This window comes from Nyctereutes procyonoides, unplaced genomic scaffold, assembly GCF_905146905.1.
Source record: "Nyctereutes procyonoides isolate TBG_1078 unplaced genomic scaffold, NYPRO_anot_genome, whole genome shotgun sequence".
In the NCBI taxonomy this organism is placed as follows: Eukaryota; Metazoa; Chordata; class Mammalia; order Carnivora; family Canidae; genus Nyctereutes; species Nyctereutes procyonoides.
This window is the reverse complement of record NW_026575142.1, coordinates 66415310-66487398: the sequence shown is the minus strand read 5'-3', so window position 1 is coordinate 66487398 and position 72089 is coordinate 66415310. Positions and strand designations below refer to the sequence as shown.

At 37.0% G+C, this 72089-nt stretch overlaps 2 protein-coding genes and 1 non-coding gene across 4 annotated transcripts; 2 read left to right on the top strand and 1 right to left on the bottom strand.

Annotated features, from left to right (window-relative positions):
• Window positions 1–45081: 45081 nt before the first annotated feature.
• On the top strand, window positions 45082–54565 carry EIF5A2 (eukaryotic translation initiation factor 5A2). Of its 2 annotated transcripts, none has more exons than XM_055308425.1 (5): window positions 45082–45136; window positions 45776–46018; window positions 46581–46685; window positions 52918–53005; window positions 53617–54565. In XM_055308425.1, the coding sequence occupies exons 2-5, from the start codon at window positions 45854–45856 to the stop codon at window positions 53640–53642; spliced, it is 384 nt and encodes a 127-aa protein (XP_055164400.1). In that variant the 5' UTR covers window positions 45082–45136; window positions 45776–45853; the 3' UTR covers window positions 53643–54565. The 2 variants fall into 2 exon arrangements, with proteins under 2 accessions (XP_055164400.1, XP_055164399.1); XM_055308424.1 differs by having other exon boundaries at window positions 45091–45136; window positions 52918–53049.
• On the bottom strand, window positions 52442–52584 carry LOC129499023 (small nucleolar RNA SNORA67). Its single transcript, XR_008662285.1, has one exon. It is a non-coding gene; the product is annotated as a small nucleolar RNA SNORA67 (small nucleolar RNA).
• A 10934-nt stretch (window positions 54566–65499) lies between the features above and the next one.
• RPL22L1 (ribosomal protein L22 like 1) lies at window positions 65500–69223 on the top strand. The gene is made up of 4 exons (XM_055308131.1): window positions 65500–65546; window positions 67284–67373; window positions 67541–67662; window positions 68955–69223. Exons 1-4 carry the CDS (start codon window positions 65538–65540, stop codon window positions 69097–69099), a joined length of 366 nt encoding a protein of 121 aa, XP_055164106.1. The 5' UTR covers window positions 65500–65537; the 3' UTR covers window positions 69100–69223.
• The last annotated feature ends 2866 nt before the right edge of the window (window positions 69224–72089 follow it).

The following is a 72089-nucleotide window of genomic DNA, read 5'->3' as shown; positions in this document are numbered from 1 at the left end:
AGCCTGCTTCTCCCTCTGCCTATGTCTCTGGGTCTCTAAGTCTCTCATGAATAAATAAATAAAATCTTAAAACTAGTAGAAGTTTAAATAAAGAACCCAAAACACCACTTTTAAGTTCTAATCACTTACTTCCACTGATGCATAAACACCAGAAATTCATGCCTGGAGTTTTTTCTGCCTCAGAGAAATTGAACTAATTTACATTGTTTCCCTTTCATATTTTTTTCCTTGCAGAAATACAAATGAGTTGAAAAGAAACCTTAAGGTGAAGTAAGAAGCTGTTAAAGCTTTATAGGAGGGCAAAGGAACAAGCTTAGAAACTAGCTTAACGTAATAGTAACTCCGAGATCTTCAATTGCATACATCATAATAAATAATAAAATTGGCATTGGTTAATTAGATGTAATTATAGGGAAATCAGATGTGAGTTTGGCCATTTAATTTTCATAGTACTCTATCATTTTTGTGGAATTCTTTTTATATTTGATGTTCTAACAAATGTGATTTTTCTCTTAGCTTATTCGAAGCATGATTACAATTCTTTGTCTGGCTACTCACCTGCTACACCTAGCTACTGCCCAGTCATGACACCAGTGAAAGGGTCTTCTCTAACTTTCTCCTCTATGCAAACAGCACTGTGATACACTGCGATAAGCTAAGACTCCCCCTTCCACCTCAAAGAGCTCAAGGTCTAATAAGCAGTTCGGGAAGACCATGGTATGAATGTCCCCACTTGTGCCTTTTGCCATCCATGAAACTTGATTTGGAGACCTCTCTTGTAAAATGGGCAGAGTATACTACCTACCTCAGAGAGTGGTGAGGATTAAAAGTAAAGTGCTAAGCAGAGTTCCTGGTACAAAGGAGGTGCTCAATAAATGTTACCTAGAATTAGTGTTTACAAAGATACTTCTAAAATAAAAGTTTGTAACATATAAGATAGTTCCAATTTTTTTTCTTTTTTAAAGTTTTTCCAAATTGCTTTTGAATAAACAAGAAATTATATAAATTCAAGATAATATTTTCCTACTTGAAGCAACAGTTTCACAATGACAAAGGAATGGTAAAAATTAAGGGAGATATTAGGCTATCTAATTCCTAAATTCAAACTTGGTATTTCTAAGTTGGTTATGAGTTTTTATTGTATTTTTAAGGTTTGTTTTTGCCTAAGTTATGTTGTTTTTTTTAAAAAAAGGTTGCTATGTGGGATCCATGGGTGGCGCAGCGGTTTGGCGCCTGCCTTTGGCCCAGGGCACAATCCTGGAGACCTGGGATCGAATCCCACGTCAGGCTCCCGGTGCATGGAGCCTGCTTCTCCCTCTGCCTGTGTCTCTGCCTCTCTCTCTCTCTCTCTCTGTGACTATCATAAATAAATAAAAATTAAAAAAAATTCAAAAGGTTGCTATGTAATACTATTTCTTGGATAATACTAAGTACAGAGTAAAATGCTATATATTTAAATGCAATTCAACAAGATTATGATCACAGGACAAGACCAAACCTTCTTGATAATCCTCCAAAACTTAGTCAATTTTACAACTATGGAAACACAATTCTGATGGATACCAAAGGCTTAGAAGGGAGGTGAAGTATCTCCAGACTGTTTTCCCCACAAAGTGGAGCACTGAGTTAATCCTTTTTATGTTACACGTATATACGTGTAAACCAGTGTGCATGCATAAGCTACTTCTTGATAGCTTATTATAGTATATGCAGCAACTAAGGCAATGTTAGGCAATATCTTGTGCTTATGGTGTCCTAAGCAGATGTGCTGAGTAAAGTGTAAAAGAATATATAACTTTTCATTACAATTCTATCAGTGACCTGAGGAGAAAAGGCGTGTTGTCAACGACACTGAGCCATCTGCTGGTGTTTTTACTGCTTTCTAATTTAGTGCACATTAGGAAGAATCATCATGAAAAGAGACTGGTTTTAGTTAGGGGTATATATACGTTATAGTTTTATGTCAATAAATACATTTCTGAATGCTTAAGTGTTGCTTTATCTTATATAAAAAATAACCCATTTAAGAAAATAAATATTGTTTTACTATATATCCTCATTTCCTTCTTATAGTATTATACCTATTCTCATTTTAAAGATAATATGTGAGTTACTTTTCAAATTCAAATTTTATTTCTATCAGGCAATTGTTTTGATCATCAATGAGTAGGAAAAACTAACCTGAAGTCTAGGTAAAAACAACTGACTCCCTTTGATAAAATAAAAAATTTCATTCAGTAAATATTTAGTTGAGCTCCCACTATGAATAAGACACTTTGTTAAAATTTTGTGAAAGACACGAAATTTAGAAAATGTGGTCCATATCCTCAACCACTTACATAAAAGGGATAAAAGTTGAAAACAAATAGTTACAGCGCAAAGAACAAAATAGAAAAAAAAAACTACAGTGGTTTTTAGTCAACATCTAAAATTTTTTTAAATAGCTGCAAAGAATGTGATTTTTAAATATAGTATGTATTGATATTTAAAATTTGCTATGCTCTATATACTTAATGGAATTTAAATACCTAGTAATTTGTTACTCAACACAACCATTAAAATACATATAAATACATATATATTAGTAATTGGAAATTTTACTGCACTCTTCTCTTTTATCAGATTTCCTTTTCATTTCCCCCAAATAATTTTATCCCAAATAACCAATTTATATGCTTTTAAACAACTTTTTGATGATTCTATTATGAATCTGTAACAAAAATACCTGTAATTTGAATTTTCATGTTTAAAAACATCCCACACCAGAAGGTCAAAATGTTTAACATTTTTTTCTGTATTGAGTTAGCTTTTATGATTATTAATAATACACAAAAGATGAAAAAAATCTGTATTGCAGGTTTTGATCATATTATTCATTTTTAAAGTCATTATTTTACATTTCATGTCAATGAGAAGCACAAGTTGTTTTTTTTTTTTAATTTATGATAGGCACACAGTGAGAGAGAGAGAGAGAGGCAGAGACACAGGCAGAGGGAGAAGCAGGCTCCATGCACCGGGAGCCCGACGTGGGATTCGATCCCGGGTCTCCAGGACCGCGCCCTGGGCCAAAGGCAGGCGCCAAACCGCTGCACCACCCAGGGATCCCCCAGAGAAGCACAAGTTATTTATTTTTCAATCAAATATTAATGGGTAGATATTTCTTACTGCTAAAATTAAAGAGTGTTTGGCATAAATTCTATTATCATACTATGTTATTATAGATGTATTAAAAAATCTTGTTTTCATAAATAATAGTATAGGGATGGAATAGTCATTCCATAAACTATTTCCAAATCATAGCCAAAAAGCACATAAGAATTAATCATACATATATATTTTATTTGTTTTGTTTTTTAATAAAAATAAACTTTAATAACCTATCAGTTAACTACTCATTTGGATGCTTCTTGAATTTTGTTGAAATCAAAGAATTAAATTGTGGAAGGACTTGTTATCCAGTTGTTATAATCATTCCTCACTTGGTTTCTAAGCAGTATACCAAAAAGGTTTTATCAAGGCTTACTAAAAGACTATCAATTATATTGCTGATTCTTTCACATAAAGGTAACTTGCTTAATCTGATATACTGAGAAGAGGATGGAAGAATTGAAATACTAATCTTACACATTTTCACATATATAATAAAATTCTTCTATTTTATCACATGCCTTATTTAGATCAAATCATTAGAACTTGGGTTTAGATTCTTAGTTTGTTCAATTCATGGAAAATATCTATCATAAATAACCTCATGGGAAAGTTCAGTCCTCACTATCCAACTAATTTTCCAAATCAGACTTACTTTCTATCCAACTTAATTTTTCACTTCCAGTAAGTACCTTAACACTTATTTCTGTGATAGCTATCTCATGTCTGAATTCCAGTAATTCCACATCGATACTTGCCATAAGTCTGCCTCCTGCATTTCTAATAGATGCTTTACTTTCTTTACTTTTATGGTCTTTCCCTCAGGAGCAATACATGTTGAAAATAAGTGGGTAAGGTCTGCTAAACAGAAGTGGTCATTATCCTGTTCTACAAAGCCTGAATTCAAAATATTCTAACTTGGGCCAAAATATACTGTTTCTTATGCCACCTTAATTAAGGTAGGCTGACAGGTAACATTATTTCCAAGTATTCCTTTGTTTGGTATGTCTAAAAGTTTAACGTTCTGAGGCAACACACCATGGTAAGAGGCAGGATCCATCGAGAAGGACGATTATGAAAAAAGTGGAAAAAAGAATGGTCTAATGTACATTAGGTACATATTGGATATGAAAGTGCATGTTTTTGACCATAATAAGAGATAATACGTCCAAATTTGAAAACAGTTATTACAAGTTATTCACAAACTAAAAGCTGGGTTGGGGCAGGGTGCAGAATAAAACATAGAGAATCAGAAGATACAGCATCATCCAAACAACAGGAGTTCAAAAGGGAGGAAAAAAACAAAATAGAGGGAAAAAAATTCTTAAAAACACATTATATTGGAATTTTGCTGAGCTGAGCTGAAGAACAAGATGAGACTGAAAGTTTATTGTGTGTCAAACACAATAAATAAAGCCCAAAATTTCACAATGAAATTTCAGAATGTCAGAGGTTAAGAAAGGAAAGACAGGTCACATACAAAGGAGCAAGAGTCGTAGAAGCACGTAATATGTAAACAGCAACTGTGGAAGCTAAAACGTTGTGGAGCAATGCCTATAAAATTCTGAAGGACAATGATTTTCAACCTAGAATTCTATCCCCAGACATACTATCAATTGAGTACGAAAGTAACATAAAGATATTTCCAGACATGCATGACTCAAAATTTTACTTCTTCTCTTATGAAACAAGTACATGGTTTATTCTACCAAAACAAAGAAAACCACATAAAGACGTGGAATTCAGCAAATGGGAAAAAAGAAAGATAAACCTGAAGATGCAAGTCATGGGTGGACAGTTAACATCAGGGCCAAGAAAGCAACTGATTCAAACTGAACCAAGGAAAAGAATGTTCCAGGGGAAAATGAAACTGAAAGATACTCTGATGTGTTTGGCCCTATGAAGAATAACTTGTGACATTTAGGAAAAAAAAAATAGTGACGAACACATAAAAAATAAACAAATGAAGATTGGGGCAATTACGAATTTTTGGAGAGTAAGGTAGGGAGCGGTATAAAAAGGAAACATTGGAGTACTACTTGGCTTAGCAGTGAATATTTACATAAGTGTGGAAAACACTAGATATTGTATAATTTTTGTTTCCAAATGAAATTTATAAAGTACTACATTATGAGGTCTATGGAAAGAAACGGTGAGAAAGTGTGAGAAAAAGAGCTCAATTATTATCACAGTAAGTTGTCAACATATAAATCCATAAAGCAAAAAATATTAGTATAGGCCTATATGCTGGTAATTTTCCCTGTGCTCTTACAGATTTATAGTAACCCTTTCTAACCTGTTCTGTGCCTCAGAAGGCTCACCTCTTCAGACTATCATCTGGGTTCCTGGTCTTCAGCTTCTGGTGGGTTTGCTTGATGGGATGTATTAGTGGGAAATGGGAGGACAGGAAGAGGTAGAAAGCAGGCTATTGATTCTTGCAGCTTCTACCCTCCCACCCTTGGCTGGGCAGTGTACGCATTCCTCCATCTATGGTCACAGCTCTGCAAGGTGGGCCTTCTCCTCCACTACTGTTCTTACTGTGTTCTGGTAATTGTTCCTCTGACCTTAACCCTCTTAGTCCTAGAGTTGGTAATGGCATCCTACTATTATTAGTTACACTAATACAAGTCTCAGGTGCCTTATCACCCCTTTCTGTTTCTTTAACTTGGCTTTCTGCTTTGTTAATCAACTCTTCATTAAACTTCTTTAATCATCTCTTTTTCTGCTGTGACCCTGAGCAATACAGCATATGAATTATACTATGAAAATTTAAGTTTTAAGGGATAAACACTTTTCAAGTGTTCATCTATAAGGAGATACATGGGTGGAGAGGGATGGGGTAAGAAACTATTCTGTGTGGTTTTTAAAATATGTTTAATATAAGTCTTGTATTATTACTGACCTTTAAACTACAGACTTGCGTTATTTTATGAAAATAAAAATATTTCAATAACATTTTAATTTAAAATATTAAATCAACCTTTAAAAAGCTATATAGCACAAAAGTGGATGAGATTATATATACACAATAGATTTTAGATAGATGAGAGAGCCTGAGAACGTAAAACAAGAGGTAGAAAGAGAGGGAGATAGGTGAGGAGAGAGAGAGAGAAAAATGTTAACTGAAGTTATTGGCTATTCATGGGTGGCAGGATTTCAGATAGTGTGTGTGTAAGTGTGTGGTCTAAGTTGTCTTCATTGTGCATGAATATTATGTTTGTAATGGGATAAAAATAAATGTAGGAGAAATTAATCTTCTTTTAGAAATAGATGGTGAGAAAACGAAGTGAAATGGGTCTACAATTTGAAAAACAACATGAAGTTTTATTACAATGGGAAGCATGTGAATGTGTAGACTAAAGGAAAAGAAAAATAGAGAAAGAATTTTAGATGAGAGGAGGATAAGCAAATCATGGGAAAGATTGTTACAAAAAAATGACAGGTAGTGATATTAAGGAGGAGACGGAAAGTTGAGAGAAAAATGAAAAATGAATAAAGATTTAGAGACATTTTGAGACAAAAAGTAGAAAAACTGAGGTTGCTTATATCAGATTAACTGTCCCTTGTCAGCAGAAAAATGCTAGATGAGCCCATACCCACAGCAAAAATCCTAGAGACAATTGATTCCTGGACTAACCCAAATAAATCAATTGTACCCCAATGTTCAGCCTTGATTATGAAGTTGTCAGCTGAGTCATTTGGGATAGGTTACATAGCCTTCTAAAGTGTCAATCGTTTGCTCTTATGTAAAATGAAAATGAAGATGACACAAATTCTGCTTAAATTATAGGATTTTTTGAAACACAAATAATTGTTTTAAAAATTTTTACCTGAAATGTGCAATGTAAGATGCAAATAGTTTAGTCAGCAAATGGTCTATTAATCTGCTCAGGCCACCATAACAAAATACCATAGACTCAAAAAAAGAAATTTATTTCTTACAGTTATAGAGGCTAAGACATCCAAGATCAAGTTTCCAGTTGCTTTGCTTCCTTGGTGAAAGCTCTCTTCCAGGTTTGGAGATGGGTCACCGACTCACTGTGTCTTCATATAGCAGAGAAAGGGCTTTGCTCTAACAGATTAGGGTCTCACCCTATGACCTATCACCTTTATCACTTCCTCACAAGCCCTATCTCCAAGTTACCCTGTGGGTTAGGGCTTCAACATATGAGTGGAAGGGGTGAGGAGCAGGAAGACAGAAACATTTAGTCCACGACAATGGTAAAGCACTCTTATCTTTAGGATAAAAGAGAAGGGTGGAGTGTGGAAAAGGACGAACTAGCCTTGGAGAAATTAACATGTTGTAACATTTGTCTGTTTTGAAGAATGAAAATGTACCCCATTTTTGTTTTCTTTGGTGTTGTAGTCATTAATCACACTTAAATACTTCCCCAAAGAACCTATCCACCAATTTTTAAAGGACTGTACTAAAATAAAATAATAATAATAAAGAAAAAAAAAAACTTTGTAAAGAGGAAAAGATCGAAGGCAACCTGTATGGCTAGACACCGGAATTTAGGGTTGCCAGATAAAATACAGGACACTCAGTTAAATTTGAATTTCAGAATCTCATGCAATATTTGGAACATACATTTACTAAAAATATTATTCATCACTTATCTGAAATTCAAATTTTACTGGGTGTTCTGTAATCTCATTTGCTAAATCTGGCAATACTAAAAAATTATAATTATAAAAGTATAGCACAGTACAAATACATAGGCTGGCATAAAATAACCAAAAACCCAGAACCAGTTACAGCTCTATGAAAGTAATTAATTCTTACTAAAGTATTGGTTCAGCCAATAAAGTGTGTAACTCTTGATCTCAGAGTTGTGAGTTCAAGCCCCACATTGCTTATAGAACTTACTTTAAAAACAAAACTGAACAACTTTGTATTTACTCAAAGGATACAAAGACACTCATTCAAAAACATGCACCTCTATGTTTATAGCAGTATTTTTTTTACAATTGCCAGGATAATAGAAGAGCCCAAATATCCATTGATTGATGAATAAATAAGGAAGAGGTGGCATTTATGCCCAATGAAATATCATTCAGCCATAAAAAAGAATGAAATCTTGATATTTTCAAAGACATGGATGGAGCTAGAGAGTGTAATGCTAAGCAAAATAAGTCAAAGAAAGATCAATACCATATGACTTCACTCACATATGGAATTTAAGAAACAAAAAAATCAATGAGAAAAAATAAGAAAGATATAAAGAAACAGAATCTTGATTATAAAGAACAATCTGATAGTTACCAAAGGCAAAGGCAAAGGGGGTAAGGGGATAAGTTGAAATAGGTGTTGGGGATTAAGGAGCACACTTGCCTTGATGAGCACTGGATGATATATGGAAGTGCCAAATCATTATATTGTACACTTGAAACTAATATTACACTGTATATTAACTAACTGGAGTTTAAATAAAAACTTAAATTAAAAAAATGCTTAACATAGTAGCTATTTCAAACAAGGGGACGGTATATGTAACTTGATAAATGTTACTGAACATATTTACTAATTAGAAAAAATAAAGTTAGATGCCTGCCTCACACTAACCAAATCACTTAGGCAAAGAAAGAAGAGTGCTAAATTTAGGAAACAAGAACTAAAAAGAGTCAAAAGAAAATGTAGGTGAATATTTATCTAACCTTGGGGTGTAAAACATCTTTCTAAATAAAAGCAAAGGGAGAAAAATTAAAAGGGAAAGAAGATTTTTTTTCTACCTAGAAATTAAACACTGTGTATTTTTTTACAAATAAATAATAAAGTGGAGGGAAATGGCAAAATATATAACAAAAGGTAAATATTCCTAATGCCTAAAAAATGGGATGCCATTTTCCCTATCAAATCAGCAAATCTATCTAAAATGGTAGCACTGAAGCTAGCAAGAGTACTATGAAAACAGGGCCCTGATATACTGTTTATGGAAACATAAGTTGGTATATCTAGACAAAATATCTTTCAGGAGGGGAGGAAGAGCAAACGCATTTTCAGATGAAGAAAAATCAAGAGATTTGTGTTGCTAGTAGATTTTCTCTAAAAGAAATGATGAAGACATTTCCTTAGTATTTCTTTAGGCTGAAGGAAATAATACAAAAGGGAAACTTGGAACTTCAGGAATAAAGGAAAAGCTAAGAAATTGGCAAATATCTGGGTAAACATTTTTAAAACTATTTTCATGCTAAATTCCTTAAAACATATACAGCAGTTGAAAGCAAAAGATATAACATCGTCTGATAAGGTTTTCAATGTATACAGAAATAATAATACATATATAGAGGTAATAATTCCATTATAACACAAAAGCAGGGGAGTAGAATGACTTACATGGTTTTAAGGCTTATACATTTTACTTGAAGGGGTAATACATTAATTTTATGTAGTCTGTAAATGTTTATATATATATATATATATATATATATATATATAGTAATCCCTAGAGCCACTACTAAAAAATTAATATAAATTAATATAAATAATATAGCCCAAAAGCCAATAAATAAAATGGGATGTTAAAAATAATTAAGTATACAAAAGAAGGCAGGAAAAAGAAAATAGAAGAAAAAGATGAGAAAGAAAACAATAAGATAGTAGACTTAAATCCAACTAAATCAATAATTATAATAAATGTAAATGGTCTAAATGACCAAATAAAAGACAGACTATGAGATTGGGCTTAAAAATAAGACTCAGTTATGTTCCATCTACAAGGTATCCACTATAAAGACAAAGATAGATTAAAAGTAAAAGAACTAAAAAAAAAAATCATGCAAACACTAAAAGAAGACTGTATAGCTATATTAATATCAGATAAAGTAGACTTCAGAACAAGGAATACTAAGAGAGATAAAAGAGACATTATATAATAAAAGGGTCAATTAGGCAAGATGATACAGCAATCCTAAATGCATATGTAGCTAACAACAAGAATTTCAAAATACATGAAGTGATAGAAATGACAGGGAAAAAATAGACAAATCCACCACTCAAGTTGAAAACTGTAACACTCTTCTCTCGGTAAATGATAGGACAGGTAGACAAAAAATTAAAAAAATAAAAGTAACAACAAATGACATTTTTAAAACACTAATTGACTTTAAAAAACACTCTATGCTACAATAGCAGAATGCAAATTCTTTTCAAGTGCACATGAAACACTCACCAAGATAGACTATATCCTGGGCCACAGAATATGTCTTAGTAAGTGGCAAAAAAAAAATTGAAGTCATACAAAGTATGTTCTCTAATCAGAAAAAAATAAGGTAGAAATCAATAACAGAAAACTACTTAATAATTCCAACTGCTAGTGAGGATACAGAATAACTGGAACTCTTGTTCATTTCTGATGGGAATGCACAGTGGTAGAGCCATTTTAGAAAACAGTTTTGTGGTTTCTTATAAAGTTAAATATATACTTAACAAAAGACTCAGTAATCTCACATCCAGGCATTAATTTGAGAGAAATAAAAACTTATGTTTACATGGTGCATAAATGTTTATAGTGCCTGTTTTCATAGTCATCAAAAACTAGATACCCATATGTCATTTAAATTATGAATGGATAAAGAAACCATAGAATAGCAACAAAGAAGACTGAATAACTGAAAATATGTTAAAAGATAAACTGGGGCATATTAAACATTTTAATACTTTATTTGAGCAAAAATCAATTAGAATTGGGCAGTACCAAAAAGGACGTGGGGAGAAGTGCTCCACCAACAGGAGCCAGGAGAAGATACAGAAACCAAGCAAAAAAATTATTTAATTGGCTACAGGATTGCTTTATTTGGGAAAACCTAGTTGGCTGGTTGTGATTGGCCATCCTTAGGTTTTGATTTCTCACCCTCTAGGCATTTACAAACTTAGGTTTGAGTTTGCTCATTCATATAGGCTGCCAAAGCATGAAAGCCACCTCAGTCTAATGGCCTCCTTGTTTAATTTAACACATGCAACGACAAGGATGATTCCAAATATACTAGGCTGAATGAACAAAACCAGACTCAAAAGGCTACATAATCAATGATTCCACTAACATGATATCTAAAAGGATAGATAGGATAGGACTAGAAATCAGAGTACAGTAGTATTTGCAAAGGATCAGGGTCAGCTTGTAAAGGGGCTGCATGAGGGAATTTGGGGGAGTAACAGAATTGTATCTTGATTGTAGTGGTGGTTTACTGGATTATATATTTGTCCAAATGCATAGAACTGTATATCAAAAAGAGTGAATTCTACTGTACATAAAATTTAAAACATCGATTTGATGTTTTTAAAATTCTGGATAAAATAAAAGGCAATGAATGAACTTCTTATCTTCTCAGGTTACTTGAAGAAAGATTTTTTTTTTCCCCATGTTTTCTGTCTACGGTCAGTTACCAAAATATGGACCAAAACCAAATCATTTAAGCCTTGTTTATTCTGTTAACTCTAGGTGATTTGAAGCAGAAGAAGAATATGCCAATCATCAAAGTCCAGAGATAATCCTAAAGCACAAATTTAGCTTCTCTTCACAGTCTCTGAGCTACACTCAAAACCACTTTCCAGAACTGCCAAGGATGCTTGATTGAGTTTCAGCATTATTTCCAGACCTCCCCAGGTGGAGCCATTAATAATCAGTGAAATGGCCCAAAAAGAGCACTGAAAGGAACATGAGTTTCAAAATCTGCTAACTGTGTCATCAATCTCTGAATGATTGAGAACGGGATATAAAGGCCATAGTATTGCTGCCCACTGCACACACCTACAACACTCTGAAGCAGAAATCTACCCTATGACAATGACCTCATGATACTGCATAACCCTGAGGAGACAGGGTGAAGCTGGCTGGGTCTGGAGCTGTGTTGTCATCCGTCAATCTGCACAGTCAGGAATGTCTGCATTCGGAGCCTCTGACATCAATTCCAGTTTAGACTTGTTCCCAAGGGACATGGGGTGATTATTTTTATCTCCTAATGTTACAGTTTAACTAATTCACTAATGATTAAGACAATTTTAAAGACTGAGCAGGCCCCACTAGCTAAATGGTTGCTGCACTTTAGTTAACATGCAAAGGGTGTCCACTGCCTGCAGTTAGCTAATAATGCATTATAATTAATAGTACTTGGGAAAAGTGTCCTGTCAGCGGGAGCCCTGAGGTTGTTTTCCTAATGCACCAAGATGATCTCCATCAGGCCTTCTCTTGTTTCATCGGATAAGTGATTGTGCTGTCCCTACTCTGATTCTTTTAATTCTAAAGTAATTTGGTTCTGATTCCAAAACCTCACAGAATTTTCTTCATTAGCATTTTCTTGAACTGACATGTGGGTTGCTGTGGTGTTAAAAGTGAAAAACCACCTTCTTATTTACTCATCTCCAATACTGCCTTGCAAAAGCACATCTATCTTACCAGGAGGGCTTCAGCAAGAAAAACCCAGGGGAAGTTAGGACAATGATTCATCCACCACAGTATAGATTTCTTCATTTGCTTGCACTATCTCATGCTCTTCTAATTGTTTCTTCCTTAATTTTTATTTCCTTGTGTATAGGATCTGCTTTGTCCCACTATTCTTAATTGGTGCTAAAAAGCCTATCTTATATGTAGGGAAACTAATCTTGGATGTCCTAGAAAATTAACTATTACATCACCTAACATCATTTTGCTGGAACAAGAAACAGACGATGATGAAATCAGAGTAGTTCAGTGAAAGCCAAGAAAACAACAACAAATAATAGCATGACGATGTAAACAAAGACCCATCTTCAACTCCCACCTCAGTATTATTTTTGGAAATTGAGTGCCCATCTTCAGATGCCCCTTTCCATCTCTCCCATCCTCCATTGCCCACCCACATTCCAAAGCAGGGGAGGGATGAATGAGGTACATGTTCCTCACACCACATGTTCCAAAAGCAGACAGCAAGCATCTAAATCACGTAAATATGATAGAAGGGGGGAAATATAAGAGATTTTATATATATATTATGAAGCTAGAATCACTGTTCTACTGGCTCTGCAATCATACAAATTTTCAATTTTTTTATCAAGTTAAAAGTTAGATACAAAGAAAACCTCTAATAACTTTGACATTGGATCAGCTAGCAGGGAGTCTAGTTGTGTGGTCTATGTCATGGAGTAGAGTGTTCTATGAATGTCAATCAGGTCAATAGTGTTACTAGTGGTTAATAGTGTTGTCCAGGTCTTCTGTTTCCTTACTGATGATTTTTCCTTTACTTGTTCTCTGATTACTGAGAGAAGTATTGAAATCTCCAAATGTAACTGGATTTGCCTAGTTGTACAACCTGTGCCTGTGGTGTGAGCATACATACTCCTTCCTGACGTTCTTACCATCCTAAACTCTACTGTTATTATAATCATCATTTTAAAAATAAGGAAACTGAGGCACAAGGAGGGGTAAGTAAATGTGCAAGGCCACTTGGACTTCAAATTGAGGTAGTTTGACTCCAGAGTCCTTGTTCTTCAACCCCATGATACACTGAACTCGGTCTCATCTGTGAATATCAAGAGTGGGTAAGATGAAGCCATGATGTTACATGCCTTTTACAAAGCATTTGTGGTACAAGCCAACTTCTGGGGTTGTTCAAGTGCCATTCCAGGCTCCACTCTCTCCCATCTCCATTACCATTCAACACAATCTTATCCTCCCTCCAAGGAGCATTGGAGAGGACACTCTAAAGATGTGTTGTTAGGAAATACAGCTTTCAGTGGGCCTGAAGAAGGTAAAAGACCTTGCTTTGGCACGAAGGGCTCTATGGGGTTATGTCTTTCTTTCCAGTTTCTCTCCTTTATTAGCTACCTTATCTTTTTTCCTTTCCAGGATGCTCCTGTGGATAGGTCTCAGTACTGCCCTGGAGAGGCCTGGTGGTGGAGAGATAAAGCCAACACTACTCTGGGGTTTAGCAATTCATCTGTCCTTGCTTTTTTTGTCATAAGTGTGGTAAGGCCTTAAAGGTCAAGTAGAAAGTGTAGGCTTTGAGAAAGGGGCAATGAAGACCTATTCAGATTTGGCCCTAGGCTATAAAGGCAAAAGGGGTCATCATTCACTCACAGTTCACCTAGTTTAGCAAGGCCAGATGTCTTGGGGTCAACTGGAGTTGGGGTCAAAGTTTTACAGGAAAAAGCAATGTGTATTCTCCTCTATCTGGATCTCTTAGGGAGGCTGTAATGGTGAGTGGTTGGCCACCTCTGTTTTCATCAGAGAAAAATCCAAACCGTAAGACTGTTCATGGGAATGGGATAACCATTTCTAACCAAAGAAATGTAAATCCTCATCACAATATGGCTAAAGAACTGTTTTGTTTTTATGCCTCCGATTTTTCTTTTTTTCAGTCCTGACAGTCCTTCCAGTTCAGATCAGGGCAAACTTTGTTTTTGTTTTTGTTTTTTTTTTTTTAATTTTTATTTATTTATGATAGTCACACACAGAGAGAGAGAGAGAGGCAGAGACACAGGCAGAGGGAGAAGCAGGCTCCATGCACCGGGAGCTCGACGTGGGATTCGATCCCGGGTCTCCAGGATCGCGCCCTGGGCCAAAGGCAGGCGCTAAACCGCTGCGCCACCCAGGGATCCCCCAGGGAAAACTTTGGATCCGATGCTGAAATCTCAGCAAAGGTGGTGCATTTGGTATCTTGAAAGCAAGAGATGACCCACCACTCTGTTTAGTCATTTGAGGAATGACTATAAGATCTAAGTCTCAAGATCAGTGTCTGGCGTATAGTTAATGCTATAGGAGTGTTATCACAGAACTAATAAGAGACTGGTCACAATACCAGAGTGATAAATTATTTTATGATGAGGAAACAAAGTTGTCAAGCAACCTGGATACTCCTGTTGACCTGACCTGACCCCAAGGAAACCCAAACCAATATGGTTCTTAGTGAACTAGGAATTCTAGCGGAATTCTAGCAAGTCAGGGGAGTTGTTGTGATTTAAGTGTCTAGTAGCATTAGGCTCTGGGTTATTTCAGATCAGAATATTCCTACTATATTTAGTATGTTTATCAGGCAATAATTATGGGCCTAGAGGGTCATCTGGTATGCACTAATCTATTATAGCAGTTTTAATAATAGTAATAATAATAATAATAATGATATAATGAAATTATAATGATATAATTATAATGATATAATAAAAACTTGGTAAGCACTTATTATGCCCTTTATAAAGATAAATATTCTCTAATGCATTCTTCATGACAATCCTGTAAAGTAAACACTATTACTGATAAGGAAACCAAAATTTAGAGACATACACATGATCCCACCATGATTTTGCCCATAGTTTCCTTGCCAGGAACACATGTTTTTGTCAGTCACCTGATTGCTCTATTTATCCCTCAAGACTTAGTTCTAGTGTTCCCTATTCTAGAAACCAGGCTCCAAATCTCTTTCTTGGAGCTGCTTCTGGGGTAGGCATCCCTCCTCTCTTTCCCCAGTTCCCCACCATGATTTTGCCCATAGTTTCCTTGCCAGGAACACATGTTTTTGTCAGTCACCTGATTGCTCTATTTATCCCTCAAGACTTAGTTCTAGTGTTCCCTATTCTAGAAACCAGGCTCCAAATCTCTTTCTTGGAGCTGCTTCTGGGGTAGGCATCCCTCCTCTCTTTCCCCAGTTCTCTGCATTACCTCTGCAAAGCACTTGCTACATCATATCAAAATGTTCTCATCTGTCTCTAAGGCAGGCTGCATCTTGTTATGACTAAATCTTTCCTTCCAGAGATGCTCAATATCTGGCAGAAATTATTATTCAGTAGAATGAGTACTGTGACTGGTATTGAGTAGATGCTCAAATACTTGGGGAATCACAAATTAGATGATGGTAAAGCCTTTAAGTATTAAATGAGTGACTGGACTAAGGACTCTTTAAGGTCTCTTTCAGTCCTGAGATACTATAGTTTTGAGACTCAGATTTGAACCTACCTGGCTTGATGATGTCAACCTTCATTGAGAAAAGCAAAGTGGTTTCAAGAGGAAGATAAAGGAAGTCAGTTCTGAATTCAAACAATCCTTCTCTCAAATGGCCGATTCAGAGTTGGTAAACTGGTAGCCTGGGTGGCTTAGTCAGTTAAGCATCTGCTTTCAGCTCCAGTCATGGTCATGGGGTCCTGGGTCAGGCTCCTTGCTTAGTGGGGAGTCTGCTTCTCCCTCTCCCTCTGCCTGCCCCTCGCCCTGCCTGTACTCGCTCTTGCTCTCTCTCCCTCTCTCTCAAAATAATAAACACAATCTTTACCAAAAAAAGTTGGTAAACTCATCTAAAAGTAGAAGACTGAAACATTTTCTTAAAGGAAACCGCCCCCCCCACAATTTATTATAATGCTATCCTATATGACACCACTTCTAATTTTCAAATGTAAATCCCTACATAGTTCTTTTATAGAAATAACCCAATGTAAATAATATCCTCAAGAATAAACTGCTTCATTTTATAATACAGATTATATCTTGAAGGACATGAAAATTCTACACAGGAAGAGATAAGAGACAGGCCACAGAGTCAGTTCCTCTCTGTTACCAAATGGCTACTGCAGCAATAGCCCTGGGCTTCTGCTAGGCTCCATTCAGAACGCTCATGCACTGTTGACAACAACTGATTATTCCTGTGACCTTCATCAAGGGGCCTCATGCAGTAGTCATTCTTTTCTGCCATCTAAGGGCTTCATGAATTGTAAATCAGTTCAAAACTGATAAGCACTCATCAATTCCCACTTAAACTCTGTTCCAAAGCATAGTTGTTTCATTAGTCCAAAATCTGTCATAAACCTTTCACCTTAGGAAACCCATGGTGAGAATTTCTCTCAGTAGTAAGCATATTTATTTCACTCAAACCTTGGAAACAAGCTTCATAAAACGTAAAATGGTTCCTTTTGTCTTGTTTTTAATGTGTCCTTATTGCAGGAAAAATATTTTGAAGGGTCTCTGGTAGAAGGCTAGTTTTGATTGCCAATGCCATAATCTAAATCTCATCACAAATACTGATTGATTCCAAAATAGCAAAAGAGAGTAGTCTCCAATTATCTATTATAGAGCAGAATTTAATCCGAGTGTTGTGAGAATATTAATTCATTTGTGGAGTTGAATACAAGATAATACATTCATGTTCTGACAGAAATCTATAATTTTGAGTCAAGTTTGCCAATAACAGTGTTACTGTGGTACAAATTCAAAGTTTAATATGTCTGTGTTCACGTGCTTTCCAAATGCATTTCAGAGTCCATTTGTAGTACAGATAAGCTCTGATATCTGCTATTTTGGATTTTATCCAAGGAACTTTCTGCAACCAAAAAGGGGTGTGGTTATTTTAATTACCCTTCCCAAAGCAGTCCATTTCTTTTAGCTCTAAATGTTGAAAACTAGCTCATTAAATTGAACCCAAATCTGCCTCCCTGAAATTTCTTCCATTTAAGTAAAAGCTTTAAGGGCCAAATTTCAGCCTATTATAAAGATGACTTTTTTTTCTTCGGTGCGGGGGTGGGGGGGGGGTTGGGAGGGGCAAAGGAAGAGGGAGAGAGAGAGAATCTTAGTAAGTGCCATGCCCAGCATGGAGCCCGTGCAGGACTTGATCTTACAACTCTGAGATAATGACCTGAGCTGAAATTAAGAGTTGGACGCTTAACTGACTTAGCCACCCAGATGCCCTAAGAATGACTTTCTGACAATTCAAATGCTTCAGTGGACAGTGAACATGAATTGAGTACACATGAATTGCATGTACACTGTGTGCTAGATAAACACCTTTTTAAGTGCTTTGCCTATCTTAAATTTTCTATCACAACAACACCTTTAAATGAGTACTATTATTTATTCCATTCTACAGATGAAACAGACACAGGGATTTTAAGCAATATGCCCCCAAATCACACATGCATATAATAAATGAGTAGAGCCAGGACTCAAATCCACTGACCATACTACAAAGCCCTGTGTTACGGGAGCACCACTTGGCACAGAGAATTCCAGCAGCAGAGGAGGTTTGAACTAAATGACATTTGAAATCCTTTCCAACCATGAGAATAGGTCACAGAGAATTCTCACGCAATGTGAACATCTTCACTTAACCAATCCTTCCCCAAAGTCTAGAATAATTACCTCTCTAACGTCCTCTGTTGGCTGCTTGTACTTCCTCTCTGATGGCACCTAGCCAATTACTTTATAATTACTTATTGTGTTTCTCCCACACAAGACTAAACTTCCTCAGAATAAGGACTATTTCTATCTTCTTAATCATTATATCCTGAATATCTAGCACAGTGCCTGGCACAAAGTAGACAGTCAATAAGTTTTTGCTGAATAAGTGAATAAAAGATATAATGAATCAAGGGTAACATCCCATTGTTCTACAACTTAAATTTTGTCAAGTCTTACTACAGAACTAGACTCTAGAATGAAGATTAGAAAAAAACAGATACACACACACCAGAAGTTAAGTGTCTTTAAAAAGCATAAGCCCAAATCCCTTTATGCTTATTCTATGTTACTTACTAAAATATATATGTATATATTTAACAATAGCAGATTAGCTAAATAAATCACTATCTGTTCACCCAGTAGAATGTTGGACTTCTATTAAAAAGGATGTTGAAAAATAATAGTTAATGACATGGAAACACATTCTCGTTGCATTAATTTTTTTAAAAAATTAATCAGTAAATCCACTTTTTGTTCATGTGAGAAAAGGAAAAATTAAACAGCATATATACATAAACATTACTGAAAGGATGTGTTATAACCCTAAACAGCAATAATGTTTTTCTCTTACAGAATTAGAGATGAATTTTTATTTTTTATGGGAGAAGTTTTTTTCTATTTAATTTCTAAATTTTTCTGTTTTCTAAATTTCCAGTTACACTTAGAAGAGAAATAAAGGATTGGGCTTTGTTTTTTTTTTTTTTTTTCTGAATACAAATGAATTAGCTGTATAAAAGAATTAGAAAGGAATAGATGCAACTTCTACCCATATACTCATTTATATCCTTTTCCTAGTACTTTAATCGAAATACCATATGTAGGCTTGTGTAAGGCAAAGGCATGGCTCTTGGGAAATATTTTTTTCAAAGTGGAAATAAAGGCACAGAAGACCGTCCTCACCCAAACTTGACTAACATATTCAGAGGCTACTGTGCTGGGGTCAATTTCCTCATTTTGTATTTCTCCAAGCATTGTAACAGTTATACTAACTCCCATGTAGTAATTTAAACAAGCAAGAAAGCAATAACAAATCCTTCATACTAACAAATACCAATAAAAAGAAAAATGAATGCTAGTTGCAGAAATAAAAAAAAAAGAAACAGGTATAAGGCAATGATGGTTCTTGGCCTGGAACTACATATTTTATGGGAGGAATTATATACAAAAATTCCAGGCAAAAAAAAAAAAAAAAAGATTTTCTAGATGTTTTATTTAGTTCTTCTTATTTTTTCCCTCCAATGATACTGGATTTGGCAACTTCTGAAAAATGTTATGCCAAGATTCCAACTTCTTAATTTATTCCTATGCTGTAACAAGAAAGAAAGGGTGGAAAGAGACAAGGGAGTAGGGTAAGAGAAAAGGGAAAAGGCGGTGAGCAAGGCTGGCTGCTGGCACTTGCAAGAGAATTCAATTGTCAACTGACACAAGTAATGGTAAGGAAATATATATTTTTAATAAAAAGGAGACAGGAGAGCATGTGTGAAGGAGGGCATGCCTTGCAAGTCACTGAAAACTGGCCTTCTCTCCACCTATTTGTGGAAAGAGTTGAAGTTTGATGACAAAGATTGGGAGAATAGAAAGTGGTGGGGGTGATACTCCAAATGACAGCATGAGGTAATCAGAGGATAAACATCTCCATCTCCCTATACTTTGGAGTCATATAAGCAATAACCTGGGAACCAGCTCCACCCACCCTGCGGACACATCTCTGCATAAAAAGGAAAGATATAAAGCCCCTTTCTGACAAAGATTGGACTTAAAATCACTCACATGATGCTCTGTTTGCTGGTACCTTGACTTGCGTAGATTTGGGGCATCTGCCTGCTAACTACAGATACTGAAGTTCTCCAGAGGCCCCGGAGGGCAGAGCACTCTTGGTGAAATACATACTGAGTATTTAGGGAGATTTTATGTAAATGGTATATTATTTCTAGTCTCTTGTTGAACTACAAAATCATTCTTGCCTGCTTTCCTTCTCACTGAGCAACTCTTTCTTTTTTGAAATTGGCATCATCACGCCCCAGGCTAATTTACCTGTTCATATGGGACAGCTCTCCACAACAAAGATATACCTCGTCCCAAATGCCCGGAGTGTTAATGTTGAGAAACCCAAGCTTACATGTATAATCAATTTCATTTTATATTTTCTGAGTACCGTTTTGCTCACTTGCAAAATGGAAAGAAAATCTTCAAAGTATTTTCCAATCCTTAAAAATATAAATATTTTACTCAAGACCACCTACCTCATATGCAGTAATACTAAACATTACTAAATATTGGGCCTAGATCTCTAAGTGTAGTCATCTTTCTGCTACATCTTTCTTCTACTCCTGACTCCTTCTGTCCCTAAGCATGGTAATCATACTCCTTAACCTTCATTTTTTTTCTGCCTGGGTTTCTTACCCCTTCTAACTACTAATATTGCCTCCCTTTGTGTTATCATTTGACCCTCACTGTCCCTTAGTTCTATGTGAAGCCCAAGGAATTGTGTTAGAGTTTGAAATACCTTGATGTATTACTGAATTTTATGTATATAGTAGAATAAATTTTAGGGTATAATTCTGTACTCTTTATTTTTTTTAAGATTTTATTTATTTATCTATGAGAGACACACAGAGAGAGAGAGGCAGAGACACAGGCAGAGGGAGAAGCAGGCTCCGTGCGGGGAGCCGGACGTGGGACTTGATCCCGGGACTCCAGGACCACTCCCCAGGCTGAAGGAGGCGCTAAGCCGCTGAGCCACAGGGGCTGCGCAACTCTGTACTCTTTACAAATGAACTTTTCTTATTGTTTTCTTATATAGCTGCTCATTGTTAAAACTTTTTAAAAGATAGCAATAAAGAAATGTGAAACATTTAATCTCCAAACCTAGAAATATCTCTTGCCATTACTTTGTCTTTTTTCTTTTTTTAATAATAAATTTATTTTTTATTGGTGTTCAATTTACCAACATACAGAATAACACCCAGTGACTTTGTCTTTTTTCAATGCATATTTTTTCTTTCATCAAAAAGTGTTGAGATGTCAACACCGTTCTGTAATTTTTTCCCATTTAATCATACATTGGGAACCTCTCCCCATGTTACTAAATATTATTCTCTAGCATCATCTTTACTGGCTCCATGGTAATCCACTGTACAAGTGTATTAACTTGTTTAATCAATCCTGTATTGTTGGGTAATTAGGCTGCTCCCAATTTTAATCTTTTATAAATCTGTCCTTCCAAATATTTTTAAAGCAAATCTCTGAGCATTCTTATCACATTCTTACCAAAATGTGGGATTTATGAATCAAATGATATGCAAAAGTTTGAGTTTTGACATATAGTGTCAAACTGAATGGGAATTTTACTTCAAATTAATGAATTTTCTGGTTAGTGAGGGTTGATAAACCACAGACATTCTTTATCCAGATTGATTTCTCACTATAGTGGCCTCTCATTGCACATCCATGAAATGAAAGCCAGAGTAAGGCCAGCAATTGGTACTGACTAGTCAATACTGTCACCCCTCCTGTAAACTAACTTTGAGTAATCTTGAGATTCAATTCCACTGAACTTTAGTGAATACCACATAGTGCTATCCAAGTTTTTCCTAAATAAATATCCAATTGTCAACAGACTGTTCACCTGTTTATTTAGCTTTATTTGAAAAGCACCAGCACCACCTGGTGACAATAATTCAGATTGCCCCTTCCCAAAAGTCCTGATTTCTTCTTCTTTACTTTCAGTTGTTTTTTGAAAAAAAATTCACACATACATAGAAATTGAAAGAATACTAAAATAAACATCTTTATACTATAATCTGTATTTAACAGTAGTTAATATTTTTGCTACACTGGCTTTAACTTTTTCTATATGTGTTCATATACTAAACCATTTGAAAATATAGACTTGAAATACTTAACCTCCAAAATTTTCTGCGTGAATCTCCTCAGAAAAGGACATCCTTTACATAAGCAGAGTATCATCGTCTTACCTGAGAAATTAATAATAATTTTACATCATCATATATGTTATATATGTTCAGATTTTCTCTATTGTCATAAAACATTTGTAGGTTTTTAACCCAAGATCTAATCAAGGCTTATGCTTTGCAATTGGTTGTTGTTTCTAAGGTCTTTTTTAATCTAGAATAGGACAATTTTCACAACTTTTTTTTTTAAATTTCCCATGACATTGCCATTTTTAAAGCGTTCAGATCAGTTAACTTTTTTTTTTAAAGATTTATTTATTTATTCATGATAGACACACACAGAGAGAGAGAGGCAGAGACACAGGCAGAGGGAGAAGCAGGCTCCACGCCGGGAGCCCGATGCGGGACTCGATCCCGGGACTCGATCCCGGGACTCCAGGATCGCGCCCTGGGCCAAAGGCAGGTACCAAACTGCTGAGCCACCCAGGGATACCCCAGATCAGTTAACTTATAGAATATCTCACATTCTGAATTTGTCTGATTATTATCGCCATGATCAGGTTCATAGTAAACATTTTGGCAAGAATGCTTCATAGGTGACTCTGTAGTTTTTATTGCACCTCTTTAGGAAAATTTAACATCAGTGCTTCCTACTACTCGTGTTGCTAAGTTAGACCACTTGGTTAAAGTAGTGATTGCAAAATTTACCCCACATAATTAATGTTATGAGCAGAGTGCTACTTTGAGACCATGTGAATATCTTCACCCCAGCAAATTTCTACACAAAGGTTTTGACAGACAGACAGTCCTTACTTAAATCAGTTACTACACCGGAAATTGCAAAATGATGATTTTCTATCTCTATCATTATTTTGACAGTAATTATTAAAGAGAAATAAAAATAAATTAGCCTACCAAGTATTCTGAAAATCCTTAGTGAGTGATTTAAGACAAAAAGAATGGAAAAAAATTTTAAACCTTACTTAGTTCGTACAATATTAATAATCATATAGGTATTGTAATTCTGAAACTTTTTATGTAATTATAGAATAAAGCAACTAAGCAGGTATATCCATAAAATTAGGAGCCAAGATTTCACTGTAAGAGCAAAGAAATACACATATAAAATAAAATCAGCTGAGGAAAAATACTATAATGTTACATCTGAGTTAGAATTATCAATACTAACTCATGATTTAAGAAAAAAAAACTTACTTCTTAATTAAACAAAGATACTGCAGTAGCAATAGCATAGCTAGCATCCAGATCTTGGTTTCTTGTGTGCTTATTAGTCATTTGTGTATCTTCCTTTGTGAAATGTCGGCTAATTCTTCTGATCTTTTTATTGGATTGATGGAGTGAAAGGACTTCTTCCTGTATTCTGGATACTAGTTCATTATCAGATATATGTTTTCAGAGTATTTTCTCTCATTCTATGGCTATATTATTTATTTTCTTAAAAGTGTTTTGGTTTGATTTGGTGGTTTTGTTTTGTTTTGTGTTTTGAGAGGGGGCGAGGGGAAGGGCAGAGGGTGAGGGAGAAAGAGAATCCCAAGCAGGCTCCACACCCAGCATGGAGCCCAATGCAGAGGTGGATCTCACAGCCTTAATAAGATCATTACCTGCCTGTGCCAAAATCAAGAGCTGGACACTTACTCAATTGAGTCACCCAAAGCATCTCTTAACAGTGTTCTTTGATGAGAAGTTTTTAATTATGATGTTCAATTTACCCATTTTTTTTCTTTTATGGTTATTGCTTTTCTGTGTTCTGCTGCAAAACTTTTGCCTACTCACAAATCACAAATATTCTTCTAAAATCTTTATAGTTTTAGTTTTAAGATTTTTTTCATTTTAAATAAAAGTTATTTGAGTTTCTAAAAACATCTTTATATTTTTACTTTTTATGTTAATCTATGATCTTTCTAAAATAAATGTTTATGATATGAAGTAAGCACAAAGGTTAATTTTCCTAGATGGATTTCCGGTTATTACAAAACCATTTGTTAAAAAAATTTTCCTTTACCTATCAGATAACTTTGGCATCTTTGTGAAAATCAAATAGCTGTATAAGTGTGAATCTAATTCTTTCTATTCTATCTTCCGATTTACATGTCAATTCTTATGCGAGTGCCATACAGTTTTGATTACTGTAGCTTTATAGCAGTCTCAAAGTTAAGCAATTAAGTTTTTCAACTTTGTTCTTTATCAAGATGCTTTAGATATTCTATATCTTTTGCATTTCCAATTAAATTTTAGAAAAAGTTTGTCAGTTTCTACCAAAAGCACGGTGGAACTGTGGTTAGATTGTGTTGAATCTATGGTTTGGGAAGAAATGACATTTTAATGATATCAAGTCTTCTAATCCATAAACATGGTATATAAAATAATCCTTTTTCTCAGCAATGTTTCATAGTTTTCCAATGAAAATATCTTGAATTTCTTTTATTAAATTTATTCCTTAGTGTTTTATTTTTTTATGCTATTGTGAGTGAAATTAATTTTCTATTTTATTTTCCAGTAGGATAGGGTAATATATAAAAATAAATCAATCAGAAAAGACAATTATATGATTTCACTCATATGTGGAATTTAAGAAACAAAACAGTTTGAAGAGCATAGGGGGAGGGAGGGCAAAATAAAACAAAAAATCAGAGAGGGAGACAAACTGTAAGAGAGTCTTAACCATAGGAAGCAAATCGAGGGTTGCTAGAGGGGAGAAGGGTGGGGGGAATGGAGTAACTGAATGATGGACATTAAGAATACATAATATAATAAGCACTGGGCATTATATTAGACTGATGAGGGACAACTGGGTGGCTCGGTGGTTGAGCATCTGCCTTTGGCTCAGGTCGTGATCCTGGGGTCCTGAGATCAAGTTACACATCAGGCTCCCCACAGGGAGCCCGCTTCACCCTCTACCTACCTGTGTGTCTCTCATGAATAAATAAATAAAATTAAAAAAAAAGACTGATGAATCATTGAACTCTATCTCTATAACTAATAATATACTATGTGTTAATTAATTGAATTTAAATGAATAGTAAATAAATACATAAAATTAAAAAACAAAAATTACAATTGATTTTTGTATATTGTTTGTTTTGTTTTAAGATTTTATTTATTTGAGAGAGAGAGAAAGAGAGCATGATCAGGGATAGAAGCAGAGGGAGAAGCAGACTCCTGGCTGAGCAGGGAGATTGATGTGGGGCTCTATCCCAGGACTCTGGAATCCTAAGCCAAAGGCAGCCACTTAGCTAACTGAGCCACGCAGGTGCCCTTATTTTTGTATATTAACTTTGTATCCTGAAATTTTGCTAATAGTTCTTTTGTAGATGCCTTAAGATTTTCTATGTAAACAACCATGTCACCTGCCCAAAAAACAAGATGACAACAACAAAAAACAGGATTTCTCTTCTGAGTTTTATGTTTTTTATTGCTTTTTCTTGTCTTATTGAAATGGCTAAGATCTTAGTGACAATATAAATAATGAGAATGGGTATTCTTACCTAGTTCTTAACCTTTGGGAGAGCATTCAATATATTACTATTAAGTAGTACCATTTTCATAAATTTCATTTATCACAGTGAGGAAATTCTCTCTTCTATTTCTAGCTTCTGAGAGTTTTTAATATCAAATGAATTAAATTTATCAAATGCTTTTTCTGTATCGATTGAAATGATAATAAAACTTTCTCCTTTTTCTGTTATTATGGTGACTTTCACTGATTTTCAGATATAAACCAACCTTTTATTCCTGGAATAAAACTGACTTGTTACCACGTATTATCCTCTTTACGTATCATTGGATTTGAGTCATTAATAGTTTATTATGGATATTTATGCTAAGATTATTGGGGATATTGATCTGTAATTTTCTTTCTTTATAAGGCCTTTGTTAGAGGTTGTATTGGGTCATGCTGGCCTCTTAAAATGAATTGGAAAGTAGTCACTCCTGGGGCATCTGGGTGGCTCAGTGGCTGAGTGTCTGCCTTCGGCTCAGGTCATGATTCCTGGGTCCTGGGATTGAGTCCTGGGATTGAGTCCCACGGTGAGTCCCTATAGGGAGCCTGATGCACAGCTCAATTTCAGGACTCCAGAATCACAACCTGAGCCAAAGGCAGATGCTTAACTAACTGGGCCACCCAGGCACCCCTAAGTTTTCTTCTTCAAAGAATTTGTCCATTTTAACCAAGCTGTCAATACATTGCTTTAAAGTTGTTCAAAACACTAATTATCCTTTTAATTTCTTTAGAGTTTGTAGTCATCACTCCTCTTTAATTCCTTATACTGGTTATTTTAGTGTCTTTTTCTTAATCAGTCTGGATAAGAGTCTCTCAACTTTGTTGATCTTTCCAAAGAATAAACTTTTTAGGCTTTATGAAATTTCTGTATTATTTTTCTGTTTTCTATTTCATTGATTTCTACTTCAATCTTTAGTTTTTCTTTTTTCTATTTATTTTGGGTTTGCTTTGCTCTTCTTTCTCTGGCTTCTTAAGACAAAATTTTAAGTTACTAGTTTTAGACCTTTCTTCTTTTCTAAATTATAGCTATAAATTTTCCTCTATGTACCACTGTAGCTGCATGCCACAATTTTTGATATATTTTATTTTCATTAGCATTTACTTTGAAGGAGCACCTGGGTGGCTCAGCCAGTTAAGCATCTGCCTTCAACTCAGGTCATGATCACAGAGTCCTGAGATGGAGTCCCACAGCAGTCTTTCTACTTAGCCAGGAGTTTGCTGAGGGCTCTAGGCTCAGCAGAGTCTCTCTCTCTCTCTCTCTCTCTCTCTCAAGTAAAGTCTTTTTAAAAAATTTACTTTGATATATTTTCTAGTTTCCCTTAGAATTTTTCCCTTGACCCACACAGGTTATTTCAAAATCTATTATTTAATTTCAAAGGAATTGGGTTACTCCACATATCTAATTGTTACTGGTCTTTATATTTTATAATTGTTTTCTTGTCAGAAAATATATTCCGTGAAATTTCAATACTTGGGAGATTTTTGGACTTGTTTTATGGCCCAGCATACATGTCCACTTAAAAAGAACGTGTATTCTCCAGTTGCTTGGCACATTGTTCCACTAATGTCAGTTAAGTACAGAGGTATTCAGATCTCCTAGGTCTTCCTTGATTTAAAATATCAATTACTGACAGAAAGGTGTTAAAATCTCCAACTATAATTGAGTTGTCTATTTTTCAATTCAATTTCATCATCTTATTTCATGGTATGTAGCTCTGTTGTTTTATACATATGCAATTGTGATTATTGTTTTCCTGATGAATTACTTTTTTGTGATTATAGTATATCTTTATTTACTGGAGTAAGAGTTATATTTTCTTTGAGCCTACTTTATCAATATTAATATAGCACTCCAGATTTTAGTTTACTTATTGCATCATGTATCTTTTTCTATTTTTACTTTCAAAAATATTATGTGTGCATCCATATGTGTGTATATGATATTCATCTATAAATATGTATGGCATGCAATATATATATTTATCTCTTTTCTTGGAGATAGCATATAGTTGGGTCTTGCTTTTTTATCCAATTTGAAAATCTCTGCATTAGTTGGAGTGTTTCTAGGTGTATTAGTATAATTATTGAATGTAATTACTGATATGGCTTAAGTCTACCATTTCATTACTTTGCTTTCTGCCTGTGATCCCTGTTTTTTGTTCTTCTATTCTTCTTTTTGCCTGTTTTTGAAGGAATTACTTTAAAATTTTCATTTTAATTTATCTGCTCCCTTTTACTTATGCCACTTTCCATTAAACTTTTAATGGTCACTATAGAAATTTCAATATATACTCTCAACTTTTCTTAGTTTACTTAGCATTAGGACAGACAGCATTATATAAAATATAGTAACTATAGAATCTGTGGGTTGCCCTTTTTTTGAACAAAATTTTAAAATTTTCGCAAAGTTCAAAATGCCTGCTTTTTTCCTTGGGGTCATATCTAAGAAATCATTGCCAGATCTAATGTCAGGATTTTTGTACTGTTGTCTTCTAAAATTTTTATACTTTTAAAGTTTAGTTCTTATATTTGTGTCCTTGATCCATTTTGAGTTAATTTTTGTACATGGTCTTAGGTATTCAATTCACTCTTCTGCATGTGGATACCCAGTTTTCTCATCATTAATTATTAGTTCTAACAATGCTTTTGTGGACTATCCAGAATTTTCTACATATAAGATCCCATCATCTGTAAACTAAATAATTTTACTTATCCAGATATGAATGTCTTTTATTTATTTTTCTTTCCTAATTTCTCTGGCTAGAATTCCTAGTACTTGAATAGAAGTGGTTAAAGTGGACATCCAATGCCTTGTTCCTAATATTAGAGGAAAAGTTTTCAATTTTAACTTCAATAACATACAAACACTGCTCCTTTACAACTCCATCCTCACCTCTTTCAGCTGTCACAAAATGACATTTTTATATACTGTGTGCCCCCAAACATAATCCAATAATTCTTTTGAATGTATTAATCTCTTAAATTACATAGAAAAATATATGGAGTTACAAATGAAAAGTGTAATAATTCTAGCTTTTAAACTATTATTTTCTAAATATATTAATCTTTTTAATCATGTAGAAAACAAAAAGTGGAGTTACAAACCATTGTTACAATAATACTAGTTTTTATAATTTCCCAGGTGTTTACCTTTACTGAGATCTTATTTCTTCATATGATTTTAAGTTACTATCTAGTGTCCTTTAATTTCAACTTGCATTATTTCCTTTAGCATTTATTGCAGGGAAAGCCTAACAGAAAACAAACAAACAAACAAACAAACAAAAAACCACTATTATCTGCTAATGTCCTAATTTCTTCCTCATTTTTTAAATTTTTTCTTTTTTTTCTTTTTTTTTTCTTTTCTTTCTCTCTTCCTCATTTTAATCAAGTTTTACTTGATAGAAAATTCTTGGTTGACAGGGTTTTTTTTGTTTGTTTGTTTTAGCTTTTTCTAGCACATTGAATATATCATCTCACTGCCTTTGGCATGGCCTTCAAGTATGTGATGATAAATCTACTGATACTTTCATCAAGGAGCCCTTGAATGTGACATATATCTCTGTTTTCAACACTTCTCTCAAGCTACTTTCAAGATTTTCTGGCTCTGCTGTTTGGAAGTCTGATTATAATGTGTCTCATTGTGGGTTTCTTTGAGTTCAACTTACTTGGAGTTAGTTGTGCTTCTTAGATGTTTATATTTATGTCTTTCCTCAAATTTGGGAAGTTTTCAACCATTATTTCTTCAAAGATTCTCTCTGTTCCTTTCTCTCCCTTTCTCTCTTCTCTTTCTGGGACTCGTAGACATGTATGTTGGTCCACTGGATGGTGCCCACAGGTCCCTTAGGTTCTGTTCAGTTTTCAATCTTTTTAATTTCTGTTCTTCACACCTGATAATTTCCATCATCCTATCTTCAGGTTCACTGGTTCTTTCATCTGCCTGCTCAAATATGCCCTTCAATCCCTCTTGTGACTTTTTCATTTGTTATTGTATTTTGTGCTCTAAAAACTTATTGTGCTCTAAAATTTCTTTTTGGTTTCTTTTTAGATTTTCTATCTCTTTATTGATATTTTTTCTTTTTTGATATTTTTATTTTCATACATCATTTTCTTGCCTTTCCCCACACCTTCCTTCTGTTCTTTAAGGATCTTTAAGACAATTGCTTTAAAGATTTCACCTAATAGAGCTGCAGTCAGGGACAATTTCTGATGCTTTTTTTTTTTTCTTGAAGGAGCTATATTTTCCTATTTCTTTTCTTTTTCTAAAAAAAATTTATTTATTTATTCATGAGACACACACACAGAGAGAGAGAGAGAGAGAGAGAGAGAGAGAGAGAGAGAGAGGTAGAGATGCAGGCAGAGGGAGAAGCAGGTTCCATGCAGGGTGCCCGACGCAGGACTCAATCCCGGGTCTCCAGAATCACACCCTGGACTGAAGGCGGTGCTAAACCACTGAGGCATCCGGGCTGCCCTACTTTCCTATTTCTTTATATGTCTTGTTATTTTTCTTGTTGTTGACAGCTAGGCATTAGAGTCTAAAATATGCAGTAACTCTGGAGATTAAATTCTCCCACTTCCCCTAGAGTTTGCTGTTTTTGTTTTTGTTTTTTATTGTAGGCAATGTCTACACTAAAGATCATAGATCTTATCTGAGCCTGGCCCGTCCCTAAGCATTCATGGTGACTTTCTAATTTCTCCCACATATGCAACTCCTTTTGAATGTTCATTTTTAATGTCTGACTCCTAAAAGAGGAACAAGAGAAAAATAAAGACAAAGGGTGCCAGCCTTTTAAATCCCCTGGATGCCACTTCAACTGAAGAAAGGTTTGCAACAATGAAGAAGGTAAAATAACAATGGCTGCCCAACTCTTTACCCACACTTCTGAAATCAGAAGCCCCAACCTGTATCAGAGAACAGATATGTTAATGCTGGAGGTGACAGGATCCTTTTTGTCCACTGTGACTTCCACAAGCTACATGCAAGCTGAACCTGGAACATGGGCACAGCTTCCTGCCATGGGTCTGGGAAAGGGAGGATGGGTTGCTACTACTGTGCTAAGATGAAATTGACAGATATTAAATGAAATTTACAGTCTGAGCCTTCCTCTATCTGTTACATCAGAGTCTGCCAATGCAATAGTTGTCTAGGTATAGAAAGAGATTCCTGGTGCTTTCTACCATTGCAACTTCCCAGAATCCTATGTAGAGTAACAATAAGTAAACAAATAAATGAATATAAATGTAGGCAATAGATCTGAGCAGACATTTCACATGCAAATAAGTATAGGAAGAGATGCTTAACACCTTTAGTTATTAGGGAAATGTAAACTAAATTTACATTTAGATACTACTAAACACATAATAGAATGGCTAAAATCAAAATATCTTACAATTCTTTTTTTTTCTCATTAAACTTTTGTCTTAATGGGTCTCAAAATTCTGTGACAGATTTTTGGTCAAGTTGTTTCCATTAAAAAGTACTGATTTTAAAAACTAAGAACTTAAAACTGCTACACATGCACCACTGATTAAGACTGGGGTGGCAGGTATTGGGGATAATATTCATTTAGCCTTCTGAGCTTTCTGGGCAGACTTGGTGACTTTGCCAGCTCCAGCGGCCTTCCTGTCCACTGCTTTGATGACACCCACAGCAACTGTCTGTCTCATGTCACGAACAGCAAAACGGCCCAGAGGAGGATAGTCAGAGAAGCTCTCAACACACATAGGTTTGCCAGGAACCATATCAACAGTGGCAGCATCCCCAGATTTCAAGAACTTGGGACCATCTTCCAGCTTCTTTCCAGAACGACGATCTATCTTTTCCTTCAGCTCAGCAAACTTGCAAGCAATGTGAGCTGTGTGACAATCCAGCACAGGTGCATATCCAGCACTGATTTGGCCTGGATGGTTCAGGATAATCACCTGAGCCGTGAAGCCAGCTGCTTCCATTGGTGGGTCATTTTTGCTGTCACCAGCCACGTTGTCACAACGAACATCTTTGACAGATACGTTCTTGACATTGAAGCCCACATTGTCCCCAGGAAGAGCCTCACTCAAAGCTTCATTTCAAGAGACTTTACTTCAGTTGTAACATTGACTGGAGCAAAGGTGACCACCATGCCAGGCTTAAGAACACCAGTCTCCACTCGATCCACTGGGACAGTACCAATACCACCAATTTTGTAGACGTCTTGGAGAGGCAGACACAAGGGCTTATCAGTTGGACGAGTTGGTGGCAGAATGCAATCCAGAGCTTCAACCAGTGTGGTTTCGCTGGCATTCCCATCTTTACGGGTGACTTTCCATCCCTTGAACCAAGGCATGTTAGCACTTGGCTCCAGCATGTTGTCACCATTCCAACCAGAAATTGGCACAATTGCTACTGTGTCGGGGTTGTAGCCAATTTTCTTAACGTGGGTGCTGACTTCCTTAACGATTTCCTCGTATCTCTTCTGGCTGTAGGGTGGTTCAGTGAATCCATTTTGTTAACATCAACAATTAGTTGTTTTACACCCAGTGTGTAAGGCAGAAGGGCATGCTCACAGGTCTGCCCATTCTTGGAGATACCTGCTTCAAATTCACCAACACCAGCAGCAACAATCAGGACAGCACAGTCAGCCTGAGGTGTGCCTGTAATCATGTTTTTGATAAAGTCTCTGTGTCCTGGGGCATCAATGATGGTCACATAATACTTGCTGGTCTCGAATTTCCACAGGGAGATATCAATGGTGATACCACGTTCATGTTCAGCTTTAAGTTTATCCAAGACGCAGGCATAACTTGAAGGAGCCTTTTCCCATCTCAGCAGCCTCCTTCTCAAATTTTTCGATAGTTCTTTTGTCGATCCCACCACATTTGTAGATCAGATGGTCAGTAGTGGTAGACTTGCCCGAATCTATGTGTCCAATGACGATGATGTTGATGTGAGTTTTCTCCTTTCCCATTTTGGTTTAGGTTAAGTGGTGGTTTTCATGACACTTGTGTTCTGGCGGCAAATCCATTGCGAAAAAGTACAATTCTTTTTTTTTTTTTTTAAAAAGATTTTATTTATCTATTCATGAGAGACACACAGAGAGAGAAGCAGAGACTAGGCAGAGGGAGAAGCAGGCTCCATGCAGGGAGCTCAGTGTGGGACTCAATCCGGGATCGCAGGATCACACCCTGAGCCAAAGGCAGATGTTCAACCACTGAGCCACCCAGATGTCCCAATATCCTACTATTCTAAATGCTGTTGAGAATGGAACTGAAAGTCTCATTTTCTGCTCTGGGCATGCAGAATTATACAGCCACTTTGTAAAACAATTTGGCTGTTCTTTCAAACAAATGACCCAACAATCCTATTCCTAGGTATTTACCCAAGAGAAATGAAAACTTATGTTCATACAGAATCTTGTATACAGTGTGTATAGTAGTTTTATATTAATTACTAGAACCTAGAAGACATCCTTCAATGGATGAATAAACGAACTATGGTATATCCTGAAAATGAAGTTCTACTCAGTAATAAAAAGGAACAAAGTATTGGTTCATGCAACTACATTACTAAGTGAAAGAAATCTTAAAAACTTGTACCAGTTTGTTTAGATAATTTGTGCAAACAATGTGATTTATACTGAATATTTTCTTTCCTTCTGGGAATGGGACCTTCAGAAACTGCATCACTGCATGTTTATGTTACTGATTCCCAGTAGAAACACTGGATTCCTAGGCTCAAGCAAGCATCCCTAGGAGACAATGGTTTGAACATGTGGTTACAATTTGATGCTAGAGGAATCAAGTGCATCCTGTAAAATTCCACTGGGATAAGACTCTTGGAAATTTGAATTTAAATTCCTCCAGACTTCATCCAATGTGCTTTTTCCTTTTGCTAATTTTGCTTTGTATTGTTTGATGTAATAAACCGTGAATATAATGATTTCAGAGGCCTGTGAGTCCTTCTAGCAAAACACAGAATCTGAAAGTAGTCATGGGGACCACCAATGCTATGTGCATGCATGTTAGTACACATACATTTATATTCTAGTTTTGTCTGCAGAGAGCCTAAAAGCAACAAGCAGGCCTTGTAGCAACAGGATCTTGAGCTGCAAATAAATACCATTTGATTTTAGGGCCAAACAGGGGAAAATACAAGATGAGACTGCATATCACATAATCCTAGAAATAAGGAAGTGCTTTTTTAAAAAAAGATGAGGATGGGGAGATCAGGGCATATCAAAAGGACACAGGATCCTATTAGCCAACACTGGAACAATTTAAACAACAAAATAATGATAATGTTGATTATATACCAGTGAGTAAAATAAATTATCCTTGAGTTCATACTGATGTAAATAAGCAAACAAACAGTGAGTGAGAGAAGAGACAAACAGTGAGTGAGAGAAGAGACAAATCTTTAGAGAAGAATTTCAAGTAGGGGTGTCTAGGTGGCTCAGTTGGTTAGGTGTCTGCCTTCAACTCAGGTCATGATACTGGGGTCCTGGAATCAAGCCCCAAGTTGGGCTCCCTGCCCAGCAGGGAGTCTGTTTCTCCCTCTCCTCTGCCCCTGCCCCTGATTGTGTGCATGCTCTCTTTCTCAAATAAACAAAATCTTTTTTTTAAAAAAAGGAAGAATTTCAAGTAATAAATTCAGAAAGATAAGGGAAATAGAAATGTATCCTTAGAACACCAATAATTCACCAATTCACCAATGCAATTGCTACAGGCGAGATCCACAGACTTAATGCTATAAGTCTAGGGTAAAATTTTAAGGAAAAACAGAATATGTGCATAGCCTTGAAATACCTACCCCAACATGTTTACTAAGAATTGTGTGCTTTTGAACATATGTCCAAAAATTCTTTGATATTTCTCCTACCAAGAGGTGGAACTTAATTCCAGTTCTTGCATGCTAGATTTAGTGATTTGCTTCTATTGAATAGAATACAGAAAGGGAAAAATATTAACTGTACAGCAGAGAAGCCTGATAGGAGTACCTTAACCAAATATTCAAGGTTAACATAACCAGTAATAAATCATGTTGGTATCATGTGCCCCTAGCATGATATGATAAGAACACTTGGCTTCTATAGTGTTCTTCCTAACTCATAACCCTAGTATAATAATGACAAAATGTATTAAAATGTAGCTATGGGATTTTAATTTATGGAGGTGACTGAATGATGACATGGAGAGGCTAATACCATTGAAAGAATTTATTACAATTCCCATGCAGAAACTAATGGGGAAAGACCAGGTTTGATCAGGAGGCAGAAGTATGAACAAGGGGGAAGCATGGCCTAAAACTTTATTGTGTTTTCCATGGAACAAAAAAGACAGTACAGGATAAACAGCTTAGGAGAGGCTACTTCAAATAACATCAACTGGCTCTGAGCTGTAGGATTAGGCTGGTATCTGGCCCTTGGTGATTTAAAACAGAGGAAGTAATTGGCTTGGTATGTGAGAGTTAGATAAAGGAGGTGGTTGAGAGAGAGTAGGGACCAGAACTGGTTAGAGGGTTTGTAATGTGATTTTCATGTACCTGTGAATTCTGAATCACAGGGGAGATATAAAGATCTCGAGCTTTTAGTTTGGCCCTGTGATCAACAGATGCCAAACAGATGAATATAGGATCCAAAAAAACAAAACAAAACAAAAAATAAAAAAACATCACATGCGCTCATATTGAGGAACATTCTACAAAATACTTTAAACAGTACTCTTCAAAACTTTCCAAGTCATGAAAAACAAGAAAAACACTGAGAAACTGTCACATATTGGAGGACAAAAATGGTGTGGTATCCAAAATTGGATCTTGGAACAAAACCAGAAAATCAATGGGACAAGTCAAAGAAAATTTCCACTTTAGTAACAATATTGTGCTAATATGAATTTGATCTTTTCAGGTTTTAAATTTTTAGTTATTCTAGTGGGTCAATAGTGGTTTTTCACTGTAGCTTTACTCTTGCATTTCCCTGATAACTAGTGATATTAAGTACTCATGCAACTTATCAGGCATTCATGTATTTTCCTTTGTGAAGTACTCGTTCAAGTTATTTGCCCATTTTTTATTGTTTGTATTTATTATTAAGTAGGATTCCTTTAATTAATAGGAATATGTCATTTGCCATATACTTATAATAGACTTTCTTTTACAAAAATTTTGATTTACAGAAAAATTGAGAATATGGTGTAGAGTTTCCATATACTCCCTCACCAGTTTCCCCTATTATTAACATCTTGCATTAGTATCATAATTTGTTACAATTAATAGACTTGTATTATTACATTATTATTAACTAATGTCAATAGTTCACTCAGATTTCCTGAGATTTTATTTTTTTGTTCTTACCTAATGTATATTGCTGATCCATAATCCTATCCATGATACTACACTGTATTTACTTGTCTCCTTGGGCTTCTCTTGGCTGTGAGTTTCTTAGGTTTCCTTTACTTTGATAATCTTTACGATTTTGAGGAGTACTGGTCAACTATTTGTAGGATGCTCCTCTAGTGGATTCGTCTGATGTTTTCTCATGATTAGTCTAGGGATATGGTTTTGGAGATGAAGACCACAGTAAAGTGCTGTTTTCTTCATACATATCATATCAAGGTACATTATGATTATGGTTTATCACTGTTGGTATTGACCTTGATCACCTGGCTGAGATAGTACTGTCAGACTTCTCCCCTGTAAAGTCACTCTTTTTCCTCCTTTCCATATTCCATTCTTTGGAAGGTAATCACTTATGCACAGTGGGGAGTTATGCTCTTTTATGGCAAAGCTGCTACATAAATCTTTTAGAATTTTTCCGTAAGGGATATTTGTCTCTTTTCCCTTATTCACTTCCCTATTCATTCTTTACTTAATCTCTATAGACTTGTGATATTTCCTTGCTAACTTGTGATATTTCCTTGATAACAGAGAAAGGAGGTGATTTTATAGATCATTATGTTTCATTTTAGTGCTGTGAAGCTATATGGATTTTAACAAATACATAATGTGTTTGTATCATACAGAATAGTTTCACAGCCCTAAAAATATTGCCTGTCTTCAACTATTGAACTCCCTTCTTCCCCAAAAGCCTTGGGAACAACCAATCTTTTGCTGATTGTATGGTTTTCCCTATTTCAGAAAGTCATGTAACTGGAATCATTTTCAGACTGGATTCTTTCACTTGACAATATACATCTAAGGTTTATCCATGTCTTTTAAATGGTGGATAGTTGTTTTTTTGTTTTGTTTTTTTTTGTCATTGAGTCAATATTCGATTGTATGAAAATACTACAGGTGGTTTATCCATTTACCTGTTGGAAGGTATCTTAGCTACCTTTTCTTTTTTTATTATTTCCCATCATTCTGTAGCCTATTCATTTTGATAGGAAGTTTTACAATTGATTAAGTTTAACATATGATTTTTTATGGTTATTGCTTTCTCTGTCTTCTAAAAGTTCTTTGCCTACTCCCAGGGTACATGATATGGTTAAATTTGGGTTCGTTATTTGTTCCTATTTACCCCATCTGACTCTTTTCAAATTGGTGATATATACTTAATCTAACATATCCAAAATATCATTTCAACATGTAAATAATATAAAACATTATTAGATATTTTACCTTCTTTTTTCAACTTTGAGATATAATTGACAAATTGTAAAAAAAAACTAAAGTGTACATCATGATGATATGATATACATCATTTTTTTTGATATACATCATTTTAAAAAATTCCTCTCATCTTATTAATTTTGCATATTTATGTTTTTGGGTTTTTTTCCCCTTTGGGTGAGAACATTTAAGTTCTACTCCATACAATACAGTGTTATCAACTATAGTCACCATGTTATACATTAGATCCTTAGACTTTATTCATCTTATAGGTAAAAGTTTGTGCCCTTTTACCAACTTCTATTTCCCCACCCCATCCCCTATCCCCTGGCAATAATATTCTACTCTCTGTTTCCATGAGTTTTACTTTTTTTGGTTCCACACATAATAGAATCTAAATATAGTATTTGCCTTTTTCCATTTGGCCTTCTTCACTTAGGATAATGTCCTCAAGGTCCATCTGTGATCTATATACATTTCACATCTTCTTCATCCACTCACCCCCTTGAGGGACACCTACATTATTTCCATATATCAACAATGTGAATAATATTGCAATGAACACAAGAGTGCATGTACCTCTTTAATATCCTGTCTTCAATTTCTTTGGATATATACCCAAAAGTGGGATTTCTGTGTCATAAGGTAGTACTATTTTTAATATTTTGTAAGAACCGCCATGCTGTTGTCCACAGCAGTTGCACCATTTTACATTCCCAGCAACGGTGCACAAGGGTTCCTCTTTTCCATATCCTTGCCAAGACTTGTTATCAATTGTCTTTTTGAGGATGACTATTCTAATGAGTGGGGGTACTATCTGTGATTTTGGATTTGTATTTCCCTGATGATTAGTAACGTGGACCTTTTTATGTACCTGTTGGCCATTTGTATGTCTACTTTGGGAAATGTCTATTCTGTGCTTTTGCCCATTTTTAAAAATCAGGTAATTTTTCTGCTATTGAAGTGAGTTCTTTATATATTTTGGATATTGATCCCTTATTAGATGCTCGACTTACAAATATTTTCTCCCATTACATAGGTTGTCTTCTCTTTTTGTTGATGGCTTCCTTTCCTGTAGAAGCTTTTTAGTGTAATGTAGTCCTACCTTTTTATTTTTATGTCCTTTGCTTTTAGTGAAAAATCCAAATATCATTGCCAAGACCAATGTCAAGAGCTAATCCCCTCTGTTTTCTTCTAGATATTTATCAGCTTGGATCTTATGCTCAAACCATTAGTCCATTCTGAGTTATTTTTGTGTGTCATGAAAGATAGAGGTCTAATTTCATTCTTTTGCATGTGGCTACCCAGTTTTTCCAACACTACTTATTGAAAAGATTATCCTTTACCCGTTGTATATTCATGCCTCCTTTGTCATAAATTAATTGGCCATATAGACATGGTTTTATTGCTGGGCTCCTTCTCTAGTCCATTGATCTATGTGTCTGTTTTTATGCCAATACCACAGAGTTTTAAGTACTATAGCTTTGTAATATGGTTTGAAATAAAAAAGTGTGATGCCTCCAGCTTTGTTCTTCTTTGTCAGGGTTGCTTTGGCTACTTGGGGTCTTTTGTGGTTCCATGCAAATATAAGGAGTTTCTCTTTATGTGAAAGATACCATTGGAATTTTGATAGGAATTGCACTGAATCTGTAGATTGCTTTGGGTATCATGGACATTTTAATAATATTAATTCTTGCAATCCATGAGCACAGAAAATATTTCCATTTATTTGTGTCTTCTTCAGTTTCTTCAATGAACATCATACAGTTTTCAGCGTATAGGTCTTTCATCACTTTGGTTAAGTTTATTCCTAAGTATTTTATTCTTTTTTATGCAACTATAAATAAATAATTTTCGTAATTTCTCTGACAGTTCATTGCTAGTGTATAGAAACACAACTATTTTTCTATACTAATTTTGTGTCCTGCAACTTTACTGAATTCATTATTCTAACATTTTTATGGTAGAGACAACCTTAGGGTTTCCCATAGGTAATATGATGTCATCTGAAAATAGAAATAATTTTACTTCTTTTTCAATATGGATGCCTTTTATTACTTTTTCTTACCTACCTTCTCTAGTTAGGACCTCCAATACCATGTTAAATAAAGATGGTGAGAGTGGGTATCCTTGTCTTGTTCCTGTTCTTAGAGGGATAGCTACAGCTTTTCACCAGTAAGATATGAACTGTGGGCTTGTTATATATAGTCTTTATTATATTGAGGTACAATCACTCTATATGCAGTTTGTTGAGTTTCTATCATGAATCCATGTAGAATTTTTCTGCATCTACTGAGATGACTATAATTTTTATACATCATTTTGTTAATGTAGTATATCCTATTGATTGATTCACAGATTTGAACCATCTTTGCATCTCTGGAATAAACCTCACTTGATCATGCTGTATGATCCTTTTTAATATACTACCGAGTTTAGTTTGTTGATATTTTGCTAAGGGTTTTTTTGCACCTATGTTCATTAGAGACAGCAACCTATAATTTTTTCTTATAGTGTGGTTGTCTGATTTTGGTGTTAGGTGGTCTCATAAAATGAGTTTAGAAGTAACTCCTCCTCCTCAATTTTTTGAAAAGCTTGAGAAAAAATGATATTAACTCTTCTTTAGATACTTGATAGAATTCACCAGTGAAGCCATTTAGCCCTGGACTTTTCATTGTTGGGAGGTTTTGAGTACTGATTCAGTCTCCTTACTAGTAATTGGATTTTTAGACTTTCTATTCTCTATGATTCAGTCATGGTACATTGCATGTTTTTTGGATTTATCTGTGTTTTCTAGGTTGTCCAACTGTTTGGAGTATAATTGTTTATAGTAGTCTCTCAGTTGTAATGCCTCCTGTTTCATTTATAATTTTCTTTTAGTCTTCCATTATTTTTTCTTGGTACATCTAGGTAAAGGTTTTTCTGTTTGCTTATATTTTTTAAAAACCCAGCTTTTAGTTTTACTGATTTTTTCTATTGTTTTCCTGCCTTTATTTCATTTATTTCTACTCTGATCTCTGTCATCTCCTTCCTTCTACTAACTTAAGCTTAGTTCTTTTTTTTCTGCTTCCTTGAGGTATAAAGTTAGGTTATTTGAGACCTTTATTTTTTCTTAATGTAAGCATTAATCACTATAAACTTCCCCTTTAGAATTATTTTTGCAGCATTCCATTTGTTTTGGTATTTTGTGTTTCCATTTTCACTGTCTCAAGATATTTTTTTATTTCTACTTGACCCATTGGTTTTTCAGTAACATGTTGTTTAATCTCCACATATTTGTGAATTTTCCAGTTTTCTTCTTGTAATTCTTTGTAGGTTCATACCTTTATTGGTCAGAAAATAAGCTTGATATGATTTCAGTCTTCTTAGATTTACTGACTTGTTTTGTGGTCTCACAGATGATCTATCCTGGAGAATGTTCCATATGCACTTGAGAAAAATGTGTTTTCTGCTACTGTTAGTTGGAATGTTTTACACGTCTGTTAAGTCCATCTGGTCTTATGTGTAGTATAAATCCATTGCTTCCTTATTGATTTTCTATTTTTTTCTTTGTAAAGATTTTATGCATTTATTTAACATAGAGAGGGACAGAGAGAGTGCAAGCAAGCACAAGCAGGGGGAGCAGCAGAGGGAGAGAGAGAAGGATCCCCACTGAGCAGGGAGCTGATGCAGGGCTCAATCCTAGGACTCCAGGATCATGACCTGAGGTCAGACACTTAACGGACTGAGCCACCCAGGTGTCTCCTCATTGATTTTCTATATGGAAGATCTATCCATTGTTGAAATTGGGGTACTGAAGTCCCCAACTATTAATGTATTACTGTCTATTTCTCCTTTTAGGTCTATTAATATTTGCTTTATGTATTTAGTATTCCTATGTTGGATGCAAAAACATCTAGAAATGTTATGTCTTCTTTTTGGATTGACGCCCATATCATTATATAATTTTGTCACTTATTATACTCTTTGTCTTAAAGTCCATTTTGTCCGATATATAAGAATGACTACCCCATCTTTCTTTTGATTTCTACTTGCATGGATTATCTTTTTTCAACCCTTCACTTCAGTCCATGTGTGTCCTTAAGGCTGGATTAAACCTCTGGCTTTATCTTTAATAATCATTTATGTGATGATTCACAAAATGTCCATTTCTACTTAAGATATATATTTTCCCCAGAGGAACCTTAAATTCAATATGCCCAAAAGTCCATTCAACTTTTCCTGGAAATTTGTTTTTTTCTGTTATATTTTCTATCTCAATGAATGGTAGCATCATTCTCCCGGTTTTTTACTATATCCTCCCTCATACCCTGTGTCTCCCTTCCCATTTAACCTCTCAACATTTAATTACTTATAATATTATTTCCATTTTTCTATGTAATTCTCTTGAATCCATCCTATGTTCTCATAGTCATCACCTTTGTTTAACAACATAACTAATCATTCCTAATTGGTTTCTTATTTCCAATATTTTCTCCTCCCCCCCAAATCTTCCACATCATAACCAGAATAGTATTTCTAAACAAAAACTACATTCCTGTTATTTTCTTATATGTACCATTTCAATGTCTATTTTAATCAACTTCAGCCATATCTTTTTACAGTATATATCAGTCACACTAAACAATTTGAGGTCCAGGATGATACCACAATTTTCTCATCTATACCTCCAATCCCTTTGCCTAAGGTGCCGTTTCCAAAACCCTCCTCGTTGCTAGCTTTTACTCAATTATCTCATGTCAGATTAATGCATTCACCCCTAGGGAAGCAGTCTGGAAATCTTCTAGACCTGAGATGTCTAATGTGATAGCCACTAGTCATAAATACCTACTGAGCGCTTAAAATATGGGTAGTTTGAATTGAGATATACCCTACACCAGAGATTGAAGACCCAGTTTTAAAAATCATAAAATTATTAACAATTTTATATTGGTTACATATGAGATATTTTGGGTGTATCGGGTTAAATAAAATATATCGCTGAAATCTATTTTATCTCTTTTTTAAAATTTTTAAATGTGGCTACAACAAAACTCAAAATAACATGTGGCTTACATTATATTTCAATTGGACACTACCTAGACTAGATGAGGATGAGACCCTTCTTTCAGTACCCTGGAGTTATTTCTTTAATAGTATTTATCTGTTAAAATTGCTAAACCATATCCTCTAGTGGATTGCAAGCACCTAACGCATAAAGGGCTGTCTTGATCAACATGGTAATTTCAGTGCTAAGGGTACTAAAATAAAAACAGTGAATGCCCATTATTCATACATCTCATATTTGTGAATTTTCTTATGCCTTCAGTTTACTTGTAATCAGTACTAGCAGTGCCTTTACAGTCATTCATGGACAAGCACAGAACAACAAAAGGGAGAAGTCATCCAATGTATATTTTCCTAGCTGAGGTCCAGCAAGGTGATGTTCTGCCCTCTTGTTGCAGCTGTCAAATTAAACAAGTGTTTCCTGTCAGTCTTTTCGTGCCACTTCTCACATTTTTGTGACTTTTGCTGGTGACATAGCTATTTAAAATGTCCCTGAAGCATTAGTGCTAAAATGCTGTCTAGTGTTTTGAGCACAAGAAGACTGTCATGTGCCTTGCAAAGAAAATCCACGTGTTGGATAAGCTCCTTTCAGTCACATTAGAGTGCTGTTGGCTGTGAATTAAATGTTAACAAATCAAATATATATTAAATAAGATGGTCTTAAACTGAAATGCACATTAAATGAGGTGCTATAAGGGATCCCTGGATGGCTCAGTGGTTTAGCACCTGCCTTTGGCCCAGGACATGGTCCTGGGGTCCTGGGATCCAGTCCCGCATTGGGATCCCTGCATGGAGCCTGCTTCTCCCTCTGCCTGTGTCTCTGCCTCTCTCTCTGTGTGTGTCTCTCGTGAATAAATAAATAAAATCTTTTAAAAATAAAAATAAAAATAAATGAGGTGCTATATAGGTCAGCTGACAAAAACGTGACCAGAGGCTCGCAGGAACCTAACTCGGCATTTCCCCTAGGAACGACGGTTCAACATTTGCTGATGCAGTATCCCAGCAACTTCCCTCCAACTGTATTTTTTGAATGAATGAAGCTGAATCATCTGATTCCAAATCTACATTTCACGTGAATGCAGTGATGGTGGTAGCTGAAGCAGTGAGTGTGGAGCCAAACCGCCTAGAGTTCAGTCTTAGCTGTCCGATGTCCTAGCTCTCTGATTTTAGGCAAATTCCTTTCCTCTGCTTTTTCCCCCCCCCTCACAATGAAAAATGTAGATAAAACAGTAGTTGTCAACGGTTGCCAGGGGCTGGGCATGGGGGGAGGAGGGACTGACCACGAAGAGGCAGGAGGAAACTTTTGGAATGAGGCAAATATTCTTTAACTTGATTAGAGAGTGGTTAGTTCCGCCACGGCCTACGTTTCTCAAAACTCACAGAACTTTTACTTCGTATAAACCATAACTTAAAGTCGAGGCTGAAAGAAAGCAACAGTTACCATTAAAGGAATAACGCCCGTAAGACAGGTCATGCCCTCCCCGCTGACATAAATGCCAGCCATCATTCCAACAACACTAGACGGGGAGAAGTCGGGCAGCGCGAGGGAAAGCAGAGTGGACTCAGGAACCGGGTTCTGACTCTTTCAAACATTAGCTCGGGGCTGAATTCGGTTTACGGGACCTGACTTGCTTATTATAAAGGTTAAATTCGACGTGTGTGAAATATTTGTGCAACAGGTAGAGCCCCACACATAGGGATGTGAAAAGGGGCACAGGCTCTTCGCCAGAGAGCAGCACAGACTTACAGGGCCACATAAACCAGCCCTCCGAGGCGGTGCGCTGTGAGGCGGGGCACAGAGGAGCACGTGTCTGCTGAGGCCCCTGGTCCCTAACCCTAGTGGGGTCCCTACTGGCTCCCGGTGGCTTATGAAGACAATCCAAGGGCTCTAACCCGGGAGGGGGTGGACGTACCCCGGACTCAAAATGCCAGCGCCAAGAGGAAGGAAGAGGCGAGCTTGTGAGGGCTGCATGGCCCGAGCCCGCGATGCACACCGTGCGGCAGGGCTGACACCCAACCACCTGCACGACGGCCCCAGTCGGAAGGACAGGCTGGGGCACCTCGTGCTGCTGTTTGGTCTCGCAGGGCCCACCCCCGAGGGTGCTGCTGACCCCGTCCGGGCGCCCGGGGTGGGGGGGAGGCAATTCCTGCCAGAACCTCATCACGGGTCACCCAGCCCCGCCGTCGGGCTGGGCCTCGAGGCAGCGCCCACCTGCGCCTGCGGTTGCAGCTCCACGTTCCCGCCACCACCACGCAGGGCACCCCCGTTGAAGCCGCGTGCCTCGCGCGACCTGAGGCCGTCACGTGACGACCGCCAGGCCCCTGAAGGGCCGGGGCCGCCACGCGCGCGCGCCGGGGCTCACCGTGGACTCCGCCGGGGACCGGGGCGCCCCGAACCCAAAAGTTTGCAGGCCCTGAGAAAGTGCTCACTTCACGCCGGAAGTGCACTAATCCGCAGCACGTGGGGTTGCCAGGGCGCGCTTCACGTGACGGGGCGGGGCCTCGGGACCCGCGTGGCCAATGGTGGCCCGGGGGGCGGGGCCTGTGACGCGCCGGGACCTATCCCGGAAGTGGGGCTGCGGCGGGGGCGGGCAAGGGCGGGGAGGCCGGGGTGTGGAAAGTGTGGCGGCCCCGCCCCGTCTCCTGGAACCGCCGGGGCCGCCGCCGCCGCCGCCGCAGCTGTGGGGGCCCGCGCCGGTGCGCAGGCGACAGGCTCGCTGTCCCCGGCTGAAAGGTGAGGACGTGGGCAAAGCCGGAGGGGCCGGGACCCCCGAGCGAGGCCGGGCCGGAGGAGGCTGAGCGAGGGAAGGAGGAGGGATGGATGGGGGAGCCGGGGCGCAGGCCCACGCGGGCCGGGCCGGGCGGGCCGGGGATGCCGGCAGGACGGAGGGCGGAGCGCGAGCCCGCGGGCCGAGGGCCAGGTGCGGCCGCCCGGGTCCCGTTATCCCCATCCTGCGCGGGGACGCGCGGCCTGGGCTGGGCCCCCCGGCGGGCATCGATCGGGGCGGCGGCGGCGGCGGCGGCGGGAAGGTCGCCGGCTGCCCCCGCGCTGGGACGGCGGGGGCCGGGTGGGCTGCCCCCGGGGCGTGTCGCCCCACCGCCGCCCCCACCCCCGCCGAGCCCGCCTGCCACTTCCCTCCTCCGGGTGCAAAAGTTTATAGAGGCCCGAGTTGGAAAGTGCCCACTATTCCCGGTGGGTGCTCTGTGAATGGGGGCGGGGGCGGCGGCGGGGCGGGGTGGGGACTAGACCCGCGATGTCTGGTCCGCAGCCGGTCCGAAAGGTGATGTCTCCCCGCTTCGCGTGCCCGTCGTTAAAAAAAAAAAAAAAAAAAAAAAAAAAGCGAGCACAAACTTTTTTTTTTTTTTTGCATAGTTTCCCATCCCCCCCCAGCCCCCGCCCCCGGCCCCCGGCCCCCGGCCCCCGAGGAAGCTACCGTCGCCCCAGCCCACCATGGCGGACGAGATCGACTTCACTACCGGAGATGCCGGGGCTTCCAGCACTTACCCTATGCAGTGCTCGGCCCTGCGCAAAAACGGCTTCGTGGTTCTCAAAGGACGACCGTGCAAAATAGTGGAGATGTCAACTTCCAAGACCGGAAAGCACGGCCACGCCAAGGTAGGTCAGTGCCCTTCCCCGGTCTCCCTTTGCCTTGCTGTTTTGATCACTTTGCATTCCAGTAGGGAACGTGAGATTTCCATATTTATAACTCGGCAATAATGACTTTTTTTTTTTTTTTTTTTCTTGACCACGATTTCTGAGTGACCAGCCATGGCTTTTGAATGCTGAAAGGTAGCATTTCCTTGTTTGGGCCCTTAATAATGTTTCATTAACCGGTAATGGAAACTTTTTTTCTGAATCCAAGTGATTTGGAATACCTGTTCTGTTTATGGACGAGAAAACCTGTTCTAACATAGCTTCATCTCTTTTACACACTCTTAAAACTGAATTCCTAGACTAGGAATTGGGTCTTGATATGTCATGAAGCTGTTTCGTTGTTCGCTGCTTCTCAATTCTCTGACCCCTGCTTTTTTTTTTTTTTTTAAGAAAATGAAATTAGATGACCTTGGAAGGAGAAAGAATCTGTCATAATCAGCTTTGGTATTGTGCTCTTGTGTATGTAATGAGTGATATACTTGGCAAAGATTAAACAGGTTTCCTGTTCTCCCTCCTCTGTTAGGTTCACCTTGTCGGAATTGATATTTTCACCGGCAAAAAATATGAAGATATTTGCCCTTCTACTCACAACATGGATGTTCCAAATATTAAGAGAAACGATTATCAAGTGAGTACTAGCTTCCTTTAAAATGCTGTTTTGTCTCTTAAAGTTGTAAATGCATTCTACTATCAACAGGAATTCAACAAAACCTGGTAGTAGTTTTGTAGGTTTTTCTAACCAGGTACTAAGCACCACCACCTATCTTAGAAATTGAAAATAGTGGTATTTAACATTTGTATCTTATCTAGAATTATAGCTGATTTGCTTTTTTTTTTTTTTTGACATTTTTGCATTCTTAAAAAGTTGAACATGTCTTATTATTTCTCAGACCAAGGGACTGCTTATTGTGACTAAGTTCAGTGTTTAGTGAAACTACTACGCTCTTCGTTGTAAAATATTTCCAATTCAGATAACTCCCTCCCGGATATGTTATTTCTTTTCACTTGTCAAGCCAAAGACTTTTAAGAAATCATTGGAATTCATGTTCCACCAATCAAGTTTGTATATTAATGAATGTGAGTCAGAATTTGATATTCTTAAATAGGGAAGTGAGTTGAAAGTCTTTAATATAAGGGATAAAGTATACCACCATGGCATATGGTAAAGAAAATACGAAACTATGTAATTGTTTTATTTACATTCAGTGACCATGCTGTGACCTTTTGTTAAATTATAGGTTTAGACTTCCAACTTGTAGTTCCAATTATACATTTGGATAAGTCATGTTTAATGATAGCATCTTGTTGTTTCGGAGTATTGGTGGTAACCAAACCATTGACCTCATAGGATGTGGGACCTCAGGTTAATTATAACTAAAGTCTTTATTGTAAGTCTTCAATCTCATTGTCAAGCATACCGTATATAAAACTCTTTTTTGTTCATTTTATGAAGTCAGAAATGCAAGTGTGACACTTAGATTTTCTTCATTCATTTTAAACTGATTTCTTGCTGTAACTTTTATTGTATTATATACATGTTACCATCAACTGCAGTTAACATATGGTTTCCTTTTACTTTGTCCACATGTAAAAATATTTTTATGTAGGTTTTTTTTTTTTAAGATTTTATTTACTCATGAGAGACACGCACAAGAGAGGCAGAGACACAGGCAGAGGGAGAAGCAGGCTCCACGCAGGGAGCCTGATATGGGACTCAATCCCCGGACCTGGGATCATGCCCTGAGCTGAAGGCAGATGCTCAACTGCTGAGCCACCCAGCCATCCCTATTTTTACATAGTTTTATTCTACTAAGCAGTTGTATATTTTCACTTAACCACTTGTAAATGTTTTCTAGGTTGCTTTGGAGTCTTTCTAGAAATTTGCATTGTCTTATTATAGTAATAGCATATTGAGTTTTTTTAATCAGACAATTTGGGTTTAGATCTGCTCCTGCCACTTTCTAGCTGGGTGACCTTGGACAAATTATACAATCTCTCTGAGCCTCAATCTTCCATCTACAAAGGAAGGATAATGGGAGGATTAAAGAGAAAATGTATCCCATAATTACCTCATGGGTAGATATGTACCAAAAAGTAATTCTTTTCTGCTCCCCCCTCTTTTCCTTCATAAAAATTCCATCTAACCATTCCATTGTACTTGGAACACCTAATTTAGACATGGCTTATAGTGGGTGCTCAATAAACATTTGTTAAATGCATGTGGGATTATTCAGTGAAGTAAGGATAGTGTAGCTAAGGCTAGGTATAGACTTTTCTTTTACCAAAAAAATGGATTTCTGTTTTTATCCTTAACATGTGAATGCTTTGAATGTTCAATATTTATTATATATATATTAATATGCATTCAATACAGAATGCTTTTGCCTTTGGGCATTTCAAAAAGATAGTATCAGTAAGTCATACGATTACTACTATGATCAAATTAGCCATTGTTTGGAGTTCAAGATTTAACAAAAAGGAAAAATTTGGTTTGGGTTTTATTTGGGGATACAGCAGGGTCCAGACTAGGGTGAGGGGAACAAGGTAAGTGAGCACAGACCACTAACAGTGTCAAGCCAGTGGAGCCTTAGGCAAAAGGAAAAAAATCAGTAATTCAAATTTTGTTTTTATTTAAAATTTTGCTGTTTTGTTCATCATGAAATTTTTGCATTAATTCTATCTTTAAAATATTTGGTCACTGATGAGTTTTTTTTTTTTTTTTTTTTTTTTTTTTTTTTGGTGCCACCTTAAATTTTGCACTCAAGAGCCTCGCTTGCCTCATCCTATCTCAGCCTTTGCTATGTAGTCTACACTGTATTATGGATAAGAGAATGACTCAAGTCAAACAGGCTAGTTCTGAATCCTTACTTTAATACTAATTATTTGACCTTGGTTGGCAAGTTATTTACCCTCTCACCTTTTTTTCTTTGTTTATAAAATGAGGGTAAGAATAATAAACTCCTCATGGGATCATTGTGAGGTTAATGCTTAGAACAGTGCCTGGCACAGTAAATGCTCAGTGATCACATCGCTTCATTATCAAGTCACCATATAATACTTATTTCTGTTCATTTAAAAAAATTAACTCTGTGAGCCTTTTCAGTTATATTTGTTGTGCTGTGGTGGTCTTCATGCACCTATCCACACGAAATAATGCAAGGTATGAGCCTGGAGTTGGGAGAAAAAAGTTTCTATCAAAGACAATATTGGATAATTGTCAAATTTGAGTATGGACTATACACTAAATATTTTAACAGTAATGCATTTTTTAATTTTGAAAAATAAGCTCATTATATAAGAGTTTGTCTTAGGAAAACAGACTGAAGTATTTATTGCTAAAGAGACATGATGTTTGAAGCATACTCTCAAATGGTTCGGTAAAAAGAAAAGAATAAGAATGTATGTTGTATGCATTTTATGCGTTCCCATACACAGAAAAAATGCACATGTGGTTAAATATTAACAATGGGTGAGTCTGGGGAAAAGATATGGGATTTTGATGTATTATTTTTGTAACTTTTCTATGTGTCTGAAAATTTTTAAATAATTTGTGTAAGAAGATCAAATAATTTCCATTATCTAATTTTATTTTTTATAGTGTAGTTTTGTTTTTGAAAATTTAATTTAAAAAAAATAAAAAAAGAAAATTTAATTTTTATTTCACATAGCAATTTATTTTAATAAGATGTTTGATTTTTAAAATATGTTTTACTAGGTTTTTTATAATGTCTATACATTTTTTGTTTGAAATGCTCTTTATTTCATCCCACAGTTTAACTTATGAATTCTTAACTCTTTAAAAATAAAATACCACCATTATATAAAGAAATACCAAAGTATCAGTATTATTATTATTATGCTTTTATGTTTCAGTCACTAATGGCAGTGGGAACTTTAAATTCTTTCTTTAAATTGTTAAAAGAGCCAAAATTAGAAAGACCTACCTTATAAGCCTGTCACTAATTGTTTAAAATTATACAATAAATGGTGTTGGGAATACTGGGCAGCCACATGCAAAAGAATGAAACCAGACTATCTTATACAATATACAAAAATTAACTCAAAATGAGTTAAATACTTGAAAGGAAGACCTGAAATCACAAAACTAGAAGAAAATATTGGGGGTAAGCTTCTTGACATTGGTCTTCGCATTAAATTTTTGGATGTGACACCAAAAACAAAGGCAAAGCAAAAATAAGTGGGACTGTATGAAACTAAAAAGCTTCTATACAGAAAAATAAACCATCAAGATGAAAAGACAATACCGAATGGAAGAAAATATTTGCAAAATACATATTCAATAAGGGGTTAATATCCAAAATATATAAGGAACTCAACAGCAAAAAACCCCAAGCAACTTGATTAAAAAATGGGCAGAGGATCTAAATAGACATTTTTCCAAAGAGATACAGGTGGCCAACAGGTACAGGAGAAGATGTTCAACATCACTAATTACCAGGGAACTTAAAATCAAAACCATAATGAGCTATCACTTCGTATCTGTTAGAATAGCTATTATCCAAAAGACAAAAAGTAACAAGTGTTGGAGTAGATCTGGAGAAAAAGGAACCTTCATGCAGTGTTACCAGGGATGTAAATTGGTACAGCCACCATGGAAAACAGTTTGGAGGTTCCCCAAAAAAAGTAGAACTACCATATGATCCAAGTATACCACTTCAGGGTATTTATATGAACAAAACTAACTTCCAAAGATTTATGCACTCAGATGTTCATTGCAGCATTATTTATAATAGCCAAGATATGAAACAACTTAAATGTCCGTTAATGGATAAATGGGTAAAGAAGATGGGGTATATATACACAGTGGACTACTACTCAGCCATAAAAAAGGAAATGTTGACATTTTCAATAACCTGGATGGAACTTGAAGGTATTATGCTAAGTGAAATAAGTCAAAGAGAGAAAGATAAATACTATATTATTTCACTTACATGTGAAATGTAAAAAACAAATAAAAACAAAACAAAACTTATAGAGCAGATTAGTGGTCAGTTATTAAGAGGGGGTGGGGATGAGAGAAATGGGTAAAGGGAGTCAATTGTATGGTGACATATGATAACTAGACTTACTGTGGTTGTTGCTTTGTAGTGTCTACAGTGATTGGTGTGATTAAAAAAACAACAACATTATACTTCTGCCTCAACCTCTTTGTTCCCCTCTCCTCTACCAACCACCTTACAAATGTTTGAGTGATGTAAAGATGAATTAAAAGTATTTGTGGTTGTTTTGGAGGATTTTTTTGTTTTGTTTTGAGATTTTAGACATGTGCAAAAGCTGAAATCTCTTGGTGGGGTGTCTGAGGAAAGCCATAGCCAGACTTGGTAGTACCACAGAAGATAGCTTTGAAATCTACCTCTGCAGTATGCTTGTGTTATATCATGGTAACTAAAGGGAGGTAAGGATCATATCTTTGGCCCCTTTTGTGTTTGTCAATGTTAGCATCTTGTATTCTGAACAACTGCCTTTTATAAAATCTGTTAGAAGTATGAGCATACTGATAATGTACATGCTTTTAGAATAAGAGTACAGCCTGTTTCCTCATTCCTATAAATTTAGTGATGTCAAAACTGCCTTTTTGAAGGTTAGACTGAGTTTGTCTCATTAATGTCATCAACAAGCTAGTGTTTCTAGCTTCTGATGTTGTTGGTAGCAAACTGAAGACCCAAAATTTTCCATTGACGTTTGTTCATAATCACATTGTAAATTAGAAGTTTACAATTAAAGAACACGTTGTAATCATGGAAAACTAAAATTAACTATATGCCCATGGGAAAACAGTTTAAATAAGTTACAATCTACCTATGCAGTTGTGAAGTGGTTAAAGAGACTAAGGTAGGTCCATAGTTTCCAATTTGGAAAGATTTCTGAGACATATTGTTAAGTGAAAACAATTTGTTGAAAAATACCTGTAATATCCCTTTTTTTTTCTTGCCTCAAAAAGTGACATTTATTCAAAGAAAAAAAATGACAAGATGTCCATCCCATGACTCTCTTCCTTCCCCACTCCTGCTCCTCTTTAGCCCCCTATGGACTGAATCCTAGGTAGGGCTAGAGAGCACGGCAGCCCCTCAGATGAGGTCAGCAACATTGAGGAGTGTCTATCTCCTCAATGGAGGTGTTGAAGGTGTCAATGTCTCGAAGAGCCCTCCTGTCTTCTGTCACCATGTTAATGGCCACACTCTTACAGCCAGATCATCCATCACTACCGGTTTCTAAGGATATAGTTTTCCCTGTTGGTGGGAAGGTCATAGCTGGTGACTAAAGAAACCTGCTGCCCATCCATGGTTCTGGCCTAGATCAAAGGAGGGGACAACTTCGGCATGTGACGGAGAAGGGAGCACAGTCCAGAAGGGATTGAAGTATATGTGTAGGTAGCCAAAGGAAGGCAAAGGAAACAAACATCCCCTCTCCTCCAACAACCTACAGCATTCCAGATTTTATTCCAAGTTGCTACTTTTCTGAAGATGGGCATAAGCAGGCTCCTTGAAAAGGGAATCGTTTTGGATTCCCGTTTATTTTCTCGAAAGCAACTATTTGTATTGTTTACATAAATATAAATTCTTTAGGACATACTATATTTATATGTATATATATATGGTTATATATATATATGATTATATATATATATTTGGGGGAAGGTGGTGTGCAGGAAAGAGTGAACTTACACTTTTAGTCTGTACATCTTTTATGCTTTTATATGTTTAGCATTTTTAAGCACTAGAATATATTAGTGTATTACTGTACCTGTACAATTAATGTGGATTGCAACCTAACTATATAAACATTACAAATAGCCAATATAATCTAATCAGTGCAAATGATACAATTTCTTTTAATAGCTCATATGCATTCAAGATGGTTACCTTTCCCTGCTGACAGAAACTGGTGAAGTTCGTGAGGATCTTAAGCTGCCAGAAGGTGAACTAGGTAAAGAAATAGAAGGAAAATACAATGCAGGTGAAGATGTACAGGTAAAGACCTATGGGGCAATTGCTCTTTATAAAAACTTTGGCCTAAACTAATTAGCAAAAAAATGCCAACTATGAAATGTAGTTTTAAATACTGCTGAGATTTAGAATGGTCTCTGTAAGACAGTTTTCCCGTGATACTCTTAGAGACCCATTACCAAAGAAAGTATCAAAGTTCACTTTTTGATAAGTAGATACTGCCAAACCCAAATCTGTTTTGAGGATCAGCATCTGAATTATTAAGGCTGAGAAAGGTTTTTATGGGAATACTAAAGCGTGAAAGTGATTTGCTCTGTCTTTTTGTTATAACTCTCAGAAGTAAAACATCTAGCAAGTATTGAGGTATTTGTAGCTCTTTTCTCCCTATCCTTGGAAGTTCTCTTAAAAACCACAGTTGAGAAATTTTGCTCTGGAAAACCATAAAGAAAGCAGATTATCTAGTCTTGGAATTCTTCTTTCCAAGGTCAACGTGTATAAAATTTCCACAAATACGAAGCCTGTAACAAATTAAATATATCTTATTCATGTATTGCCTTCTGAATAACTTTTTGCCTACATTTTGCCTTTTAGGTATCTGTTATGTGTGCAATGAGTGAAGAATATGCTGTAGCCATAAAGCCCTGCAAATAAATGGGAACATCAGGCACGAGCAAAATGTTTAGGTCTGGATCAACCACAGATCTAAAGTTTGGCTCTAAATTGTCACCAAAGCTATGGCCTTCATAAGCAACCTCATTTCTTTTTTAATTGTTTTGAAATTGTGCTGAGTTAGTTTTGCAGGCAGTTGTTAATTTAAAATAATCAAGATGTGTAATTCTCTTTTTTTAATTTTGTAGGTGTCTTTCCTATAACTTTCCTGTGGTTTTCAGTGAGTCCAAGAAACTGATAAGATGGCTTCAGCAGATATGATTTGTCTGAGCAAATCATTCCTGAATTTTAGTTGATAAGTAAACCAGGGTTTTAAATCAGACAATGTAGCATCTAGTGGTATTGAAGTACCACATTTAAGTTGAATTGTTCTACATTAATTTCACACTTATTATAGAATGAATAGATTATGGATTGGGATTGTCACAGTTTCAGCCTGTGTGTGGCAAGCACAAATCCTTAAATAGATATCAAAAAGTTATCAAAAAATGTCAGTTATCCTAGTAGGCATGTGCAGCCACCTGTATTACCTCAGTCATACTTTTCTTTGCCAAAATTGTTGGAGAACTAAATGTTACCTTCTGTGTAGTGATTTTGGTACCTGCTTGTGGTTGACAGGCCTTGAACTGTTGGGTGACTATAATATTAGCAAGTCAGATGGTAGCACAGGGAGTTGGTTAGAACTATAGGTCTTTACTGGAGGCCTGTGTATTGGGCATAAAAATAGGAAGTTTCTAGTTATGTTTTTGCTTTTTCCATTTGTTCTCTGTATTTAAAGGAGGGACCTGCTTTATAGGATACTGTGTAGTGCTTTTTATCAATTATGTTGAATAAATTGCTGTTATTTATAATAGTCACTCCTTTCCAACCATTTTTAAGGAGTTTTTTTGTTTGTTTGTTTTTTTACATTAAAATATTTAGTTGTCAGACAAAAAACTGGAAATTCTTACTTTAAATTGTTTTGACACATTTGTTAAATTTATGTACACTTTTTCTAAAGTGAAATGAAAGTGAATCACGGAAGATGAGTTACTTTATGTGATTATTATTTTACTTATTTTAAGAAGTACATCTATTTTTTCCTGATTGTTATGTACTTAAGTTACTGGTACGAAACAGAACTAAGAAAGAATTCTAGAAACGGAAGTCTTTTAAAAAGTGTTAGGTGACTCAGCTACCTTTCTCTTTAGTCTTTTGGATCATGTATATCTTATTTCCAGGGTTCTAGACATTGTTACAGGGTTTGTGAGGACCTTTGACTCAGTAACAATCATTATATTGAAATGAAACTCATAAAAAAAAATCACTACTTCAGTAATACCTTCATTCTCTAAAACAGTATGAGACCTTTCCTATCATTCCTTGAACTCTGAAAGGCCTTTGTTCCTATCATCTAGAGGAAAACATATATGATGCTGTAACTGATCTAATCAGTAACTGAATATAGGCATCAGAAATAGACGATCCTAAAGCTTTTAGTTACTTAATTTGTGCACATTTTTAAATCTTGTATTGATCTCAGCAGATCCATGTGGAGAAGAAATGATATTTTAAGAGAAATGTAAGGAGAGTTCTAAAGCACAAGAAATATTGAGGTTGTAGTTAATCAGTTTAGTGTAACATTTTACCTTTTGCTCATCTAAAGCACAATTAGAAATTAGGCTAAATTCTTTCCAGTGTTCCGTTTAAGTATCTACTACATACTGCTCTAGTTTTTTAGTAATCTATACTGTGTGTTTTACTTGTTGCTGGTTGGCATTGTTACACACAGGAATCCCAGGAAGTTCTCAATCTATGCTGCTTGCTGGTCACTCATATGACCCCAGTTAACCATATTAGTGTTCTGGTTTACTATTAATTCTGGATTAGCATGCCCTCATTGTTCCTAACTTGTCAAACTTCACATAAATACATTTTTCAGTTGTGAGGTAAGCATATGTAAATTAAAATAATGCATCTCTATCTTCATACCTTGAATGGCAAAAGCTGTTTATGCATAAATATTTTAAGTACTATAATGAAGTGTAAATACTCCTCTGATATATAAGTATAGATTTTAAAGATATGGGACTGTTTATTTTCACATAAGTCAGTACATGTTTCTCTAGAACAAAATATTTCATTTAGTAAAGCTTTATAAATTATATTAAAAGGAAGCAGGTAAACATTTTTTTAACATAGAACAGAAGTGACTTCATTCTTTTTTGACATCAGAAATATTAGACGTTGACTCCTAGTATTTGTTGTACTTTTTTGTAGCAAATGTCAAATATCACAGGTTACCATGTAGAGAGTGTAGACTGTCATGTTGATAGATTATACAATGATACACTGTTTTTGTCTGCAGGCATTTCACCAATTTATATACAATATTAACAAGTGGAATATTTGTTTCTAGAGCAACATATTTTCTTTCTACTGTGAAGACTTTGTTATATACCTTATTTGCTACTACAAAGTTGTATACCCTCTGAAATTGATCAAATCATTGCTACTTTGACTCAGCATTTGCATCTTAAACATAATTATGATGTTTCTTTCATTCTCCCCTCCAAGGGCTGTCTGTCACTTGAAATTGTTGCTAACCAAGCTCTTGAATCCGTTACCATTTATGGTACAAAATTCTGTACCAATGCTTTGTAACAATTACCAAAACTCTCCTGCAGCCAGAGCATGGTACCTTTAATAAGAGATGCTGTAATAAAATGTCTAGGCTATAAAATTTGGGGACACAATTTTTCAGTATAGCACAATGTGAGTGTGTGCGTATGCACACATAGCTTTGTATGTTTGTTCTTTTTACAAAGTCCTTCCAACTCTCTAAAGTACTGTAGTCTGGTAGTGCCTCAAATGTTGGTAACTTTTTTTTTTTAATTTACAACTTTTCCAGAATTTGTTTTTGTAACTTTAAAGTTTCTCAATTAGATTATTTCTAGTTGAGCTGTAATTTGAATGCATTGTTCTCAGGGCTGTTTGTGCTAAGAGCTGAAGTTGCAGTATTTTAAAGCTAACTGCCTGAAAGTATATTGCAAAAATTTCCCAAATTGTAGTACAATGATACATGCAAATAAAAAATCCTTACCATCCACATACTTAACCCATATGCTAAGCATTAAAGGAAAAAAAAAAAAGGGGAACATTGATAACATCTATACTGGAATCTTGCCATATTTTTTTCATTTTAGAATAGAATTTGTTAATCTTATCTTAAACCCAAACCTTAATGATGTATCTGAAAGCATTCCTTTGGCATGGACCCCAAAGATAGTTTTTAGAGCCAAAGATGTAGTGGTTCTCGAACATATTTAGGGATAACAGATCAAAAATTCGTAATGCTCTTTTGGGTACACGAAAATGTTTACATACAGAATTCTATAATATGAACTGGAAACAAATTTACTATGAGAAAATGTGGCTCTTAAGCAGTATAAGAGCAAACTATAAGCAAATTTCCATAAACCGTACATTATATTGAACTGATCAACAGTTTAAATTTTTCTAACTTTACTTAGGCATAATATTTTATAGTTTTTAAGCCTTTTTTCTCCTAGCATTCAGACAAGTAACAGACAACAAAGGCTTATGAAAAATTTATTGTGGAAAAATGTTAAAATTGAGAAAATTCAATCTATTAACTTTAATCCATTAAAATTTTCCCCCTGAATTGGATATATGGCTTCATTATTTGATTTTAGAAGGGAACATTTGGATTTAGCTTATGGAACACAGATGTTCTGTGAGAACATGACTTGAAGTCACTATATAATTTAATGTTTCTCCATTAAGTATACATCTGGACATCAACTTAACTACCAAGTGAGTTCAAGTGCCTGAACTGAAAAGTGCTGTCTACATCTAATTAGCATGTTTTCCTTATGTGAAAGATGCATCTTTTAGCAATGCATATCAGGCTTTCACCTACTAGAAACATACTTTTTGCCAACCTTTTACCAACCACAACTATTCCTCTCGCCTTAGAATTGAGTGAAACCTATTTTACAATTGAGGGAGAGGTTCTTTTATTTATATGAAGCCCCTAAAACCATTCCTTGGTATTGGTAGATTTAGGATTAACTTAGTTTGAGATTATATTTTTTAAAAACTCTGGACACTAAACTATATTCAGTGTTGACTGTACAGCTTGTCATAAGTCATAATTGTGATATTTCTTGAGAGGAATTCTTTACACCTACTAAAAATAAGCACTCTTGTGTTTGTTACAAAATATAATGCAAATTACTAGTTCCATGCTAGTGTAATGAAAATTACTAGTCCCATATGATTATATCCCTGTAATCTCTTCTCCAAAAAGGAAATAGTTGAAATGGCATTGTCTAATCTAGTGGCACTTTATTAGTAACACATTTTGTTTCTTTTAGGTATTAGGAGAATTCTTGCTTTTATCTACAGAGACTCATGTTTTAGCTAAAACTTTAAAATCGTAAGATCTGTAGTATGGATATTATAATTGTGCATTTTACATTTCAAAAATGGGTAAAATTCAAATGTTGTCTTTGGCTACACTAAATTACTGAACTCCTTTACATTATAGATGATGAACATCAATTATAACTTTTTGTTATGTTACAATATATTTGTCTGGTAACTTCATCAGTTATATTAAATAAAAATAAAGTTAACTTAACAACTTGCCTTATTCTTGTACACATACATTCCTAAAACCATCTTCATACTAGAAAACAGTATGGATTAATGTGTTTAGCACTATTAAAAGAAAATCTAACTTGTTTTTACCATGTTTTTATAGCTCAATCCTTACTAGAGAGCACCCCAGCTCTGCTGTGGCTGTGAATGTTAATTTTAAAATTTTAAAATTTTAGTTCTAGATATGGGCACAGTTTTGTTTTAATTTTTAAGTTAATAGTTTAAAATATGTAAAATTGTCCCATGGTTCAAAATTCTATAGTTACAACAGTAAAAACATATTCCCATCTTCATCCTTTTCCTCCCATTCTTCCAGAGAATGCAAGAGCAGTTAAGTGTCCCTCCCTTCCCCCTGACCTCCCAGACTCTGAAACATTGCTTCTCTGCCAGCATTGCTGTTCTCTTTCCACAGTGATGTGAATGGTGTGATGAGTCCCTGAAGCAAACTTCTCATCCTTTTTCCAATTCTATGTGTAATCAACAGTGTCTGGATAGTTTCATCCCTAGACGGCTCAACTGTTTCTTCCTTTTACACACTGTACCATTCTAGAATATCTCCCACTCCAACATGTGAACCATGCCAAAAGACTACCAGAACAGTTATAACCTCATATCCATGGCTAGGATTATTGATATCCATACCCTTCCAAATCCAGTGAGATAATTGTGCAATAAACAAAGTACCAGATTAGTCTTCCAGTTCTTAGTCCCACTCTTCTTCTTTTTTTTTTTTTTTGCCATTTGTGAATACCAGTAGCTTAGTCTCCCAGAGGGAGGCCTGGGAGGAAAAGAATAAGAGTGAAAAGGCTGATTATTTGTTAGGTGTCAGCATGTCTTAATCTCCCCAACTCCATCTCTAACCTTATAATTAAGTATTCTTTCCAAATAGGAGGTATCCTGTAGAATTGCCTCATTTAGAACTCATACTGTCTATCTAAAGTGTGTGCTCCACTGGAAATTTAAAACATCTATAAGCATACCTCAGAGATATTGCAGGTTTGGTTCCAGAACATTGGAATAAAGCGAATATCAAAACAAAGGGAGTCAAATGAAATTTTCGGTTTCCTAGTACATACAAAAGTTACTTTTACATTATGCTGTAGTCTGTTAAGTGTGCAATTGCATTATATCTAAAAAGGCAATTTACATACGTGAATTAAAAAATATCGCTAAAAAATGCTAACCATCATCTGAGCTTTCAGCAGGTCATAGGCCTTTTTGTTGGTGAGTTTTCCTTGATGTTGATTGGCTACTGACTGATCAAGGTGGTGGTTCCTGAAGGTTGCGTGGCCGTGGCAATTTCTTAAAATGAGGCAACAGTGAAATTGATCAATTGATCAATTACTCCTTTAATAAACTATTTCTCTAAGGCATGCAATACTTGGGATAGCATTTTACCCACAATAGAACTTCCTTCAAAATTGGAGTCGATCCTCTCAAACATCAAACACTGCCATTACTGTAGCAAGTAAGTTTATGTTATATTCTGAATCCTTTGTTGTCATTTCAGTAATCTTCATAGCATCTTCACAAGAATTAGATTCCATGTCAAGAAACTCACTTTCCTTGCTCATCCATAAACAACACCCAATCCATTAAAGTTTTATGAGATTTTTGCAATTCAAATACTATAATAGTGAAAAAGTGTGAAATATTGTGAAAATTACCAAAATGTGACATAGAGATATGAAGTAAGCTGATGGTGTTGGAAAAAAATGATAGACTTGCTGGGCTAAAGAGTTGCTATGACCTTCAATTTGAAAGAAAAAAAATATCTGTGAAATGCAATAGAGCAAAGTACAAGATAAGGTGTGCCAATATTCTCATGATACATTCAGCAGGATCAGTTGCAACTGATGGGTGTGTATGGGCTAAAAAGAACTTACCTACAAGGTTACATCATTAATCCATTGTCCTATTTTGAGATTTATTTCTGGATCCAGTCAAACTAACTTTGGGGCCACACTCATAGGCACAGCCCAGCATCACAATGACTTGTGAACCAGTGTTTTGGAGGCCCCAAAAAGCTTGGCAACCTTAGTGAGAGAATGAGATTCTAATTAGAATGGAAGTTCACCTACTTAACACATAGTATGTATGCCCTTCTTTATTCACAATTATGTATATGAGTTTCACTTAAAACTGCTTTCCTCCTAGTTCGTTTTAATTGCTGTGCAATCAATGAAATCTTTTGGAGATTTTACATACATGTCACTAATAACAGCCTGATATTAGAGAATATACCTTCCTTTAGAGGCAAATGAACTTTCAGAATAAATATTTAGGACACAAAGAAAACAGTTTCCATAAGGTGGAAATATTTAAAATGGCACACATATCAATTCCAAGATAAATGAATGCAAAGGATAGACAGAGAACACCATAAACATGGATAGCATTGTTGGGTGAAAAACAAAATTGAAAAATAAGAAAACTCTTCTACCTGGAAATTTAACAACCTGTTGTTACATAATTCTATATTGAAAGGGGAACTACAAACAGAAGAAATTCCTGAAATATAATGATGGTAAAAACACTATTTATCAGAATCTATAGAAAGCAGTAGAAAAAATATGTAGCCTTAACATCTGTATCAATAAAAATGAAAGAATAAACATAAGTGAAATTAAAGTTGTAAATCAACTAGAAAATAACAGCAAAATAAACCAAAAGAGAGGACAAGAAATGATACAGATGAAATAAATTAGTAGGGTGAATAGAAAAATAGCACATTAAAAAAAATTCTGGTCCTTTGAAAAATTAACAAAAGAACAAACCCCTGACCCAAACCCCTGACCAATTTCTTTAAGGTGGGGGAAAAATACACAAATATAAAAAAAATGAGAAATAATAAGAGGAATGGCTACTAATGCTGAGGAAATAAAAAAACCAAAAAATGTTATTCAAATAAATTTGAAAACCTAAATGATACAATTTCTTAGGAAAATGTGGCTATAGGAATCAATCTCAGTAGAAATAGAAAGCCTAAACAGAACAATTTTAATAAAAGAAATAAATGAAAAGGTTAGCAAGAAACATCCCACAATGATTTATAGACGTAGATATAGATGGAGAGAGAGGAAAAACAAATGATAAACTAATAGGGCAAAATGTTAATAATAGGTAAAAATATGGATAAAAGATATATAGACACATGTATGTATTTATGTATACTTTGTCCAGATTTTTCTGTATTTATATATGTCTGTGTTCTTTGAACTATTTTCATAATTTTTACAATTTTAGGTACAGTAATTATTTCTAAATAGTTTTTTAATTCAGAAACATATATAGTACCATCTAATTTTTATAAATGAATATAATTACCTGTGTAATCTAAATGATTTATATTATAAATACACATTCACATACATGCATGCCCCCCAAAGCATTAAATAGCTATTTCCAAACAGGTGGGATTTTAGATATTTTTATGCATTATCTTTTTTGCTTCTTTTTATTTCTTTTCATGAGCTTTTCTTTTGGCTTAAGATAATAATTTCATTAATTTGAGTTTTCTAAAGCATTGTTTATAATAGTGTAAGAGTAGAAATAATTTAAATGGCCACCAATAGATGGATGACCAAGCTAAAAATAACAAGATAAAAATGACAAAAATTAATGAAAAAAAAGATGCTTATTCTCATTTTAAAATTTGACCTATTCAGAATTCCTGTGGCACTAACAGGAAAATCTTATTTCTGAAATTGTAATTGTTAGAAATAATAAAAAACAATCACTGACGTTTTTCCTAAATACAGAGAAAAGACGCATTGAAGCAAGCATAAATCTTAATCATAGTTTTTAATGCTTTCTAAACAAATTAGTAAAGGAGGAACAAGCAGCAGTAACTTCAGTTCCTATTTCCCCTATCTGGTACTGTTAACTTTCACTTATGATTATTTAACAAAGAACATTCAAGGTTGGAGGAGTTAAAAGCCATACTCTTTGGTGGTAATAAGGTTCTCTCAGTGCCTCATTGTTTGCACAGAGGGCTGAGCACATCCTTTGTCAACGCTGTGCAGTTTGCTTTCATGGGATTGTTCGTGCTACCATGTTATTTGAGTATTATTTTTCTGGAGATGGGTAGTGCTTTTTTATGTTGCATTCTAAGTAATTTCCCATTCTTTAATTTTCTCTGCAGCTTGGCTACTATCCTGTTTAACTCATCCACTCTCTCTGAGGTTTTCTATTTTTAATTTCTAGAACTTTTCTTTTATTCCTGGCCAATTTTATTGTTCCTGTTTCCCTTACCGTATTTTACATACTTTTAGCTTTTAAATATATTCAAGACACTTAAATTTTATATTCTGTATAATTCCAATATATATTGGTCTGGCTTATAGGTTTTGGGGAGGTTGATTTTCATTCATAGTGGCTTGTTTTCCTATGTGTGTAGTGACTTAAAAAAAAATGTCAGCTCATATTTCTGTAAGCTTATCACAGGGGATCCTTTGTGCTTGGATCAAAAGTGCATTTCTCCAGACAGCATCTGCATTTGCTTCTGCCTAGCACTACAGGTCCAAGCACACTTTTAGGTTAGCTTTTTCATGCTATCTGGGCAGAGCTAATCCTAGTCCCAAATTTATATGAACATGCCTTGTCATTTCTGCCTCCAGAAATTTTTACTTTCCACCAACTTGATCACACATTAGAAATTATGTATAAAACTGTGTTTCAGTTTTTTTAAGGTGGCTACATATGGAGGAGTTTCTCTGTGAATTTGATCTGCCATATTGTCCTTCTATAATTTGATTTGTTCAAGCTCCAGAATCATGTAGATCAAATGACTGAAGTTTATATTAGAAATATATCTATTATATATTATAGTATCATATTTGAATAACTGGAAAGGCAAATTCTCCTTATTGTTCTACATTGTCTTGATTCTTTCCAGAATTTAATTCATGTTTTAGAATCCATTGTCAAAATAAAAATATCTGGGAGAAGGGTGTTGACAGGCATTGTGTTCAGACTGTGTGTGTAAAATTTGGGAAGCACATTTCTAGTTAATATTCTTGTTAGGATTTTCCCCCCAATTTGGAGACATCTTGTTTTTTCCCATTATAGTTTCTACCTAGTTATTTTGAGATTACTAGCTATTTTGAAACACATGTTTTTAGTATCTCATTTGTACTTAACAGCTCTTAACAATTTTTGTTTTGGTCATAACATGGAAGTCTGCCAAAAACAACGGAAATAAAATAGTGCCTCCATTAATGACTTATTTTCAAAATACCCAATACTGCAAGGATCATTTCTGCTCTGCAGCCTGAGGAGCCCTCGAGGAGAAAATGCCAATTGCATTCCCTACCCCTTCCCCCCTTTAATGTTTGGAAAACAAGTGGAATTATTATGGTTCTTGAAGTAAACAACCAAAGATACCTTCTTGAAATGGATTTTCCCCAGGAATTCAATACCTCTATTCAGACCCCACACATTAAATGCTTCATTAAAGCATAGTTTCTAGTATTACTAACTGCTGTCATAAAAGATAATAGGCGGTTGTCACTTTCTTGGTTCACTCTCCAAATTGACAAAAGTCCACTCCATCCCTATCCCTGACCCCCCAGTATGAGAGTTTCACCTCCATAAAAAGAAAAAAAATTGAGAAACATGTCACTTTTCTGATTTGATGTCAACCTCCAATTCTTCAAAGTTCAAAAGCTATTTTCTGGGCAGCCCCGGTGGCCCAGTGGCTTAGCACCGCCTTCAGCGGGGCATGTAATCCTAGTGACCAGGGATCGAGTCCCACGTCGGATTCCCTGCATGGAGCCTGCTTCTCCCTCTGCCTGTGTCTCTGCCTCTCTCTGTGTGTCTCTCATGAATAAATAAATAAAATCTTAAAAAAAAAAAAAAAAGCTATTTTCTCCTTTGGCCACCCTCCCCCCACCCCACCCCCGTGGTTTGTCTATCTTAGTAGTTAGGTCTCAGCAAACATCCGTTGAATTTTAACCGCGAAGCGTTTGGGATGGAAGTCAAGAGTCCTCGGGTGTCATGAGCACGGTATGGAGGTGCACACAAGGGGTGTCTTTCCATAACGGCAGCTTTATTCAGTCACAAAGGCAAGGGTAACATAAATACAAAGCAGTTTCGGGATTCCAAAGTCAATGCGATTTCCTTAGTGTTCCACTTCGGTTTCTTACACAACATCACGCAGATCACAAGAGAATCACGTACCAAGATAAAACGTAGGGGCTAGGAAGCCAGGGAAGCAAGCTCGCAGTCGTGTCGTGAGCGTGCAGTTGAGACAGGGCCTCCCTCCGGTCTGGGTCAGCTCTGAGCACCTGCTGCCCACTACGTTTAACGAGCGAAGAAGGATCTCTGTTCGATCCCAAGGCCATCCGGGCAGGGCCTCCGGGGCGGCTGCCGTTCCCACGCGGTCAGAGGGGAAAGGGCCTGCATCCGTTTGCAGCAAGTCTTGCCAGTTTGCTGCAAAAAATCTTCCCTTTTCAAAGGCGTCGGATCAGTGTGGGGCCTTTGCAGGCCTCCTGTGGGGCACCAGCTCGGGGCACCAGCTCGGGGCACCAGCTCGGGGCCTGCGGGGGCCCCGTCTTGGCTGCTTACACGGCGGCCTGACCTAGGTCCTGCTGCACAGCAGTGACTCCACCTTCATTGCTGCGCAGGCTTGACTAACACCCATGATAAGATGGAATCCTCCTCCACAAGTGAGCGATGATACGTTTGCTTTGGTTTCAAGACTTTTCTTCCCCCTCAAGCACCTAGTTTATCTTTTGCTTCCCCGAAAAGCGTCGTTTCCAACATCCAGAAACCTCGTAAACCCGTGGAGATGACTTCTTCGCCCTCGGATTGCCGCGGTAATAAAGACAGGCGAGCCCGAAGGCCCTGCCCCGCCCCGGACGGAGGGAAGGCCTCTGGGCCCTGCGCCAAAGACGAGTCGTCCATCCCTCGGCGGCGGCGTCGATCCGGGGGCGCGGGGAACCCCCGAGGTCAGGGCGCGGGCGTCGTCAAGGGCGGGAAACCCCGAACCACCCGGCGGCTCCCGAGGCCCGTCCTCCCGCTCTCACGCCCCCGGGGCCCTGCGCGCGGGGCCTCCCCACGCTCTCTTCCGGGAGGAGGCGGGGCTACGCTCCCGGCGCGTGACGCAGCACGTCCCGGTATAAATACGAGGCGCGCGGCCGCGGCTTCCTCTTCCGATCGCCCGGCCGGCTCCCAAGATGGCGCCGGTGAGTGCGCGTGGGTTTCCGTGGGCGCTTGAGACGACCCGCGCGGGGGTAGAGGGGGGTTTTGCGTCTGGCGAGTTGGGGGAAAACCTATCATTTGAGGCAAAGGGAGGGGAGGAGGGGAGGCCGGGGCGGCGGCACGAGAAGGTTGTGAGTGGTGGTGTCCGAGACGCCTGGCGGCTGCCACGCTGTCGAGCGGAGTTGGCCTAGGATGGTGGGTGGCGGGGGCCGCGCGAGGAAGGAGGAGGCCCGACGGCCGGCGGGGCGGGGGGCAGCGCGGGCGCGTCCCGGCGGTGCGGGTGAGGGCCGCCCGGCCCGGCCGAGGTGCGCGCCGCAAGGACGCGGGTAGTCGGGCCGTCCGGCGGGGGCCTCGGGGCCGGAGCCCGCGGAGCTGCGCGGTTCCCTCGTGAACGAATCTCTCTACAACGAAAAGTCACGACCCGCAGATCCAGGAGGTTTTAGTTGTATTCACTGGTTATCAAGGGGGTCAGTCAGAAAGATGCAAACTCCAGCCCACAGGGGATCTGCAAAGGTAGGTGTATGTCGCCAATTTACCAGTTCTAGGATTTCGGTTCTTTTTTTTTTTTTTTTTTACTCCTTTGGTACAAGTTATTCGACTCCCTGAAAGCTCACTTGTTACTACCTGGTGTCCATTCGGGTGGATATGACTTGGAATTGTATCCTCGGATGGTGACCTGGTTGTTTGCAGCATGTTGTCCGAATGTATGTTGGCAGTAGCTGCAGCAGCATTTAACTTGGCGTAGCCCGGTTATGTGCATCGGGCTAAGTTTCGGGTGTGGAAGATTAAAGTATGCGTGTTTTTTAAATTAAAAAAAAAAAGGGGGGGGGCCGCCCGGGTGGCTCAGCGGTTTAGCAGCGCAGGGCGTGATCCTGGGGACCCCGGATCGAGTCCCACGTCGGGCTCCCTGCATGGAGCCTGCTTCTCCCTCTGCCTGTGTCTCTGCCTCTCTCTCTGTCTCTCATGAATAGATAAAATCTTTTAAAAGTAAAAAAAAGAAACTTTTGAAAAAAGTTTACAAGACTTAAGGTACAGCACCACCCCCACCACCCCCACCTAGAACGATATAAGGATTTCATTCTCTAGACTTGAATGGTTAGAATTTCCTATTCTGGCCTGTAATCCAGCTTGGCGAGCCAAGGTACCCTACCTGTGTCCCACAGGGCCTGACCTGTATTAAAAGGGTACCTGGTAACTTAAGATTGAACGTCGGTGGTCTGGAAAATACTAATAAAGGCCGTGACACTTCTCTTGATGTGTGAGACAGAATGGGCTTGATAAGAGGTTCGAACCAACCCCGGGTGGTGGTTCAGTTTGAATATACAGAAGAAAGTAAAGTTATAGGAGTCTTTGAGGGTTTCTGGTGAAAGGAACTTAAGAGTAGCTTGCCACATGCTTTGAGCTCTCTTTGAGTTTTGCACTTTTGAGACACTTAGATGGGGCACAGTGGAAATTCCCATTGGATTTCACAAAAACCCGGGTTAAACCAAATTGAGTGTACCCGTTTTCAGACAGGACCGCCTGGCTAAGAAAAAGGGTATATATCCAATAGCTATTTAGCAATTTTTTAGGATTTTGCAGGGTTTCATATATATATGTATATATATATATATAGAGAGAGAGAGAGAACATTGTACATCTTTGGACTGATAACAGATTTTAAAGTTTTGTATAGACATGCGGTAAACTGAGTAGTTACGGTTATGTTACCTCTGTAACAGAAAGACAAGAAGCCTAAGAAGTCAACCTGGAAGTTTAACTTGGACCTTACCCATCCAGTAGAAGATGGAATTTTTGATTCTGGAAATTTTGTAAGTATCCCTCTACTCAGCTTGTTTTTATCATTGTAATAGAGTTCTTAATGAAATAAGTGTGTAATATTTGATTTTAACCTGAGCTCTATTCCTAGGGTACCTTCCCTAGTGAATATCTAGGGTTTTCTTCCCTAGTTTTGCATTTTTTCTCTGTTGTAAAATAGGAACAGTTTCTCCGGGAGAAGGTTAAAGTCAATGGAAAAACTGGAAATCTGGGGAATGTTGTTCACATTGAACGCTTCAAGAATAAAATCACGGTAGTTTCTGAGAAACAGTTCTCTAAAAGGTTGGTATTTGTTTCTTGTAATACTAACAAACTTTAACAATGTTAGATGTTTTAATATTAGAATATGTTGTAGGAAACATTAGTCTAATGTGTAACATGAAACTAATGTCCCAAACTAAATAATGTTTTGTTATATAAGGCTTTAGTGGTGTATGTAGTAGAGGCAGCCAGTGAAAGGTAAAGTCTATTTTGCCAGTTTTAGTTAGTCTAATTTATTCAACAGATATTAAGTGCTAACATGAAAGCACTCTTGTAGGACCAGATAGCCAAGCAGGCAAGTACCTACCACTAAGGAGCTTGAATTCTAGTGGAAAGAGACCATGAAATGTGATACTAAGTAGTTGTAAGTGCTGTGTAATGCATAAAGAGGATTTCAGGGTTCGTGTTTTTAGTAAGATGCTCAAGGAAATCATCTGAATGAAGTGCTGGAGTGAGACATGCAATTTAGAGAATTCATAATTGTAACTGGAAAAGATTGATGGTAGAAGCTGACGACTGTGGACCTATTGTGAGGACAGGTGCACTGGTGGTGGCTTGGACTGAAACAGCAGTGCATGTTAGCTGTGTGGTTATGAGTTCATCATTAGGGATCCAGGGATGAAAGGTAATGCTAGGAAGCATCTTAATCTCAGACATGCACATGATTATAAAATGCAATGCTGTAATTGCTGTGGCAAAAGTAGAGGTAGGGCATAAGAATTTGCAGAGAACCTGAGATGAGCAGTGTCAGGCTGTGGAATGAGGGAACAGCATTAAGAAAGGACAGGGAAGCTTGAGAAATGGGTGGTAGTTCAGAATCGCCTGTAAAGTGTAAATGGAAGAGAATGGCTGGAATGATGAAATTAGACTGTGCTGAAAGCTTTTTATAAGAATTGAGCCATATGCTAGTTCTAAGTGTGTCGATAACTGAACTTCTAAACAGGTTCAGCCCTCTTGATAGGTTTCCTTTTGTTGATTGATCATAGGATTGAGATAGGGAGATTGATAGTGGTGATAGGAAGGTAATCTGGTTATGGTAGTAAAACTGAAGAGAAGCTACTATTGGTCTTTGTATCTTCAACAAAAAGGATGTTTATTTTAGGGAGATGAGAGAATAGTTTGTAGGGCATCAGCTGATTGTAACTTGGTTTGAGAGGCTACCTTATTCTCATATTCCCAGCAACCTTGCACAATGCATGATACAAATATTTTGGGGGAACATTCAAGATGAATACAATTGCATATTTTCTATATTATCTTTTGCATCGTAAATACGGTATTTCTTAATGAGATTTGTGTTTTTATTTTAAAAGGTATTTGAAATATCTTACCAAGAAATACCTTAAGAAAAACAATCTTCGTGATTGGCTTCGTGTGGTTGCATCTGACAAGGAGACTTATGAACTTCGTTATTTCCAAATTAGTCAAGATGAAGATGAATCTGAGTCTGAAGACTAGTGAGGCTGCCCCTTACAGGGCTTTGCTTCCTAAGAAAAATAAATGTAGCATGTAAAAGAAAGAAACAACTAGAAATGGACTTTTAGTTTATTGGTGAATTGAATAAAAAGCATTATACTGTGTATCTTAAGCATCTGCTTCTTTTAAGTGTATGCTGTTTATATGACTCCTGGAGTCCGGGGATCAAGTACCACCTCTGGCTCCCCTCGAGGAGTCTGCTTCTCCCCCTGCCTATGGTGTCTTCTGCCTCTCTCTGCGTTTCTCATGAATAAATAAAATCTATTTTTCTGAAAAAAAAGTGGTCATGTATCACTTAGTTCTCGGTGGATGGGCCCCGTTCCCCCAAATAAAATGGCCTTTGAGTGAAACAATGGCTTGGCAAAATCCAGATTATAAGAGGTGGAAGTGGGGCGGGGGGGTACTAAAGCCAGGTCAATTTTCTTGGTTTTCTGGTGGTCCCAGGCAATGTCTTTTTCTACTTTTAATCTGAAAGTGGTGTCAGTACCTTAGGTACTTGGGCCATGGGCCCTGATAGTAGAAAGTGGTTTGGGGAATGTTTGGAATAATTTTATCAAGAGTGTCAATTTTGATTATTAACTGTTGGAAGTGCTCCCCAACATTAATGTAGTGCTGTAGTACAGCAACTCCTTGGTTTCTCCCAGACAGTTGTAATAACCTCTAAACTGCCCTGTTTGAATTGTTCGTGTTTTCTACTGATAGTTACCAAGCTCTTTCTTTGCTTCCTTTGTTGAGCATTGTGGGTACGAGGGAGTAAAAACTGCCTACTCTCTGGTATGGTGAGACCACTGCCCAAATAATCCCATTAAAACTTAAGTACAACAAAGGAGAGGAGTTTATAAATGGAGTTTGATTTAGTCAAGGAAGGCAACGAAGCATTTGAGCTGACCTAGAACAGACCTGGTAACTGGGTAAAAACAAAGGGTGTTTCAGGCAGGACAGCATAAGTCCAGTTCTTGGGACAATGAGAGTCTTTGGTATAGGGTACCTCTGGAATAGTTATTGGTGGTTATGAGGAGAACTTGGGAAGATCGGTGAAAACCAGCCCGTGCAGGGCAGAAATCCCTGCTTTAACCTTAAAGCAATGGGAAACTACTGAATTTTAAGTAAACAGTAATGTGGTCCAATGAGACGCACATTTTGAAAGAGATGGTGGCTGCATTGTAGAGAATGGTTTTCAGAGGTCCTATCCACTGCAAGGAGACCAGAAGGTGGACGGCAACATCCCGTGGATGTGCTAGGTAGCACTGGGGTGTTGGGGGGGAAGGGGAGAAGCGGGTAGGTTTTAGAGATTTTTCAGAGGATAACCTCTGTGGGACTTGATTTGGTGGTAAGGGACAAGGGTGACAATTGTCTAGAAGCCATTTGCTGAGTTTGGTCACACAGTAAGAGAAGGCAGGAGTAGGGAGAAAGTTCATTTTAGGCCATGCTCAATTTGAGGTCCACAAGATGTCCTGAGGAAGGGTCTGAGTGAAGATGTCCACTAGTCGGGGTAGGTGGTAACACAGCAAGAGGGGTGGAACTGCCTGTAGAGTATAGAGTGAGGATGGAGTGTTCCAGACACCAACCGCCTCCATTCCTCCCTCCCCTAGATTAATCCTTTCAGATGATCTGGTGGTGATCTTTAGATGTTTAAAATTATTATTCAGAATTAATCAGGCCTGAGCACACTATGCCTTTAAAGAGTTGGCAGGTTAGTTGGGATCAGCAAATTCATTTATTTACATAATTTACTAAAAGCAGCTGCAAATAAATAAAAGCAGCTGCATAATGCAGTATCAAAACAGAAACACTTGTCTTTGTGAAGCTTTTACTCGAGGAAGACCGGAAAGTAGGACGTATGGTATGTGGTGAATATGAGAAAAATAAGGGAGATAGGGAATGTAGGGAGGAAGGAGTGTTGCACCATGTTGACTCCCTGCTCCAGGGGGAGCCTGCTTTTCCCTCCTCCCTGCTCCTGCTCTCTATCTCAAAAAAATAAAATAATTCTTAAAAAAAAAAAAAGCCTGAAGGAATAAGCTTGGCAATGGGTGGGTAGGGAGGGACAGGATGGGGTGTATGAGTTCAAAATGTAGCAGTGTAAAACTCAATGTATGGTTTCTGAGGATCAAAACCCCAAGATGCAGGCTTAGCTGGGTGGGTCTGATTGAGGATTTCGTGAAGTTGCGGTCAGACTGTGAGCTTTGGCTGCAGTCATGCAAAAGGTAGCAAACTACTGCCTGTTTTTTGTAAATAAAGTTTTGTTGGAACTGCAGTCCTGAACATTATTTTTCATATTGTATAAAATGGCAGAGTGTGTGTGTGTGTGTGTGTGTGTGTGTGTATTTAGATTCCACATATAGGAGAGATCATACAGTGTTTTTAATCTTTCTGGAACGTATTTCATTTAGAATATTGCCCTCAAGGTCTATCCTTGTCACCAATGTCAAGATTTCATTCTTTTGTATGGCTGAATAATATTTCACTGTGTGTATGTGTTGTCACAGAGTCTTTTTTTTTTTTTTAAGATTTATTTATTTATTTATTCATGATAGAGGCAGAGACAAAGGCAGAGGGAGAAGCAGGCTCCATGCAGGGAGCCCAACGCGGGACTTGATCCCGGGACCCCAGGATCGCGTCTTGGGCCAAAGGCAGGTGCCAAACCGCTAAGCCACCCAGGGATCCCCCTATCACAGAGTCTTTATCCAATATTCTATCAGTGGATTTTTAGGTTGCTTCCAACCTAAATGTTGTTTATCTTGGCTATTGAAAGAAGGCTGCAATGATCATGGTGCTGCATGTATCTTTTTCACTTACTGTTTTCATTTTCTTTGGATAAATACCCAGAAGGGGAATTGCTGGATTATAGAATAGTTCTCTTTTTAATTTTTTGAGGAACCTCCTCACTGTTGTCCATAGTGGCTGCACCAGTTTACGTTCCCACCAACACTGCAGGAGGGTTCCCTTTTCTCCCGATTGTCACCAACACGTTA

What these genes read in the sequence shown, in the direction of transcription:
- EIF5A2 (XM_055308424.1), top strand. Translation starts at nt 45,854, where the DNA reads ATGGCGGACGAGATCGACTTCACTACCGGAGATGCCGGGGCTTCCAGC. An exon ending in TTAAGAGAAACGATTATCAA is followed by an intron (nt 46,686 to 52,917) that starts GTGAGTACTAGC and finishes TTCTTTTAATAG; the next exon opens with CTCATATGCATTCAAGATGG. An exon ending in ATGCAGGTGAAGATGTACAG is followed by an intron (nt 53,050 to 53,616) that starts GTAAAGACCTAT and finishes TTTGCCTTTTAG; the next exon opens with GTATCTGTTATGTGTGCAAT.
- RPL22L1 (XM_055308131.1), top strand. An exon ending in TTTTTGATTCTGGAAATTTT is followed by an intron (nt 67,374 to 67,540) that starts GTAAGTATCCCT and finishes GTTGTAAAATAG; the next exon opens with GAACAGTTTCTCCGGGAGAA. An exon ending in GAGAAACAGTTCTCTAAAAG is followed by an intron (nt 67,663 to 68,954) that starts GTTGGTATTTGT and finishes TTATTTTAAAAG; the next exon opens with GTATTTGAAATATCTTACCA.